This window comes from Hemitrygon akajei, chromosome 11 (genome assembly GCF_048418815.1).
Source record: "Hemitrygon akajei chromosome 11, sHemAka1.3, whole genome shotgun sequence".
Classification (NCBI taxonomy): Eukaryota; Metazoa; Chordata; class Chondrichthyes; order Myliobatiformes; family Dasyatidae; genus Hemitrygon; species Hemitrygon akajei.
Window position 1 is genome coordinate 79,420,713 of NC_133134.1, and position 72,089 is coordinate 79,492,801.

Below are 72,089 nucleotides of genomic sequence, written 5' to 3' on the forward strand. Positions count from 1 at the left end.
TCGAGAGGGTCGGAACGGAGGACAGTACACACTCCCGTCATTATCAGTGACACTGGGGTCGAGAGTGTCGAGAGTGTCGGAACGGAGGACAGTACACACTCCCGTCATTATCAGTGACACTGGGGTCGAGAGGGTCGGAACGGAGGACAGTACACACTCCCGTCATTATCAGTGACACTGGGGTTGAGAGGGTCGGAACGGAGGACAGTACACACTCCCGTCATTATCAGTGACACTGGGGTCGAGAGGGTCGGAACGGTAGACAGTACACACTCCCGTCATTATCAGTGACACTGGGGTCGAGAGGGTCGGAACGGAGGACAGTACACACTCCTGTTATTATCAGTGACACTGGGGTCGATAAGGTCGGAACGGAGCACATTACACACTCCTGTCATTATCAGTGACACTGGGGTCGAGAGGGTCGTGAGGGTCGGAACGGAGGACAGTACACACTCCCGTCATTATCAGTGACACTGGGGTCGAGAGGGTCGGAACGGAGGACATTACACACTCCCGTCATTACGAGTGACACTGGGGTCGAGAGGGTCAGAACGGAGGACAGTACACACTCCTGTCATTATCAGTGACACTGGGGTCGAGAGGGTCAGAACGGAGGACAGTACACACTCCCGTCATTATCAGTGACACTGGGGTCGAGAGGGTCGGAACGGAGGACAGTACACACTCCTGTCATTATCAGTGACACTGGGGTCGAGAGGGTCGGAACGGAGGACAGTACACACTCCCGTCATTATCAATGACACTGGGGTCGAGAGGGTCGGAACGGAGGACAGTACACACTCCCGTCATTATCAGCGACACTGGGGTCGAGAGGGTCAGAACGGAGGACAGTACACACTCCCGTCATTATCAGTGACACTGGGGTCGAGAGGGTCGAGAGGGTCGGAACGGAGGACAGTACACACTCCTGTCATTATCAGTGACACTGGGGTCGAGAGGGTCGGAACGGAGGACAGTACACACTCCCGTCATTATCAGTGACACTGGGGTCGAGAGTGTCGAGAGGGTCGGAACGGAGGACAGTACACACTCCTGTCATTATCAGTGACACTGGGGTCGAGAGGGTCAGAACGGAGGACAGTACACACTCCCGTCATTATCAGTGACACTGGGGTCGAGAGGGTCGGAACGGAGGACATTACACACTCCCGTCATTATCAGTGACACTGGGGTCGAGAGTGTCGAGAGGGTCGGAACGGAGGACAGTACACACTCCGGTCATTATCAGTGACACTGGGGTCGAGAGGGTCGGAACGGAGGAGAGTACACACTCCGGTCATTATCAGTGACACTGGGGTCGAGAAGGTCAGAACGGAGGACAGTACACACTCCTGTCATTATCAGTGACACTGGGGTCGAGAGGGTCGAGAGGGTCGGAACGGAGGACAGTACACACTCCTGTCATTATCAGTGACACTGGGGTCGAGAGGGTCAGAACGGAGGACAGTACACACTCCGGTCATTATCAGTGACACTGGGGTCGAGAGGGTCGGAACGGAGCACATTACACACTCCTGTCATTATCAGTGACACTGGGGTCGAGAGGGTCAGAACGGAGGACAGTACACACTCCCGTCATTATCAGTGACACTGGGGTCGAGAGGGTCAGAACGGAGGACAGTACACACTCCTGTCATTATCAGTGACACTGGGGTCGAGAGGGTCGGAACGGAGCACAGTACACACTCCTGTCATTATCAGTGACACTGGGGTCGAGAGGGTCGGAACGGAGCACATTACACACTCCTGTCATTATCAGTGACACTGGGGTCGAGAGGGTCGTGAGGGTCGGAATGGAGGACAGTACACACTCCCGTCATTATCAGTGACACTGGGGTCGAGAGGGTCAGAACGGAGGACAGTACACACTCCCGTCATTATCAGTGACTCTGGGGTCGAGAGGGTCAGAACGGAGGACAGTACACACTCCTGTCATTATCAGTGACACTGGGGTCGAGAGGGTCGGAACGGAGGACAGTACACACTCCCGTCATTATCAGTGACACTGGGGTCGAGAGTGTCGAGAGTGTCGGAACGGAGGACAGTACACACTCCCGTCATTATCAGTGACACTGGGGTCGAGAGGGTCGGAACGGAGGACAGTACACACTCCCGTCATTACGAGTGACACTGGGGTCGAGAGGGTCAGAACGGAGGACAGTACACACTCCTGTCATTATCAGTGACACTGGGGTCAAGAGGGTCAGAACGGAGGACAGTACACACTCCCGTCATTATCAGTGACACTGGGGTCGAGAGGGTCGGAACGGAGGACAGTACACACTCCTGTCATTATCAGTGACACTGGGGTCGAGAGGGTCGGAACGGAGGACAGTACACACTCCTGTCATTATCAATGACACTGGGGTCGAGAGGGTCGGAACGGAGGACAGTACACACTCCTGTCATTATCAATGACACTGGGGTCGAGAGGGTCGGAACGGAGGACAGTACACACTCCCGTCATTATCAGCGACACTGGGGTCGAGAGGGTCAGAACGGAGGACAGTACACACTCCCGTCATTATCAGTGACACTGGGGTCGAGAGGGTCGGAACGGAGGACAGTACACACTCCTGTCATTATCAATGACACTGGGGTCGAGAGGGTCGGAACGGAGGACAGTACACACTCCCGTCATTATCAGCGACACTGGGGTCGAGAGGGTCAGAATGGAGGACAGTACACACTCCCGTCATTATCAGTGACACTGGGGTCGAGAGGGTCGGAACGGAGGACAGTACACACTCCCGTCATTATCAGTGACACTGGGGTCGAGAGTGTCGAGAGGGTCGGAACGGAGGACAGTACACACTCCTGTCATTATCAGTGACACTGGGGTCGAGAGGGTCAGAACGGAGGACAGTACACACTCCTGTCATTATCAGCGACACTGGGGTCGAGAGGGTCAGAACGGAGGACAGTACACACTCCCGTCATTATCAGTGACACTGGGGTCGAGAGGGTCGGAACGGAGGACATTACACACTCCCGTCATTATCAGTGACACTGGGGTCGAGAGGGTCGAGAGGGTCGGAACGGAGGACAGTACACACTCCGGTCATTATCAGTGACACTGGGGTCGAGAGGTCGGAACGGAGGAGAGTACACACTCCGGTCATTATCAGTGACACTGGGGTCGAGAGGGTCGGAACGGAGGACAGAACACACTCCCGTCATTATCAGTGACACTGGGGTCGAGAGGGTCGGAACGGAGGACAGTACACACTCCTGTCATTATCAGTGACACTGGGGTCGAGAGGGTCGGAACGGAGGACAGTACACACTCCTGTCATTATCAGTGACACTGGGGTGAAGAGGGTCGGAACGGAGGACAGTACCCACTCCTGTCATAATCAGTGACACTGGGGTGGAGAGGGTCGGAACGGAGGACAGTACACACTCCTGTCATTATCAGTGACACTGGGGTCGAGAGGGTCGGAACGGAGGACAGTACACACTCCTGTCATTATCAGTGACACTGGGGTCGAGAGGGTCGGAACGGAGGTCAGTACACACTCCTGTTATTATCAGTGACACTGGGTTCGAGAGGGTCGGAACGGAGGACAGTACACACTCCTGTCATTATCAGTGACACTGGGGTCGAGAGGGTCGGAACGGATGACAGTACACACTCCCGTCATTATCAGTGACAGTGGGGTCGAGAGGGTCAGAACGGAGGACAGTACACACTCCTGTCATTATCAGTGACACTGGGGTCGAGAGGGTCGAGAGGGTCGGAACGGAGGACAGTACACACTCCTGTCATTATCAGTGACACTGGGGTCGAGAGGGTCGAGAGGGTCGGAACGGAGGACAGTACACACTCCTGTCATTATCAGTGACACTGGGTTCGAGAGGGTCGGAACGGAGGACAGTACACAATCCTGTCATTATCAGTGACACTGGGGTCGAGAGGGTCGAGAGGGTCGGAACGGAGGACAGTAAGATGGAACATCACTGTCCTGGTCCAGCCTGGTTGATGTCACAGCCAAGAATGACCAGCAATGTCTCTCCTTCACCAGGATGTGAGGGAAGTTGTGCGTGTCGCCATCAACCCCTGGCAATCTTCATCATTGCACCGTAGAAAGGAAAGGTTTTACCCGTGTTGTACAGGGCTGGATCCACTACCTTTGTAGGATTTTCCGCTCAGAGAAAGTTTTGTACAATTGACCTCATGATGACCTTGCCGCTTATTGTCTGCAGTGCACTCTCTCTGTAACTGTGACACTTTATTCTGCGTTCTGCTATTGTTCGACCTCGTTCTACCTCCTGTGTGCTGATCTGTGTGAACTGTGAGCAAGAGAAGCCAATGCCAATGGGCGTTCTACTGTAAATCCCCTCCATGCCGTTCCTGCTGAGTGCATGCAGCCCGGTCCATCGTGGTTAAAGGTCTACTCCACACTGAGCACGTTCAGAAGGAGCACTGCCAGCTAAAAGCTGCATCCATCGTCAATGGCCCCACCACCCCGGCCGTGCCTGACGAAGCGTCTCGGCCCGAAACGTCGACAGCGCTTCTCCCTGTAGATGCTGCCTGGCCTGCTGTGTTCCACCAGCATTTTGTGTGCGTTGTTTGAATTTCCAGCATCTGCAGATTTCCTCGTGTTTGCTTGCCCTCTTCCTGCTGCTGCCTTTGGGCAGGAGGTACAGGAGCCTCAGGTATCACATCACCATGATCGGGAACAGTTATTACCCCTCAACCATCAGCTCCTGAACCAGCGTGGATAACTCACTCACCCCAACACTGAACACACTGTCAAAGACTCTACAACCCGTGCTCCCAGTCCCTTTATTTACCTATCTGTTCGTATATCTAGATTTGTATTGTTTTGTGTTTGCACAGTTGGGCTTCTTTTGCATTTTGTTTGTTTGCCCCTACTCTCTCTCCTCCTCCATCTCCCTCTTCCTCCTCCTGCCATTGCACCTGAAGCTTCCCAGACCGCACCCCTGTTCGGAAGACCCAGGTTGTTCCAGTGCAGTCCCAGTCTGTCCCATTCACACAAATCCACTGGGGATTATCACTGCCTGGTCACTGAATGTACAACCGTACAGCCCAGGAGCAGGCCATTCAGCCCATCATGTGATGCTGACCATGATGCCAAGACGAGCTAATCCCTCTTGCCTACAGACAGTCCATACCCCCCATTCCCTGCATATCTGTGTGCCTCTCGGATGCCACTGTCGTATCTGCCCCGACCTCCACCCCAGGTACCCACCACTCTCTATAAAACACTTGCCCACTCATCTCCTTTATACTTTACATTTTGTAAATTCAAAAGCACGTACCGCCGGGCTCAGAGACAGCAACCGCCACCAGACTCCTGAATGGACGCAACATTTTGAACACACACTAGCAGGTGAGCTCTCGATCTCTCAATCTCCCGGCCCTGCACTGCACTGCCCTCTCCCTGTGACTGTAGCACTCCATTCTGTGCTCTACCTGTATGTACATCATCATCTCTCTGGATGGCACAAACACTAATGGTTTTCAATGTACCAGACAATCACCAATACTGGTTCATATTTCCACCCTAACTCTGCACCGTATCTATCCTGACTGTGCCCACCCTCACCTCTCCTCTCCAGGGAGAACTGACAGACTCTCCTGTCTCTCCTCGTAACAATCATTCCCTCCCAGGCAATATCCTGGAAATCTCCTCTGCTCCTCATACATGTACCGAGGTTCCTCTGTCCCTCAGTACTCCCTACTGTACACAGTGTGTATCCTAGTACACCAAGGTCCCTCTGTCCCTCAGTACTCCCTACTGTCACAGTGTGTGTCCTACCCTCGTACACCGAGGTCCCTCTGTCCCTCAGTACTCCCTACCGTCACAGTGTGTGTCCTACCCTCGTACACCGAGGTCCCTCTGTCCCTCAGTACTCCCTACCATTCACAGTGTGTGTCCTACCCTTGTACACTGAGGTCCCTCTGTCCCTCAGTACTCCCTACAGTTCACAGTGTGTGTCCTACCCTTGTACACCGAGGTCCCTCTGTTCCTCAGTACTCCCTACTGTTCACAGTGTGTGTCCTACCCTGGTACACCGAGGTCCCTCTGTCCCTCAGTACTCCCTACCGTTCACAGTGTGTGTCCTACCCTGGTACACCGAGGTCCCTCTGTCCCTCAGTACTCCCTACCGTTCACAGTGTGTGTCCTACCCTTGTACACTGAGGTCCCTCTGTCCCTCAGTACACCCTACCGTTCACAGTGTGTGTCCTACCCTGGTACACCGAGGTCCCTCTGTCCCTCAGTACTCCCTACCGTTCACAGTGTGTGTCCTACCCTTGTACACTGAGGTCCCTCTGTCCCTCAGTACTCCCTACCGTTCACAGTGTGTCCTAAACTCGTACACCGAGGTCCCACTGTCCCTCAGTACTCCCTACCGTACACATTGTGTGTCCTACCCTGGTACACCGAGGTCCCTCTGTCCCTCGGTCCCTCCCAGGGCCCTACCACTCACCGTTTGAATCTGTGTTATTTCTGAGCCATCACTTATTTGAACTTCCCCTCACATTTCACTGGATTAAACTCCAGCTGCCCAATTTAACAACTGATCAATATCTTCCTGTAAAATCCTCATTTTCAACAGCACCATCCATTTTCGTATCAACTGGAAACTCATGAATGATCTGCCAATCAATACAACAGAGATGGCCACAGTATGATGCCCTGCGGCCCACCACTGGTCACCAGCTCCCTCTCACACAACAGTCCCTCCCCCAGCTCCCTCCGTCTCTATCACCAGACCAACTCCGTCTGAGGTGCTGACCTGCCCTGGGTCTCATGGGTCAAAGTCTTTGGACCAGTTTACCATATGGGACCTTGTCGAAGGCCACACTAATGTCCGTCTATCTGCTACCCTCCTCTCATCGGTACTCCTGGTTAGCTCTCTGATGGACTCAACTCAATTGGAGGATGAGGTGTGGGAGGGGAGGAGCCCTCTGGTTCTGACTGGGACTCGCGGGGGGTGGGAGCATGTGCTGTGTATAGCCCTAAAGGATCAGCTCCTTGAACAGAGGGGCTCAGGGATGGGACCCTAAAGATCCTATTATAATTACACAGTCTGCTTGGTGTGACCCCCTCATTGCCCTGTGATCGTTCACCTGATGCCCTTTGACCTCTCTTACTTCCCCATGACCCCTCACCTCCCAGAAACTCTTCACTTCCCTATGGCCCCTTGATGCACCTTGTTGCCCCGTGATCTGTCTCCTGCGACCCACTCTCTTTGCCTGGGCTACACCGATACTCTTGACCCCTCCCCTGCCCTCACTGCCTGGTCATCGGTCTCTCAGTCTGACACAAGTCTATCGATTCGGACACCTGTGAGACATGGGGAGCTGATCCAAGAGCTAGCAGTGTGTTCTATGGGCAGAATGCCCACAATGATGGTTCCAAACAGGGAGACACTGAATCTATGAGCAAAATCTCTGGAGAGAGGGAGCAGGGGATTGAAGGGTTAATGGGGAGTGTAACTGGGGTGAGGAAGAGGGAGAGGGGAGAGAGACAAAGAGAGGGGAAACAGGGGTAAGGGAAGGGGGAGGAACAAGGGGGCAGAGTTAGAAAGATCAGGAAGAGGGAGAGAGAGAAAAAGGAGAGAGGGAGGACGAGAGGGTGAGGGGGGAACGGGACAGCGTGGAAAGAGACGGAGAAGGGAAAGGGAGAGCAGGAAAGGAAAGGGGAGAGAGGTGGGAGTGAGGATGGAGAAGAGAGGAGGAAAAGAATGGGTGCAGGAGGGAGGAGAGGCAGTGGAAGAGGGAGGGAGGGAAAGGTGGTGGGGGGGGGGGGGGAAGAGAAGGGAGATCGCGGAGAGTGCAGGGAGAGCAGGCGGAGCTGTCTCCTCCCTGTAGCTCTGTGGAAGGGAGCGGCCAGGGCAGGCTGAATCGGTGCAACAGTCAGGACGGCTGTCCTGACTCCAGCTCTTCCTCAGGGAGGCCCGGAGAGGATCGAGCGTTCACTGACACAGTGAGTACCCCAGCACACAACAGAAATAGCTGCTTCTTCATCAGGCAGTTTAGTCTGCAACATTAGAACAGAGAATCTCCGGTGCCAGGGGCAACGCGACTGTCAGAAAGTCGGATTAGTTTGTGAGAGAGAACGAGAGAGATCGACGGTGAGAAGATTGACCTTGAAAGTGAGAATGTGTGACAGAAAGAGAGTAAGTGAGAGTGTGTCCCTTTAGAGTGTGACAGAGAAAGTGTGTGAGAGAGTGTCTGCTTAGGAAAGGTTTAGAGGGATACGGACGGGTACACGGATAGGAAAGGTTTAGAGGGATACGGACAGGTACACGGATAGGAAAGGTTCAGAGGGATACGGACAGGGACACGGATAGGAAAGGTTTAGAGGGATACGGACAGGTACACGGATAGGAAAGGTTCAGAGGGATACGGACAGGTACACGGATAGGGAAGGTTTAGAGGGATACGGACAGGTACACGGATAGGAAAGGTTTAGAGGGATACGGACAGGTACACGGATAGGAAAGGTTTAGAGGGATACGGACAGGTACACGGATAGGAATGGTTTAGAGGGATACAGACTGGTACACGGATAGGAAAGGTTTGGAGGGATACGGACAGGTACACGGATAGGAAAGGTTTAGAGGGATACGGACAGGTACACGGATAGGAAAGGTTTAGAGGGATACGGACAGGTACACGGATAGGAATGGTTTAGAGGGATACAGACTGGTACACGGATAGGAAAGGTTTGGAGGGATACGAACAGGTACACGGATAGGAAAGGTTCAGAGGGATACGGACAGTAAACGGATAGGAAAGGTTTGGAGGGATACGGACAGGTACACGGATAGGAAAGGTTTGGAGGGATACGGACAGGTACACGGATAGGAAAGGTTTAGAGGGATACGGACAGGTACACGGATAGGAATGGTTTAGAGGGATACAGACTGGTACACGGATAGGAAAGGTTTGGAGGGATATGGACAGATACAGGGATAGGAAAGGTTTAGAGGGATACGGACAGGTACACGGATAGGAAAGGTTTAGAGGGAGATACGGATAGGTACACGGATAGAAAAGGTTTAGAGGGATATGGACAGATACACGATAGGAAAGGTTTAGAGGGATATGGACAGATACACGGATAGGAAAGGTTTAGAGGGATAAGGACGGGTACACAGATAGGAAAGGTTTAGAGAGATACGGAGGGGTAAACGGATAGGAAAGGTTTAGAGGGATAAGGACAGGTACACAGATAGGAAAGGTTTAGAGGAATACGGACGGGTACACGGATAGGAAAGGTTCAGAGGGATGCGGACAGGTACACGGATAGGAAAGGTTCAGAGGGATACGGACAGGTACACGGATAGGAAAGGTTTAGAGGAATACGGACGGGTACACGGATAGGAAAGGTTTAGAGGGATACGGACAGGTACACGGATAGGAAAGGTTCAGAGGAATACGGACAGGTACACGGATAGGAAAGGTGTAGAGGGATAGGGACAGGTAAACAGATAGGAAAGGTTTAGAGGGATATGGACAGGTACATGGATAGGAAAGGTTTAGAGGGATACGGACAGGGACACGGATAGGAAAGGATTAGAGGGATATGGACAGGTACACAGATAGGAAAGGTTTAGAGGGATATGGACAGGTACATGGATAGGAAAGGTTTAGAGGGATATGGACAGGTACACGGACAGGAAAGGTTTAGAGGGATACGGACAGGGACACGGATAGGAAAGGATTAGAGGGATATGGACAGGTACACAGATATGAAAGGTTTAGAGGGATATGGACAGATACAGATATAGGAAAGGTTTAGAGGGCTATGTATCAAACATAGTGAGGTGGTGTTCATAGACTGTCAGAAATCTGATGACAGAGGGATAGTGAGGTGGTGTTCAAGGACTGTCAGAAATCAGATGACAGAGGGATAGTGAGGTGGTGTTCATGGACTGTCAGAAATCTAATGACAGAGGGATAGTGAGGTGTTGTTCATGGACTGTCAGAAATCTGATGCCAGAGGGATAGTGAGGTGTTGTTCATGGACTGTCAGAAATCTGATGCCAGAGGGATAGTCAGGTGTTGTTCACGGACTGTCAGAAATCTGATGACAGAGGGATAGTGAGGTGTTGTTCATGGACTGTCAGAAATCAGATGACAGGGGGATAGTGAGGTGTTGTTCATGGACTGTCAGGAATGTGATGACAGAGGGATAGCGAGATGCTGTTCATGGACGGTCAGAAATCTGATGACAGACGGATAGTCAGGTGTTGTTCATGGACTGTCAGAAATCTGATGACGAGGAATAGTGAGATGGTATTTATGGGTTCATGGACCATCAGAAATGTGATGACGGGGAATAGTGAGGTGGTGTTCATGGACTGTCAGAAATCTGATGACAGAGGGATAGTGAGGTGTTGTTCATGGGTTCATGGACTGTCAGAAATCAGATGACAAAGGGATAGTGAGGTGGTGTTCATGGACTTTCAGAAATGTGATGACAGAGGGATAGAGAGGTGTTTTTCATGGACTGTCAGAAATCTGCTGACAGAGGGATTGTGAGGTGTTGTTCATGGGTTCATGGACTGTCAGAAATCTGATGACAGAGGGATAGTGAGGTGGTGTTAATGGACTGTCAGAAATCTGATGACAGAGGGATAGTGAGGTGTTGTTCATGGACTGTCAGAAATGTGATGACAGAGGGATAGTGAAGTGGTGTTAATGGACTGTCAGAAATCTGATGACAGAGGGATAGTGAGGTGGTGTTAATGGACTGTCAGAAATCTGGTGTCAGAGGGATAGTGAGGTGGTGTTCGTGGGTTCATGGACTCAGAAATCTGATGACAGAGGGATACTGAGGTGGTGTTCATGGACTGTCATAAATCTGATGAAAGAAGGATAGTGAGTTGTTGTTCACAGACTGTCAGAAATCTGGTGTCAGAGGGATAGTGAGGTGGTGTTCGTGGGTTCATGGACTCAGAAATCTGATGACAGAGTTATAGTGAGGTGGTGTTCATGGGTTCATGGACTGTCATAAATCTGATGAAAGAAGGATAGTGAGCTGTTGTTCACGGACTGTCAGAAATCTGGTGACAGAGGGATAGTGAGGTGGTGTTAATGGACTGTCAGAAATCTAATTACTGAGGGATAGTGAGGTGGTGTTCATGGGTTCATGGACTGTCAGAAATCTGATGATAGAGGGATAGTGAGGTGGTGTTCGTGGGTTCATGGACTCAGAAATCTGATGACAGAGGGATAGGGAGGTGGTGTTCATGGACTGTCATAAATCTGATGACAGAGGGATAGTGAGCTGTAGTTCATGGACTGTCTGAAATCTGATGTCAGATGGATAGTGAGGTGTTGTACAAGGATTCATGGACCATCTGAAATGTGATGACGGGGAATAGTGAGGTGATGTTCATGGACTGTCAGAAAACTGATGACAGAGGGATAGTGAGGTGGTGTTCATGGTCTGTCAGAAAACCGATGACAGAGGTATTGTGAGGTGTTCGTAGACTGTCAGAAATCTGATGACAGAGGGATAGTGAGGTAATGTTAATGAACTGTCAGAAATCTGATGTCAGAGGGATAGTGAGGTGGTGTTCACGGGATCATGGACTGTCAGAAATCTGAAGACAGAGGGATACTTTGGTGATGTTCACAGGTTTATGGACTGTCTGAAAACCGATGATAGAGGGATAGTGAGGTGTTGTTCATGGACTGTCAGAAATCTGATGACAGAGAGATAGTGAGGTGTCGTTCATGGGTTCATGGACTGTCAGAAATCTGATGAAAGAGGGATAGTGAGCTGTTGTTTACGGACTGTCAGAAATCTGATGACAAAGGGATAGTGAGGTGGTGTTCGTGGGTTTATGGACTCAGAAATATAATGACAGAGGGATAGGGATGTGGTGTTCATAGACTGTCATAAATCTGATGACAGAGGGATAGTGAGCTGTTGTTCATGGACTGTCTGAAATCTGATGACAGAGGGATAGTGAGGTGTTGTTCATGATTTCATGGACCATCAGAAATGTGATGACGGGGAATAGTGAGGTGATGTTCATGGACTGTCAGAAAACTGATGACTGAGGGATAGTGAGGTTGTGTTCATGGTCTGTCAGAAAACTGATGACAGAGGTATTGTGAGGTGTTCGTAGACTGTCAGAAATCTGATGAAAGAAGGATAGTGAGTTGTTGTTCACGGACTGTCAGAAATCTGGTGACAGAGGGATAGTGAGGTGGTGTTCGTGGGTTCATGTACTCAGAAATCTGATGACAGAGGGATTGTGAGGTGTTGTTCATGGGTTCATGGACTGTCAGAAATGTGATGACAGAGGGATAGTGAGGTGGTGTTAATGGACTGTCAGAAATCTGATGACAGAGGGATAGTGAGGTGTTGTTCATGGACAGTCAGAAATCTGATGACAGAGGGATAGTAAGGTGGTGTTCATGGACTGTCAGAAATGTGATGACAGAGGGATAGTGAAGTGGTGTTAATGGACTGTCAGAAATCTGATGGCAGAGGGAGAGTGAGGTGTTGTTTATGGGTTCATGGACTGTCAGAAATCTGATGACAGAGGGATAGGGAGGTGGTGTTCATGGGTTCATGGACTGTCAGAAATCTGATGACAGAGGGACAGTGAGGTGGTGTTCATGGATTGTCAGAAATCTGATGACAGAGGGATAGTCAGCTGTTGTTCATGGACTATCAGAAATCTGATGACAGAGGGATTGTGAGGTGTTGTTCATGGGTTAAATGACTGTCAGAGATCTGATGACAGAGGGATAGTGAGTTGTTGTTCATGGACTGTCAGAAATCTGAGGACAGAGGGATAGTGAGCTGTTGTTCACGGACTGTCAGAAATCTGACGACAGAGGGATAGATGAGGTGGTGTTCGTGGGTTCATGGACTCAGAAATCCGATGACAGAAGGATAGTGAGATGGTGTTCACGGACTGTCAGATATCTGATGACAGAGGGATAGTGAGGTGGTGTTCATGGACTGTCATAAATCTGATGAAAGAAGGATAGTGAGTTGTTGTTGACGGACTGTCAGAAATCTGGTGACAGAGGGATAGTGAGGTAGTGTTCGTGGGTTCAGTTACTCAGAAATCTGATGACAGAGGGATTGTGAGGTGTTGTTCATGGGTTCATGGACTGTCAGAGATCTGATGACAGACGGATACTGAGGTGTTGTTCATGGACTGTCATAAATCTGATGAAAGAAGGATAGTGAGTTGTTGTTAGTGGGATCATGTACTCAGAAATCTGAGGACAGAGGGATAGTGAGGTGGTGTTCATGGACTGTCATAAATCTGATGAAAGAAGGATAGTGAGTTGTTGTTTACGGACTGTCAGAAATCTGATGACAAAGGGATAGTGAGGTGGTGTTCGTGGGTTTATGGACTCAGAAATATAATGACAGAGGGATAGGGATGTGGTGTTCATAGACTGTCATAAATCTGATGACAGAGGGATAGTGAGCTGTTGTTCATGGACTGTCTGAAATCTGATGACAGAGGGATAGTGAGGTGTTGTTCATGATTTCATGGACCATCAGAAATGTGATGACGGGGAATAGTGAGGCGGTGTTCATGGACTGTCAGAAAACTGATGACTGAGGGATAGTGAGGTTGTGTTCATGGTCTGTCAGAAAACTGATGACAGAGGTATTGTGAGGTGTTCGTAGACTGTCAGAAATCTGATGAAAGAAGGATAGTGAGTTGTTGTTCACGGACTGTCAGAAATCTGGTGACAGAGGGATAGTGAGGTGGTGTTCGTGGGTTCATGTACTCAGAAATCTGATGACAGAGGGATTGTGAGGTGTTGTTCATGGGTTCATGGACTGTCAGAGATCTGATGACAGACGGATACTGAGGTGTTGTTCATAGACTGTCAGAAATCTCATGACAGAGGGATAGTGAGGTGGTGTTCATGGGTTCATGGACTGTCAGAAATCTGATGACAGAGGGATAGTGAGGTATTTTTCATGGACCATCAGAAATGTGATGACGGGGGATAGTGAGGTGGTGTTCAGGGACTGTCAGAAATCTGATGACAGAGGGATAGTGAGATGTTGTTCATGGACTGTCAGAAATCTGGTGACAGAGGGATAGTGAGGTGGTGTTTGTGGGTTCATGAAGTGTCAGAGATCTGATGACAGACGGATACTGAGGTGTTGTTCATAGACTGTCAGAAATCTGAGGACAGAGGGATAGTGAGGTGGTGTTCATGGACTGTCATAAATCTGATGAAAGAAGGATAGTGAGTTGTTGTTCACGGACTGTCAGAAATCTGGTGTCAGAGGTATTGTGAGGTGTTGTTCATCGACTGTCAGAAATCTGATGACAGAGCGATTGTGAGTTAATGTTAATGAACTGTCAGAAATCTGATGACAGAGGGATGGTGAGGTGTTGTTCATGGACTGTCAGAAATCTGATGACAGAGGGATTGTGAGGTGGTGTTCATGGGTTCATGGTCTGTCAGAAATCTGATGACAGAGGGATAGTGAGGTATTTTTCATGGACCATCAGAAATGTGATGACGGGGGATAGTGAGGTGGTGTTCAGGGACTGTCAGAAATCTGATGACAGAGGGATAGTGAGATGGTGTTAATGGACTGTCAGAAATCTGATGACAGAGGGATAGTGAGGTGCTGTTCATGGACTGTCAGAAATCTGATGACAAAGGGATAGTGAGGTGTTGTTCGTGGGTTCATGGACCATCAGAAATGTGATGACGGGGAATAGTGAGGTGGTGTTCAGGGACTGTCAGAAATCTGATGACAAAGGGATAGTGAGGTGTTGTTCATGGGTTCATGGACTGTCAGAAATCTGATGACAGAGGGACAGTGAGGTGGTGTTCATGGATTGTCAGAAATCTGATGACAGAGGGATAGTCAGCTGTTGTTCATGGACTATCAGAAATCTGATGACAGAGGGATTGTGAGGTGTTGTTCATGGGTTAAATGACTGTCAGAGATCTGATGACAGAGGGATAGTTAGGTGTTGTTCATAGACTGTCAGAAATGTGATGACAGAGGGATAGTTAGGTGTTGATCATAGACTGTCAAAAAGGTGATGACAGAGGGATAGTGAGGTGTTGTTCATGGACTGTCAGAAATCTGATGGCAGAGGGATAGTGCGGTGGTGTTCATGGGTTCATGGACTGTCAGAAATCTGATGATAGAGGGATAGTGAGGTGGTGTTCGTGGGTTCATGGACTCAGAAATCTGATGACAGAGGGTTTAGGGAGGTGGTGTTCATGGACTGTCATAAATCTGATGACAGAGGGATAGTGAGCTGTAGTTCATGGACTGTCTGAAATCTGATGTCAGATGGATAGTGAGGTGTTGTACAAGGATTCATGGACCATCTGAAATGTGATGACGGGGAATAGTGAGGTGATGTTCATGGACTGTCAGAAAACTGATGACAGAGGGATAGTGAGGTGGTGTTCATGGTCTGTCAGAAAACCGATGACAGAGGTATTGTGAGGTGTTCATGGACTGTCAGAAATCTGATGACAGAGGGATAGTGAGGTGCTGTTCATGGACTGTCAGAAATCTGATGACAAAGGGATAGTGAGGTGTTGTTCGTGGGTTCATGGACCATCAGAAATGTGATGACGGGGAATAGTGAGGTGGTGTTCAGGGACTGTCAGAAATCTGATGACAAAGGGATAGTGAGGTGTTGTTCGTGGGTTCATGGACTGTCAGAAATCTGATGACAGAGGGATAGTGATGTGGTGTTCGTGGGTTCATGGACTATCATAAATCTGATGACAGAGGGATAGTGAGTTGTTGTTCATGGACTGTCAGAAATCTGAGGACAGAGGGATAGTGAGCTGTTGTTCACGGACTGTCAGAAATCTGACGACAGAGGGATAGATGAGGTGGTGTTCGTGGGTTCATGGACTCAGAAATCCGATGACAGAAGGATAGTGAGATGGTGTTCACGGACTGTCAGATATCTGATGACAGAGGGATAGTGAGGTGGTGTTCATGGACTGTCATAAATCTGATGAAAGAAGGATAGTGAGTTGTTGTTGACGGACTGTCAGAAATCTGGTGACAGAGGGATAGTGAGGTAGTGTTCGTGGGTTCAGTTACTCAGAAATCTGATGACAGAGGGATTGTGAGGTGTTGTTCATGGGTTCATGGACTGTCAGAGATCTGATGACAGACGGATACTGAGGTGTTGTTCATGGACTGTCATAAATCTGATGAAAGAAGGATAGTGAGTTGTTGTTAGTGGGATCATGTACTCAGAAATCTGAGGACAGAGGGATAGTGAGGTGGTGTTCATGGACTGTCATAAATCTGATGAAAGAAGGATAGTGAGTTGTTGTTTACGGACTGTCAGAAATCTGATGACAAAGGGATAGTGAGGTGGTGTTCGTGGGTTTATGGACTCAGAAATATAATGACAGAGGGATAGGGATGTGGTGTTCATAGACTGTCATAAATCTGATGACAGAGGGATAGTGAGCTGTTGTTCATGGACTGTCTGAAATCTGATGACAGAGGGATAGTGAGGTGTTGTTCATGATTTCATGGACCATCAGAAATGTGATGACGGGGAATAGTGAGGCGGTGTTCATGGACTGTCAGAAAACTGATGACTGAGGGATAGTGAGGTTGTGTTCATGGTCTGTCAGAAAACTGATGACAGAGGTATTGTGAGGTGTTCGTAGACTGTCAGAAATCTGATGAAAGAAGGATAGTGAGTTGTTGTTCACGGACTGTCAGAAATCTGGTGACAGAGGGATAGTGAGGTGGTGTTCGTGGGTTCATGTACTCAGAAATCTGATGACAGAGGGATTGTGAGGTGTTGTTCATGGGTTCATGGACTGTCAGAGATCTGATGACAGACGGATACTGAGGTGTTGTTCATAGACTGTCAGAAATCTCATGACAGAGGGATAGTGAGGTGGTGTTCATGGGTTCATGGACTGTCAGAAATCTGATGACAGAGGGATAGTGAGGTATTTTTCATGGACCATCAGAAATGTGATGACGGGGGATAGTGAGGTGGTGTTCAGGGACTGTCAGAAATCTGATGACAGAGGGATAGTGAGGTGGTGTTCATGGTCTGTCAGAAAACCGATGACAGAGGTATTGTGAGGTGTTCATGGACTGTCAGAAATCTGATGACAGAGGGATAGTGAGGTGCTGTTCATGGACTGTCAGAAATCTGATGACAAAGGGATAGTGAGGTGTTGTTCGTGGGTTCATGGACCATCAGAAATGTGATGACGGGGAATAGTGAGGTGGTGTTCAGGGACTGTCAGAAATCTGATGACAAAGGGATAGTGAGGTGTTGTTCGTGGGTTCATGGACTGTCAGAAATCTGATGACAGAGGGATAGTGATGTGGTGTTCGTGGGTTCATGGACTATCATAAATCTGATGACAGAGGGATAGTGAGTTGTTGTTCATGGACTGTCAGAAATCTGAGGACAGAGGGATAGTGAGCTGTTGTTCACGGACTGTCAGAAATCTGACGACAGAGGGATAGATGAGGTGGTGTTCGTGGGTTCATGGACTCAGAAATCCGATGACAGAAGGATAGTGAGATGGTGTTCACGGACTGTCAGATATCTGATGACAGAGGGATAGTGAGGTGGTGTTCATGGACTGTCATAAATCTGATGAAAGAAGGATAGTGAGTTGTTGTTGACGGACTGTCAGAAATCTGGTGACAGAGGGATAGTGAGGTAGTGTTCGTGGGTTCAGTTACTCAGAAATCTGATGACAGAGGGATTGTGAGGTGTTGTTCATGGGTTCATGGACTGTCAGAGATCTGATGACAGACGGATACTGAGGTGTTGTTCATGGACTGTCATAAATCTGATGAAAGAAGGATAGTGAGTTGTTGTTAGTGGGATCATGTACTCAGAAATCTGAGGACAGAGGGATAGTGAGGTGGTGTTCATGGACTGTCATAAATCTGATGAAAGAAGGATAGTGAGTTGTTGTTTACGGACTGTCAGAAATCTGATGACAAAGGGATAGTGAGGTGGTGTTCGTGGGTTTATGGACTCAGAAATATAATGACAGAGGGATAGGGATGTGGTGTTCATAGACTGTCATAAATCTGATGACAGAGGGATAGTGAGCTGTTGTTCATGGACTGTCTGAAATCTGATGACAGAGGGATAGTGAGGTGTTGTTCATGATTTCATGGACCATCAGAAATGTGATGACGGGGAATAGTGAGGCGGTGTTCATGGACTGTCAGAAAACTGATGACTGAGGGATAGTGAGGTTGTGTTCATGGTCTGTCAGAAAGCTGATGACAGAGGTATTGTGAGGTGTTCGTAGACTGTCAGAAATCTGATGAAAGAAGGATAGTGAGTTGTTGTTCACGGACTGTCAGAAATCTGGTGACAGAGGGATAGTGAGGTGGTGTTCGTGGGTTCATGTACTCAGAAATCTGATGACAGAGGGATTGTGAGGTGTTGTTCATGGGTTCATGGACTGTCAGAGATCTGATGACAGACGGATACTGAGGTGTTGTTCATAGACTGTCAGAAATCTCATGACAGAGGGATAGTGAGGTGCTGTTCATGGGTTCATGGACTGTCAGAAATCTGATGACAGAGGGATAGTGAGGTATTTTTCATGGACCATCAGAAATGTGATGACGGGGGATAGTGAGGTGGTGTTCAGGGACTGTCAGAAATCTGATGACAGAGGGATAGTGAGATGTTGTTCATGGACTGTCAGAAATCTGGTGACAGAGGGATAGTGAGGTGGTGTTTGTGGGTTCATGAAGTGTCAGAGATCTGATGACAGACGGATACTGAGGTGTTGTTCATAGACTGTCAGAAATCTGAGGACAGAGGGATAGTGAGGTGGTGTTCATGGACTGTCATAAATCTGATGAAAGAAGGATAGTGAGTTGTTGTTCACGGACTGTCAGAAATCTGGTGTCAGAGGTATTGTGAGGTGTTGTTCATAGACTGTCAGAAATCTGATGACAGAGCGATTGTGAGTTAATGTTAATGAACTGTCAGAAATCTGATGACAGAGGGATGGTGAGGTGTTGTTCATGGACTGTCAGAAATCTGATGACAGAGGGATTGTGAGGTGGTGTTCATGGGTTCATGGTCTGTCAGAAATCTGATGACAGAGGGATAGTGAGGTATTTTTCATGGACCATCAGAAATGTGATGACGGGGGATAGTGAGGTGGTGTTCAGGGACTGTCAGAAATCTGATGACAGAGGGATAGTGAGATGGTGTTAATGGACTGTCAGAAATCTGATGACAGAGGGATAGTGAGGTGCTGTTCATGGACTGTCAGAAATCTGATGACAAAGGGATAGTGAGGTGTTGTTCGTGGGTTCATGGACCATCAGAAATGTGATGACGGGGAATAGTGAGGTGGTGTTCAGGGACTGTCAGAAATCTGATGACAAAGGGATAGTGAGGTGTTGTTCGTGGGTTCATGGACTGTCAGAAATCTGATGACAAAGGGATACTGAGGTGTTGTTCATGGACTGTCATAAATCTGATGAAAGAAGGATAGTGAGTTGTTGTTAGTGGGATCATGTACTCAGAAATCTGAGGACAGAGGGATAGTGAGGTGGTGTTCATGGACTGTCATAAATCTGATGAAAGAAGGATAGTGAGTTGTTGTTCACAGACTGTCAGAAATCTGGTGTCAGAGGGATAGTGAGGTGGTGTTCGTGGGTTCATGGACTCAGAAATCTGATGACAGAGGGATACTGAGGTGGTGTTCATGGACTGTCATAAATCTGATGAAAGAAGGATAGTGAGTTGTTGTTCACAGACTGTCAGAAATCTGGTGTCAGAGGGATAGTGAGGTGGTGTTCGTGGGTTCATGGACTCAGAAATCTGATGACAGAGTTATAGTGAGGTGGTGTTCATGGGTTCATGGACTGTCATAAATCTGATGAAAGAAGGATAGTGAGCTGTTGTTCACGGACTGTCAGAAATCTGGTGACAGAGGGATAGTGAGGTGGTGTTAATGGACTGTCAGAAATCTAATTACTGAGGGATAGTGAGGTGTTGTTCATAGACTGTCAGAAATCTGATGACAGAGGGATAGTGAGATGGTGTTAATGGACTCTCAGAAATCTGATGACAGAGGGATAGTGAGGTGCTGTTCATGGACTGTCAGAAATCTGATGACAGAGGGATAGCGAGGTTTTGTTCATGGACTGTCATAAATCTGATGAAAGAAGGATAGTGAGTTGTTGTTCACAGACTGTCAGAAATCTGGTGTCAGAGGGATAGTGAGGTGGTGTTCGTGGGTTCATGGACTCAGAAATCTGATGACAGAGGGATACTGAGGTGGTGTTCATGGACTGTCATAAATCTGATGAAAGAAGGATAGTGAGTTGTTGTTCACAGACTGTCAGAAAACTGATGACTGAGGGATAGTGAGGTTGTGTTCATGGTCTGTCAGAAAACTGATGACAGAGGTATTGTGAGGTGTTCGTAGACTGTCAGAAATCTGATGAAAGAAGGATAGTGAGTTGTTGTTCACGGACTGTCAGAAATCTGGTGACAGAGGGATAGTGAGGTGGTGTTCGTGGGTTCATGTACTCAGAAATCTGATGACAGAGGGATTGTGAGGTGTTGTTCATGGGTTCATGGACTGTCAGAAATGTGATGACAGAGGGATAGTGAGGTGGTGTTAATGGACTGTCAGAAATCTGATGACAGAGGGATAGTGAGGTGTTGTTCATGGACAGTCAGAAATCTGATGACAGAGGGATAGTAAGGTGGTGTTCATGGACTGTCAGAAATGTGATGACAGAGGGATAGTGAAGTGGTGTTAATGGACTGTCAGAAATCTGATGGCAGAGGGAGAGTGAGGTGTTGTTTATGGGTTCATGGACAGTCAGAAATCTGATGACAGTGGGATAGGGAGGTGGTGTTCATGGGTTCATGGACTGTCAGAAATCTGATGACAGAGGGACAGTGAGGTGGTGTTCATGGATTGTCAGAAATCTGCTGACAGAGGGATAGTCAGCTGTTGTTCATGGACTATCAGAAATCTGATGACAGAGGGATTGTGAGGTGTTGTTCATGGGTTAAACGACTGTCAGAGATCTGATGACAGAGGGATAGAGAGGTATTGTTCATAGACTGTCAGAAATCTGATGACAGAGGGATAGTTAGGTGTTGTTCATAGACTGTCAGAAATGTGATGACAGAGGGATAGTTAGGTGTTGATCATAGACTGTCAGAAATGTGATGACAGAGGGATAGTGAGGTGTTGTTCATGGACTGTCAGAAATCTGATGGCAGAGGGATAGTGAGGTGGTGTTCATGGGTTCATGGACTGTCAGAAATCTGATGATAGAGGGATAGTGAGGTGGTGTTCGTGGGTTCATGGACTCAGAAATCTGATGACAGAGGGATAGGGAGGTGGTGTTCATGGACTGTCATAAATCTGATGACAGAGGGATAGTGAGCTGTAGTTCATGGACTGTCTGAAATCTGATGTCAGATGGATAGTGAGGTGTTGTACAAGGATTCATGGACCATCTGAAATGTGATGACGGGGAATAGTGAGGTGATGTTCATGGACTGTCAGAAAACTGATGACAGAGGGATAGTGAGGTGGTGTTCATGGTCTGTCAGAAAACCGATGACAGAGGTATTGTGAGGTGTTCGTAGACTGTCAGAAATCTGATGACAGAGGGATAGTGAGGTAATGTTAATGAACTGTCAGAAATCTGATGTCAGAGGGATAGTGAGGTGGTGTTCACGGGATCATGGACTGTCAGAAATCTGAAGACAGAGGGATACTTTGGTGATGTTCACAGGTTTATGGACTGTCTGAAAACCGATGATAGAGGGATAGTGAGGTGTTGTTCATGGACTGTCAGAAATCTGATGACAGAGAGATAGTGAGGTGTCGTTCATGGGTTCATGGACTGTCAGAAATTTGATGAAAGAGGGATAGTGAGCTGTTGTTTACGGACTGTCAGAAATCTGATGACAAAGGGATAGTGAGGTGGTGTTCGTGGGTTTATGGACTCAGAAATATAATGACAGAGGGATAGGGATGTGGTGTTCATAGACTGTCATAAATCTGATGACAGAGGGATAGTGAGCTGTTGTTCATGGACTGTCTGAAATCTGATGACAGAGGGATAGTGAGGTGTTGTTCATGATTTCATGGACCATCAGAAATGTGATGACGGGGAATAGTGAGGCGGTGTTCATGGACTGTCAGAAAACTGATGACTGAGGGATAGTGAGGTTGTGTTCATGGTCTGTCAGAAAACTGATGACAGAGGTATTGTGAGGTGTTCGTAGACTGTCAGAAATCTGATGAAAGAAGGATAGTGTGCTGTTGTTCACGGACTGTCAGAAATCTGGTGACAGAGGGATAGTGAGGTGGTGTTCGTGGGTTCATGTACTCAGAAATCTGATGACAGAGGGATTGTGAGGTGTTGTTCATGGGTTCATGGACTGTCAGAGATCTGATGACAGACGGATACTGAGGTGTTGTTCATAGACTGTCAGAAATCTCATGACAGAGGGATAGTGAGGTGGTGTTCATGGGTTCATGGACTGTCAGAAATCTGATGACAGAGGGATAGTGAGGTAATTTTCATGGACCATCAGAAATGTGATGACGGGGGATAGTGAGGTGGTGTTCAGGGACTGTCAGAAATCTGATGACAGAGGGATAGTGAGATGTTGCTCATGGACTGTCAGAAATCTGGTGACAGAGGGATATTGAGGTGGTGTTTGTGGGTTCATGAACTGTCAGAGATCTGATGACAGACGGATACTGAGGTGTTGTTCATAGACTGTCAGAAATCTGAGGACAGAGGGATAGTGAGGTGGTGTTCATGGACTGTCATAAATCTGATGAAAGAAGGATAGTGAGTTGTTGTTCACGGACTGTCAGAAATCTGGTGTCAGAGGTATTGTGAGGTGTTGTTCATAGACTGTCAGAAATCTGATGACAGAGCGATTGTGAGGTAATGTTAATGAACTGTCAGAAATCTGATGACAGAGGGATGGTGAGGTGTTGTTCATGGACTGTCAGAAATCTGATGACAGAGGGATTGTGAGGTGGTGTTCATGGGTTCATGGTCTGTCAGAAATCTGATGACAGAGGGATAGTGAGGTATTTTTCATGGACCATCAGAAATGTGATGACGGGGGATAGTGAGGTGGTGTTCAGGGACTGTCAGAAATCTGATGACAAAGGGATAGTGAGGTGTTGTTCGTGGGTTCATGGACTGTCAGAAATCTGATAATAGAGGGATAGTGATGTGGTGTTCGTGAGTTCATGGACTATCATAAATCTGATGACAGAGGGATAGTGAGTTGTTGTTCAGGGACTGTCAGAAATCTGAGGACAGCGGGATAGTGAGCTGTTGCTCACGGACTGTCAGAAATCTGATGACAGAGGGATAAATGAGGTGGTGTTCGTGGGTTCATGGTCTCAGAAATCTGATGACAGAGGGATAGTGAGGTGTTGTTCATGGACTGTCAGAAATCGGATGACAGAGGGATAGTGAGATGGTGTTAATGGACTGTCAGAAATCTGATGACAGAGGGATAGTGAGGTGCTGTTCATGGACTGTCAGAAATCTGATGACAAAGGGATAGTGAGGTGTTGTTCGTGGGTTCATGGACCATCAGAAATGTGATGACGGGGAATAGTGAGGTGGTGTTCAGGGACTGTCAGAAATCTGATGACAAAGGGATAGTGAGGTGTTGTTCGTGGGTTCATGGACTGTCAGAAATCTGATGACAGAGGGATAGTGATGTGGTGTTCGTGGGTTCATGGACTATCATAAATCTGATGACAGAGGGATAGTGAGTTGTTGTTCATGGACTGTCAGAAATCTGAGGACAGCGGGATAGTGAGCTGTTGTTCACGGACTGTCAGAAATCTGACGACAGAGGGATAGATGAGGTGGTGTTCGTGGGTTCATGGACTCAGAAATCCGATGACAGAAGGATAGTGAGATGGTGTTCACGGACTGTCAGATATCTGATGACAGAGGGATAGTGAGGTGGTGTTCATGGACTGTCATAAATCTGATGAAAGAAGGATAGTGAGTTGTTGTTAGTGGGATCATGTACTCAGAAATCTGAGGACAGAGGGATAGTGAGGTGGTGTTCATGGACTGTCATAAATCTGATGAAAGAAGGATAGTGAGTTGTTGTTGACGGACTGTCAGAAATCTGGTGACAGAGGGATAGTGAGGTAGTGTTCGTGGGTTCAGTTACTCAGAAATCTGATGACAGAGGGATTGTGAGGTGTTGTTCATGGGTTCATGGACTGTCAGAGATCTGATGACAGACGGATACTGAGGTGTTGTTCATGGACTGTCATAAATCTGATGAAAGAAGGATAGTGAGTTGTTGTTAGTGGGATCATGTACTCAGAAATCTGAGGACAGAGGGATAGTGAGGTGGTGTTCATGGACTGTCATAAATCTGATGAAAGAAGGATAGTGAGTTGTTGTTCACAGACTGTCAGAAATCTGGTGTCAGAGGGATAGTGAGGTGGTGTTCGTGGGTTCATGGACTCAGAAATCTGATGACAGAGGGATACTGAGGTGGTGTTCATGGACTGTCATAAATCTGATGAAAGAAGGATAGTGAGTTGTTGTTCACAGACTGTCAGAAATCTGGTGTCAGAGGGATAGTGAGGTGGTGTTCGTGGGTTCATGGACTCAGAAATCTGATGACAGAGTTATAGTGAGGTGGTGTTCATGGGTTCATGGACTGTCATAAATCTGATGAAAGAAGGATAGTGAGCTGTTGTTCACGGACTGTCAGAAATCTGGTGACAGAGGGATAGTGAGGTGGGGTTAATGGACTGTCAGAGATCTAATTACTGAGGGATAGTGAGGTGTTGTTCATAGACTGTCAGAAATCTGATGACAGAGGGATAGTGAGATGGTGTTAATGGACTCTCAGAAATCTGATGACAGAGGGATAGTGAGGTGCTGTTCATGGACTGTCAGAAATCTGATGACAGAGGGATAGCGAGGTTTTGTTCATGGACTGTCATAAATCTGATGAAAGAAGGATAGTGAGTTGTTGTTCACAGACTGTCAGAAATCTGGTGTCAGAGGGATAGTGAGGTGGTGTTCGTGGGTTCATGGACTCAGAAATCTGATGACAGAGGGATACTGAGGTGGTGTTCATGGACTGTCATAAATCTGATGAAAGAAGGATAGTGAGTTGTTGTTCACAGACTGTCAGAAATCTGGTGTCAGAGGGATAGTGAGGTGGTGTTCGTGGGTTCATGGACTCAGAAATCTGATGACAGAGGGATACTGAGGTGGTGTTCATGGACTGTCATAAATCTGATGAAAGAAGGATAGTGAGTTGTTGTTCACGGACTGTCAGAAATCTGGTGACAGAGGGATAGTGAGGTGGTGTTAATGGACTGTCAGAAATCTAATTACTGAGGGATAGTGAGGTGGTGTTCATGGGTTCATGGACTGTCAGAAATCTGATGATAGAGGGATAGTGAGGTGGTGTTCGTGGGTTCATGTACTCAGAAATCTGATGACAGAGGGATAGGGAGGTGGTGTTCATGGACTGTCATAAATCTGATGACAGAGGGATAGTGAGCTGTAGTTCATGGACTGTCTGAAATCTGATGTCAGATGGATAGTGAGGTGTTGTACAAGGATTCATGGACCATCTGAAATGTGATGACGGGGAATAGTGAGGTGATGTTCATGGACTGTCAGAAAACTGATGACAGAGGGATAGTGAGGTGGTGTTCATGGTCTGTCAGAAAACCGATGACAGAGGTATTGTGAGGTGTTCGTAGACTGTCAGAAATCTGATGACAGAGGGATAGTGAGGTAATGTTAATGAACTGTCAGAAATCTGATGTCAGAGGGATAGTGAGGTGGTGTTCACGGGATCATGGACTGTCAGAAATCTGAAGACAGAGGGATACTTTGGTGATGTTCACAGGTTTATGGACTGTCTGAAAACCGATGATAGAGGGATAGTGAGGTGTTGTTCATGGACTGTCAGAAATCTGATGACAGAGAGATAGTGAGGTGTCGTTCATGGGTTCATGGACTGTCAGAAATCTGATGAAAGAGGGATAGTGAGCTGTTGTTTACGGACTGTCAGAAATCTGATGACAAAGGGATAGTGAGGTGGTGTTCATGGGTTTATGGACTCAGAAATTTAATGACAGAGGGATAGGGATGTGATGTTCATAGACTGTCATAAATCTGATGACAGAGGGATAGTGAGCTGTTGTTCATGGACTGTCTGAAATCTGATGACAGAGGGATAGTGAGGTGTTGTTCATGATTTCATGGACCATCAGAAATGTGATGACGGGGAATAGTGAGGCGGTGTTCATGGACTGTCAGAAAACTGATGACAGAGGTATTGTGAGGTGTTCGTAGACTGTCAGAAATCTGATGAAAGAAGGATAGTGAGTTGTTGTTCACGGACTGTCAGAAATCTGGTGACAGAGGGATAGTGAGGTGGTGTTCGTGGGTTCATGTACTCAGAAATCTGATGACAGAGGGATTGTGAGGTGTTGTTCATGGGTTCATGGACTGTCAGAGATCTGATGACAGACGGATACTGAGGTGTAGTTCATAGACTGTCAGAAATCTCATGACAGAGGGATAGTGAGGTGGTGTTCATGGGTTCATGGACTGTCAGATATCTGATGACAGAGGGATAGTGAGGTATTTTTCATGGACCATCAGAAATGTGATGACGGGGGATAGTGAGGTGGTGTTCAGGGACTGTCAGAAATCTGATGACAGAGGGATAGTGAGATGTTGTTCATGGACTGTCAGAAATCTGGTGACAGAGGGATAGTGAGGTGGTGTTTGTGTGTTCATGAACTGTCAGAGATCTGATGACAGACGGATACTGAGGTGTTGTTCATAGACTGTCAGAAATCTGAGGACAGAGGGATACTGAGGTGTTGTTCATAGACTGTCAGAAATCTGAGGACAGAGGGATAGTGAGGTGGTGTTCATGGACTGTCATAAATCTAATGAAAGAAGGATAGTGAGTTGTTGTTCACGGACTGTCAGAAATCTGGTGTCAGAGGTATTGTGAGGTGTTGTTCATAGACTGTCAGAAATCTGATGACAGAGCGATTGTGAGGTAATGTTAATGAACTGTCAGAAATCTGATGACAGAGGGATGGTGAGGTGTTGTTCATGGACTGTCAGAAATCTGATGACAGAGGGATTGTGAGGTGGTGTTCATGGGTTCATGGTCTGTCAGAAATCTGATGACAGAGGGATAGTGAGGTATTTTTCATGGACCATCAGAAATGTGATGACGGGGGATAGTGAGGTGGTGTTCAGGGACTGTCAGAAATCTGATGACAAAGGGATAGTGAGGTGTTGTTCGTGGGTTCATGGACTGTCAGAAATCTGATAATAGAGGGATAGTGATGTCGTGTTCGTGGGTTCATGGACTATCATAAATCTGATGACAGAGGGATAGTGAGTTGTTGTTCAGGGACTGTCAGAAATCTGAGGACAGCGGGATAGTGAGCTGTTGTTCACGGACTGTCAGAAATCTGATGACAGAGGGATAGATGAGGTGGTGTTCGTGGGTTCATGGACTCAGAAATCCGATGACAGAAGGATAGTGAGATGGTGTTCACGGACTGTCAGATATCTGATGACAGAGGGATAGTGAGGTGGTGTTCATGGACTGTCATAAATCTGATGAAAGAAGGATAGTGAGTTGTTGTTGATGGACTGTCAGAAATCTGGTGACAGAGGGATAGTGAGGTAGTGTTCGTGGGTTCAGTTACTCAGAAATCTGATGACAGAGGGATTGTGAGGTGTTGTTCATGGGTTCATGGACTGTCAGAGATCTGATGACAGACGGATACTGAGGTGTTGTTCATGGACTGTCATAAATCTGATGAAAGAAGCATAGTGAGTTGTTGTTAGTGGGATCATGTACTCAGAAATCTGAGGACAGAGGGATAGTGAGGTGGTGTTCATGGACTGTCATAAATCTGATGAAAGAAGGATAGTGAGTTGTTGTTCACAGACTGTCAGAAATCTGGTGTCAGAGGGATAGTGAGGTGGTGTTCGTGGGTTCATGGACTCAGAAATCTGATGACAGAGGGATACTGAGGTGGTGTTCATGGACTGTCATAAATCTGATGAAAGAAGGATAGTGAGTTGTTGTTCACAGACTGTCAGAAATCTGGTGTCAGAGGGATAGTGAGGTGGTGTTCGTGGGTTCATGGACTCAGAAATCTGATGACAGAGTTATAGTGAGGTGGTGTTCATGGACTGTCATAAATCTGATGAAAGAAGGATAGTGAGCTGTTGTTCACGGACTGTCAGAAATCTGGTGACAGAGGGATAGTGAGGTGGTGTTAACGGACTGTCAGAAATCTAATTACTGAGGGATAGTGAGGTGTTGTTCATAGACTGTCAGAAATCTGATGACAGAGGGATAGTGAGATGGTGTTAATGGACTCTCAGAAATCTGATGACAGAGGGATAGTGAGGTGCTGTTCATGGACTGTCAGAAATCTGATGACAGAGGGATAGCGAGGTTTTGTTCATGGACTGTCATAAATCTGATGAAAGAAGGATAGTGAGTTGTTGTTCACAGACTGTCAGAAATCTGGTGTCAGAGGGATAGTGAGGTGGTGTTCGTGGGTTCATGGACTCAGAAATCTGATGACAGAGGGATACTGAGGTGGTGTTCATGGACTGTCATAAATCTGATGAAAGAAGGATAGTGAGTTGTTGTTCACAGACTGTCAGAAATCTGGTGTCAGAGGGATAGTGAGGTGGTGTTCGTGGGTTCATGGACTCAGAAATCTGATGAAAGAAGGATAGTGAGCTGTTGTTCACGGACTGTCAGAAATCTGGTGACAGAGGGATAGTGAGGTGGTGTTAATGGACTGTCAGAAATCTAATTACTGAGGGATAGTGAGGTGGTGTTCATGGGTTCATGGACTGTCAGAAATCTGATGATAGAGGGATAGTGAGGTGGTGTTCGTGGGTTCATGGACTCAGAAATCTGATGACAGAGGGATAGGGAGGTGGTGTTCATGGACTGTCATAAATCTGATGACAGAGGGATAGTGAGCTGTAGTTCATGGACTGTCTGAAATCTGATGTCAGATGGATAGTGAGGTGTTGTACAAGGATTCATGGACCATCTGAAATGTGATGACGGGGAATAGTGAGGTGATGTTCATGGACTGTCAGAAAACTGATGACAGAGGGATAGTGAGGTGATGTTCATGGTCTGTCAGAAAACCGATGACAGAGGTATTGTCAGGTGTTCGTAGACTGTCAGAAATCTGATGACAGAGGGATAGTGAGGTAATGTTAATGAACTGTCAGAAATCTGATGTCAGAGGGATAGTGAGGTGGTGTTCACGGGATCATGGACTGTCAGAAATCTGAAGACAGAGGGATACTTTGGTGATGTTCACAGGTTTATGGACTGTCTGAAAACCGATGATAGAGGGATAGTGAGGTGTTGTTCATGGACTGTCAGAAATCTGATGACAGAGAGATAGTGAGGTGTCGTTCATGGGTTCATGGACTGTCAGAAATCTGATGAAAGAGGGATAGTGAGCTGTTGTTTACGGACTGTCAGAAATCTGATGACAAAGGGATAGTGAGGTGGTGTTCGTGGGTTTATGGACTCAGAAATATAATGACAGAGGGATAGGGATGTGGTGTTCATAGACTGTCATAAATCTGATGACAGAGGGATAGTGAGCTGTTGTTCATGGACTGTCTGAAATCTGATGACAGAGGGATAGTGAGGTGTTGTTCATGATTTCATGGACCATCAGAAATGTGATGACGGGGAATAGTGAGGCGGTGTTCATGGACTGTCAGAAAACTGATGACAGAGGTATTGTGAGGTGTTCGTAGACTGTCAGAAATCTGATGAAAGAAGGATAGTGAGTTGTTGTTCACGGACTGTCAGAAATCTGGTGACAGAGGGATAGTGAGGTGGTGTTCGTGGGTTCATGTACTCAGAAATCTGATGACAGAGGGATTGTGAGGTGTTGTTCATGGGTTCATGGACTGTCAGAGATCTGATGACAGACGGATACTGAGGTGTTGTTCATAGACTGTCAGAAATCTCATGACAGAGGGATAGTGAGATGGTGTTCATGGGTTCATGGACTGTCAGATATCTGATGACAGAGGGATAGTGAGGTATTTTTCATGGACCATCAGAAATGTGATGACGGGGGATAGTGAGGTGGTGTTCAGGGACTGTCAGAAATCTGATGACAGAGGGATAGTGAGATGTTGTTCATGGACTGTCAGAAATCTGGTGACAGAGGGATAGTGAGGTGGTGTTTGTGGGTTCATGAACTGTCAGAGATCTGATGACAGACGGATACTGAGGTGTTGTTCATAGACTGTCAGAAATCTGAGGACAGAGGGATAGTGAGGTGGTGTTCATGGACTGTCATAAATCTGATGAAAGAAGGATAGTGAGTTGTTGTTCACGGACTGTCAGAAATCTGGTGTCAGAGGTATTGTGAGGTGTTGTTCATAGACTGTCAGAAATCTGATGACAGAGCGATTGTGAGGTAATGTTAATGAACTGTCAGAAATCTGATGACAGAGGGATGGTGAGGTGTTGTTCATGGACTGTCAGAAATCTGATGACAGAGGGATTGTGAGGTGGTGTTCATGGGTTCATGGTCTGTCAGAAATCTGATGACAGAGGGATAGTGAGGTATTTTTCATGGACCATCAGAAATGTGATGACGGGGGATAGTGAGGTGGTGTTCAGGGACTGTCAGAAATCTGATGACAAAGGGATAGTGAGGTGTTGTTCGTGGGTTCATGGACTGTCAGAAATCTGATAATAGAGGGATAGTGATGTGGTGTTCGTGGGTTCATGGACTATCATAAATCTGATGACAGAGGGAAAGTGAGTTGTTGTTCAGGGACTGTCAGAAATCTGAGGACAGCGGGATAGTGAGCTGTTGTTCACGGACTGTCAGAAATCTGATGACAGAGGGATAGATGAGGTGGTGTTCGTGGGTTCATGGACTCAGAAATCCGATGACAGAAGGATAGTGAGCTGGTGTTCACGGACTGTCAGATATCTGATGACAGAGGGATAGTGAGGTGGTGTTCATGGACTGTCATAAATCTGATGAAAGAAGGATAGTGAGTTGTTGTTGATGGACTGTCAGAAATCTGGTGACAGAGGGATAGTGAGGTAGTGTTCGTGGGTTCAGTTACTCAGAAATCTGATGACAGAGGGATTGTGAGGTGTTGTTCATGGGTTCATGGACTGTCAGAGATCTGATGACAGACGGATACTGAGGTGTTGTTCATGGACTGTCATAAATCTGATGAAAGAAGCATAGTGAGTTGTTGTTAGTGGGATCATGTACTCAGAAATCTGAGGACAGAGGGATAGTGAGGTGGTGTTCATGGACTGTCATAAATCTGATGAAAGAAGGATAGTGAGTTGTTGTTCACAGACTGTCAGAAATCTGATGTCAGAGGGATAGTGAGGTGGTGTTCGTGGGTTCATGGACTCAGAAATCTGATGACAGAGGGATACTGAGGTGGTGTTCATGGACTGTCATAAATCTGATGAAAGAAGGATAGTGAGTTGTTGTTCACAGACTGTCAGAAATCTGGTGTCAGAGGGATAGTGAGGTGGTGTTCGTGGGTTCATGGACTCAGAAATCTGATGACAGAGTTATAGTGAGGTGGTGTTCATGGACTGTCATAAATCTGATGAAAGAAGGATAGTGAGCTGTTGTTCACGGACTGTCAGAAATCTGGTGACAGAGGGATAGTGAGGTGGTGTTAATGGACTGTCAGAAATCTAATTACTGAGGGATAGTGAGGTGTTGTTCATAGACTGTCAGAAATCTGATGACAGAGGGATAGTGAGATGGTGTTAATGGACTCTCAGAAATCTGATGACAGAGGGATAGTGAGGTGCTGTTCATGGACTGTCAGAAATCTGATGACAGAGGGATAGCGAGGTTTTGTTCATGGACTGTCATAAATCTGATGAAAGAAGGATAGTGAGTTGTTGTTCACAGACTGTCAGAAATCTGGTGTCAGAGGGATAGTGAGGTGGTGTTCGTGGGTTCATGGACTCAGAAATCTGATGACAGAGGGATACTGAGGTGGTGTTCATGGACTGTCATAAATCTGATGAAAGAAGGATAGTGAGTTGTTGTTCACAGACTGTCAGAAATCTGGTGTCAGAGGGATAGTGAGGTGGTGTTCGTGGGTTCATGGACTCAGAAATCTGATGACAGAGTTATAGTGAGGTGGTGTTCATGGGTTCATGGACTGTCATAAATCTGATGAAAGAAGGATAGTGAGCTGTTGTTCACGGACTGTCAGAAATCTGGTGACAGAGGGATAGTGAGGTGGTGTTAATGGACTGTCAGAAATCTAATTACTGAGGGATAGTGAGGTGGTGTTCATGGGTTCATGGACTGTCAGAAATCTGATGATAGAGGGATAGTGAGGTGGTGTTCGTGGGTTCATGGACTCAGAAATCTGATGACAGAGGGATAGGGAGGTGGTGTTCATGGACTGTCATAAATCTGATGACAGAGGGATAGTGAGCTGTAGTTCATGGACTGTCTGAAATCTGATGTCAGATGGATAGTGAGGTGTTGTACAAGGATTCATGGACCATCTGAAATGTGATGACGGGGAATAGTGAGGTGATGTTCATGGACTGTCAGAAAACTGATGACAGAGGGATAGTGAGGTGGTGTTCATGGTCTGTCAGAAAACCGATGACAGAGGTATTGTCAGGTGTTCGTAGACTGTCAGAAATCTGATGACAGAGGGATAGTGAGGTAATGTTAATGAACTGTCAGAAATCTGATGTCAGAGGGATAGTGAGGTGGTGTTCACGGGATCATGGACTGTCAGAAATCTGAAGACAGAGGGATACTTTGGTGATGTTCACAGGTTTATGGACTGTCTGAAAACCGATGATAGAGGGATAGTGAGGTGTTGTTCATGGACTGTCAGAAATCTGATGACAGAGAGATAGTGAGGTGTCGTTCATGGGTTCATGGACTGTCAGAAATCTGATGAAAGAGGGATAGTGAGCTGTTGTTTACGGACTGTCAGAAATCTGATGACAAAGGGATAGTGAGGTGGTGTTCGTGGGTTTATGGACTCAGAAATATAATGACAGAGGGATAGGGATGTGGTGTTCATAGACTGTCATAAATCTGATGACAGAGGGATAGTGAGCTGTTGTTCATGGACTGTCTGAAATCTGATGACAGAGGGATAGTGAGGTGTTGTTCATGATTTCATGGACCATCAGAAATGTGATGACGGGGAATAGTGAGGCGGTGTTCATGGACTGTCAGAAAACTGATGACAGAGGTATTGTGAGGTGTTCGTAGACTGTCAGAAATCTGATGAAAGAAGGATAGTGAGTTGTTGTTCACGGACTGTCAGAAATCTGGTGACAGAGGGATAGTGAGGTGGTGTTCGTGGGTTCATGTACTCAGAAATCTGATGACAGAGGGATTGTGAGGTGTTGTTCATGGGTTCATGGACTGTCAGAGATCTGATGACAGACGGATACTGAGGTGTTGTTCATAGACTGTCAGAAATCTCATGACAGAGGGATAGTGAGATGGTGTTCATGGGTTCATGGACTGTCAGATATCTGATGACAGAGGGATAGTGAGGTATTTTTCATGGACCATCAGAAATGTGATGACGGGGGATAGTGAGGTGGTGTTCAGGGACTGTCAGAAATCTGATGACAGAGGGATAGTGAGATGTTGTTCATGGACTGTCAGAAATCTGGTGACAGAGGGATAGTGAGGTGGTGTTTGTGGGTTCATGAACTGTCAGAGATCTGATGACAGACGGATACTGAGGTGTTGTTCATAGACTGTCAGAAATCTGAGGACAGAGGGATAGTGAGGTGGTGTTCATGGACTGTCATAAATCTGATGAAAGAAGGATAGTGAGTTGTTGTTCACGGACTGTCAGAAATCTGGTGTCAGAGGTATTGTGAGGTGTTGTTCATAGACTGTCAGAAATCTGATGACAGAGCGATTGTGAGGTAATGTTAATGAACTGTCAGAAATCTGATGACAGAGGGATGGTGAGGTGTTGTTCATGGACTGTCAGAAATCTGATGACAGAGGGATTGTGAGGTGGTGTTCATGGGTTCATGGTCTGTCAGAAATCTGATGACAGAGGGATAGTGAGGTATTTTTCATGGACCATCAGAAATGTGATGACGGGGGATAGTGAGGTGGTGTTCAGGGACTGTCAGAAATCTGATGACAAAGGGATAGTGAGGTGTTGTTCGTGGGTTCATGGACTGTCAGAAATCTGATAATAGAGGGATAGTGATGTGGTGTTCGTGGGTTCATGGACTATCATAAATCTGATGACAGAGGGATAGTGAGTTGTTGTTCAGGGACTGTCAGAAATCTGAGGACAGCGGGATAGTGAGCTGTTGTTCACGGACTGTCAGAAATCTGATGACAGAGGGATAGATGAGGTGGTGTTCGTGGGTTCATGGACTCAGAAATCCGATGACAGAAGGATAGTGAGATGGTGTTCACGGACTGTCAGATATCTGATGACAGAGGGATAGTGAGGTGGTGTTCATGGACTGTCATAAATCTGATGAAAGAAGGATAGTGAGTTGTTGTTGACGGACTGTCAGAAATCTGGTGACAGAGGGATAGTGAGGTAGTGTTTGTGGGTTCAGTTACTCAGAAATCTGATGACAGAGGGATTGTGAGGTGTTGTTCATGGGTTCATGGACTGTCAGAGATCTGATGACAGACGGATACTGAGGTGTTGTTCATGGACTGTCATAAATCTGATGAAAGAAGGATAGTGAGTTGTTGTTAGTGGGATCATGTACTCAGAAATCTGAGGACAGAGGGATAGTGAGGTGGTGTTCATGGACTGTCATAAATCTGGTGTCAGAGGGATAGTGAGGTGGTGTTCGTGGGTTCATGGACTCAGAAATCTGATGACAGAGGGATACTGAGGTGGTGTTCATGGACTGTCATAAATCTGATGAAAGAAGGATAGTGAGCTGTTGTTCATGGACTGTCAGAAATCTGGTGACAGAGGGATAGTGAGGTGGTGTTAATGGACTGTCAGAAATCTAATTACTGAGGGATAGTGAGGTGTTGTTCATAGACTGTCAGAAATCTGATGACAGAGGGATAGTGAGATGGTGTTAATGGACTCTCAGAAATCTGATGACAGAGGGATAGTGAGGTGCTGTTCATGGACTGTCAGAAATCTGATGACAGAGGGATAGCGAGGTTTTGTTCATGGACTGTCATAAATCTGATGAAAGAAGGATAGTGAGTTGTTGTTCACAGACTGTCAGAAATCTGGTGTCAGAGGGATAGTGAGGTGGTGTTCGTGGGTTCATGGACTCAGAAATCTGATGACAGAGGGATACTGAGGTGGTGTTCATGGACTGTCATAAATCTGATGAAAGAAGGATAGTGAGTTGTTGTTCACAGACTGTCAGAAATCTGGTGTCAGAGGGATAGTGAGGTGGTGTTCGTGGGTTCATGGACTCAGAAATCTGATGACAGAGTTATAGTGAGGTGGTGTTCATGGGTTCATGGACTGTCATAAATCTGATGAAAGAAGGATAGTGAGCTGTTGTTCACGGACTGTCAGAAATCTGGTGACAGAGGGATAGTGAGGTGGTGTTAATGGACTGTCAGAAATCTAATTACTGAGGGATAGTGAGGTGGTGTTCATGGGTTCATGGACTGTCAGAAATCTGATGATAGAGGGATAGTGAGGTGGTGTTCGTGGGTTCATGGACTCAGAAATCTGATGACAGAGGGATAGGGAGGTGGTGTTCATGGACTGTCATAAATCTGATGACAGAGGGATAGTGAGCTGTAGTTCATGGACTGTCTGAAATCTGATGTCAGATGGATAGTGAGGTGTTGTACAAGGATTCATGGACCATCTGAAATGTGATGACGGGGAATAGTGAGGTGATGTTCATGGACTGTCAGAAAACTGATGACAGAGGGATAGTGAGGTGGTGTTCATGGTCTGTCAGAAAACCGATGACAGAGGTATTGTGAGGTGTTCGTAGACTGTCAGAAATCTGATGACAGAGGGATAGTGAGGTAATGTTAATGAACTGTCAGAAATCTGATGTCAGAGGGATAGTGAGGTGGTGTTCACGGGATCATGGACTGTCAGAAATCTGAAGACAGAGGGATACTTTGGTGATGTTCACAGGTTTATGGACTGTCTGAAAACCGATGATAGAGGGATAGTGAGGTGTTGTTCATGGACTGTCAGAAATCTGATGACAGAGAGATAGTGAGGTGTCGTTCATGGGTTCATGGACTGTCAGAAATCTGATGAAAGAGGGATAGTGAGCTGTTGTTTACGGACTGTCAGAAATCTGATGACAAAGGGATAGTGAGGTGGTGTTCGTGGGTTTATGGACTCAGAAATATAATGACAGAGGGATAGGGATGTGGTGTTCATAGACTGTCATAAATCTGATGAAAGAGGGATAGTGAGCTTTTGTTCATGGACTGTCTGAAATCTGATGACAGAGGGATAGTGAGGTGTTGTTCATGATTTCATGGACCATCAGAAATGTGATGACGGGGAATAGTGAGGCGGTGTTCATGGACTGTCAGAAAACTGATGACTGAGGGATAGTGAGCTTGTGTTCATGGTCTGTCAGAAAACTGATGACAGAGGTATTGTGAGGTGTTCGTAGACTGTCAGAAATCTGATGAAAGAAGGATAGTGAGTTGTTGTTCACGGACTGTCAGAAATCTGGTGACAGAGGGATAGTGAGGTGGTGTTCGTGGGTTCATGTACTCAGAAATCTGATGACAGAGGGATTGTGAGGTGTTGTTCATGGGTTCATGGACTGTCAGAGATCTGATGACAGACGGATACTGAGGTGTTGTTCATAGACTGTCAGAAATCTCATGACAGAGGGATAGTGAGGTGGTGTTCAGGGACTGTCAGAAATCTGATGACAGAGGGATAGTGAGATGTTGTTCATGGACTGTCAGAAATCCGGTGACAGAGGGATAGTGAGGTGGTGTTTGTGGGTTCATGAACTGTCAGAGATCTGATGACAGACGGATACTGAGGTGTTGTTCATAGACTGTCAGAAATCTGAGGACAGAGGGATAGTGAGGTGCTGTTCATGGACTGTCATAAATCTGATGAAAGAAGGATAGTGAGTTGTTGTTCACGGACTGTCAGAAATCTGGTGTCAGAGGTATTGTGAGGTGTTGTTCATAGACTGTCAGAAATCTGATGAAAGAAGGATAGTGAGTTGTTGTTCACGGACTGTCAGAAATCTGGTGACAGAGGGATAGTGAGGTGGTGTTCGTGGGTTCATGTACTCAGAAATCTGATGACAGAGGGATTGTGAGGTGTTGTTCATGGGTTCATGGACTGTCAGAGATCTGATGACAGACGGATACTGAGGTGTTGTTCATAGACTGTCAGAAATCTCATGACAGAGGGATAGTGAGGTGGTGTTCAGGGACTGTCAGAAATCTGATGACAGAGGGATAGTGAGATGTTGTTCATGGACTGTCAGAAATCCGGTGACAGAGGGATAGTGAGGTGGTGTTTGTGGGTTCATGAACTGTCAGAGATCTGATGACAGACGGATACTGAGGTGTTGTTCATAGACTGTCAGAAATCTGAGGACAGAGGGATAGTGAGGTGCTGTTCATGGACTGTCATAAATCTGATGAAAGAAGGATAGTGAGTTGTTGTTCACGGACTGTCAGAAATCTGGTGTCAGAGGTATTGTGAGGTGTTGTTCATAGACTGTCAGAAATCTGATGACAGAGCGATTGTGAGGTAATGTTAATGAACTGTCAGAAATCTGATGACAGAGGGATGGTGAGGTGTTGTTCATGGACTGTCAGAAATCTGATGACAGAGGGATTGTGAGGTGGTGTTCATGGTCTGTCAGAAAACCGATGACAGAGGTATTGTGAGGTGTTCGTAGACTGTCAGAAATCTGATGACAGAGGGATAGTGAGGTAATGTTAATGAACTGTCAGAAATCTGATGTCAGAGGGATAGTGAGGTGGTGTTCACGGGATCATGGACTGTCAGAAATCTGAAGACAGAGGGATACTTTGGTGATGTTCACAGGTTTATGGACTGTCTGAAAACCGATGATAGAGGGATAGTGAGGTGTTGTTCATGGACTGTCAGAAATCTGATGACAGAGAGATAGTGAGGTGTCGTTCATGGGTTCATGGACTGTCAGAAATCTGATGAAAGAGGGATAGTGAGCTGTTGTTTACGGACTGTCAGAAATCTGATGACAGAGGGATAGTGAGGTAATGTTAATGAACTGTCAGAAATCTGATGTCAGAGGGATAGTGAGGTGGTGTTCACGGGATCATGGACTGTCAGAAATCTGAAGACAGAGGGATACTTTGGTGATGTTCACAGGTTTATGGACTGTCTGAAAACCGATGATAGAGGGATAGTGAGGTGTTGTTCATGGACTGTCAGAAATCTGATGACAGAGAGATAGTGAGGTGTCGTTCATGGGTTCATGGACTGTCAGAAATCTGATGAAAGAGGGATAGTGAGCTGTTGTTTACGGACTGTCAGAAATCTGATGACAAAGGGATAGTGAGGTGGTGTTCGTGGGTTTATGGACTCAGAAATATAATGACAGAGGGATAGGGATGTGGTGTTCATAGACTGTCATAAATCTGATGACAGAGGGATAGTGAGCTGTTGTTCATGGACTGTCTGAAATCTGATGACAGAGGGATAGTGAGGTGTTGTTCATGATTTCATGGACCATCAGAAATGTGATGACGGGGAATAGTGAGGCGGTGTTCATGGACTGTCAGAAAACTGATGACTGAGGAATAGTGAGGTTGTGTTCATGGTCTGTCAGAAAACTGATGACAGAGGTATTGTGAGGTGTTCGTAGACTGTCAGAAATCTGATGAAAGAAGGATAGTGAGTTGTTGTTCACGGACTGTCAGAAATCTGGTGACAGAGGGATAGTGAGGTAATGTTAATGAACTGTCAGAAATCTGATGTCAGAGGGATAGTGAGGTGGTGTTCACGGGATCATGGACTGTCAGAAATCTGAAGACAGAGGGATACTTTGGTGATGTTCACAGTTTTATGGACAGTCTGAAAACCGATGATAGAGGGATAGTGAGGTGTTGTTCATGGACTGTCAGAAATCTGATGACAGAGAGATAGTGAGGTGTCGTTCATGGGTTCATGGACTGTCAGAAATCTGATGAAAGAGGGATAGTGAGCTGTTGTTTACGGACTGTCAGAAATCTGAAGACAAAGGGATAGTGAGGTGGTGTTCGTGGGTTTATGGACTCAGAAATATAATGACAGAGGGATAGGGATGTGGTGTTCATAGACTGTCATAAATCTGATGACAGAGGGATAGTGAGCTGTTGTTCATGGACTGTCTGAAATCTGATGACAGAGGGATAGTGAGGTGTTGTTCATGATTTCATGGACCATCAGAAATGTGATGACGGGGAATAGTGAGGCGGTGTTCATGGACTGTCAGAAAACTGATGACTGAGGGATAGTGAGGTTGTGTTCATGGTCTGTCAGAAAACTGATGACAGAGGTATTGTGAGGTGTTCGTAGACTGTCAGAAATCTGATGAAAGAAGGATAGTGAGTTGTTGTTCACGGACTGTCAGAAATCTGGTGACAGAGGGATAGTGAGGTGGTGTTCGTGGGTTCATGTACTCAGAAATCTGATGACAGAGGGATTGTGAGGTGTTGTTCATGGGTTCATGGACTGTCAGAGATCTGATGACAGACGGATACTGAGGTGTTGTTCATAGACTGTCAGAAATCTCATGACAGAGGGATAGTGAGGTGGTGTTCATGGGTTCATGGACTGTCAGAAATCTGATGACAGAGGGATAGTGAGGTATTTTTCATGGACCATCAGAAATGTGATGACGGGGGATAGTGAGGTGGTGTTCAGGGACTGTCAGAAATCTGATGACAGAGGGATAGTGAGATGTTGTTCATGGACTGTCAGAAATCTGGTGACAGAGGGATAGTGAGGTGGTGTTTGTGGGTTCATGAACTGTCAGAGATCTGATGACAGACGGATACTGAGGTGTTGTTCATGGACTGTCATAAATCTGATGAAAGAAGGATAGTGAGTTGTTGTTAGTGGGATCATGTACTCAGAAATCTGAGGACAGAGGGATAGTGAGGTGGTGTTCATGGACTGTCATAAATCTGATGAAAGAAGGATAGTGAGTTGTTGTTCACAGACTGTCAGAAATCTGGTGTCAGAGGGATAGTGAGGTGGTGTTCGTGGGTTCATGGACTCAGAAATCTGATGACAGAGGGATACTGAGGTGGTGTTCATGGACTGTCATAAATCTGATGAAAGAAGGATAGTGAGTTGTTGTTCACAGACTGTCAGAAATCTGGTGTCAGAGGGATAGTGAGGTGGTGTTCGTGGGTTCATGGACTCAGAAATCTGATGACAGAGTTATAGTGAGGTGGTGTTCATGGGTTCATGGACTGTCATAAATCTGATGAAAGAAGGATAGTGAGCTGTTGTTCACGGACTGTCAGAAATCTGGTGACAGAGGGATAGTGAGGTGGTGTTAATGGACTGTCAGAAATCTAATTACTGAGGGATAGTGAGGTGTTGTTCATAGACTGTCAGAAATCTGATGACAGAGGGATAGTGAGATGGTGTTAATGGACTCTCAGAAATCTGATGACAGAGGGATAGTGAGGTGCTGTTCATGGACTGTCAGAAATCTGATGACAGAGGGATAGCGAGGTTTTGTTCATGGACTGTCAGAAATCTGATGGCAGAGGGAGAGTGAGGTGTTGTTTATGGGTTCATGGACTGTCAGAAAACTGATGTCAGAGGCATAGTGAGGTGGTGTTCATGGTCTGTCATAAATCTGATGACAGAGGGACAGTGAGTTGCTGTTCATGGACTGTCAGAAATCTGATGACAAAGGGATAGTGAGGTGTTGTTCGTGGGTTCATGGACCATCAGAAATGTGATGACGGGGAATAGTGAGGTGGTGTTCATGAACTGTCAGAAATCTGATGACAGAGGTATTGTGAGGTGTTGTTGATAGACTGTCAGAAATCTGATGACAGAGCGATTGTGAGGTAATGTTAATGAACTGTCAGAAATCTGATGACAGAGGGATGGTGAGGTGTTGTTCATGGACTGTCAGAAATCTGATGACAGAGGGATAGTGAGGTGGTGTTCATGGGTTCATGGACTGTCAGAAATCTGATGACAGAGGGATAGTGAGGTATTTTTCATGGACCATCAGAAATGTGATGACGGGGGATAGCGAGGTTTTGTTCATGGACTGTCATAAATCTGATGAAAGAAGGATAGTGAGTTGTTGTTCACAGACTGTCAGAAATCTGGTGTCAGAGGGATAGTGAGGTGGTGTTCGTGGGTTCATGGACTCAGAAATCTGATGACAGAGGGATACTGAGGTGGTGTTCATGGACTGTCATAAATCTGATGAAAGAAGGATAGTGAGTTGTTGTTCACAGACTGTCAGAAATCTGGTGTCAGAGGGATAGTGAGGTGGTGTTCGTGGGTTCATGGACTCAGAAATCTGATGACAGAGTTATAGTGAGGTGGTGTTCATGGGTTCATGGACTGTCATAAATCTGATGAAAGAAGGATAGTGAGCTGTTGTTCACGGACTGTCAGAAATCTGGTGACAGAGGGATAGTGAGGTGGTGTTAATGGACTGTCAGAAATCTAATTACTGAGGGATAGTGAGGTGGTGTTCATGGGTTCATGGACTGTCAGAAATCTGATGATAGAGGGATAGTGAGGTGGTGTTCGTGGGTTCATGGACTCAGAAATCTGATGACAGAGGGATAGGGAGGTGGTGTTCATGGACTGTCATAAATCTGATGACAGAGGGATAGTGAGCTGTAGTTCATGGACTGTCTGAAATCTGATGTCAGATGGATAGTGAGGTGTTGTACAAGGATTCATGGACCATCTGAAATGTGATGACGGGGAATAGTGAGGTTATGTTCATGGACTGTCAGAAAACTGATGACAGAGGGATAGTGAGGTGGTGTTCATGGTCTGTCAGAAAACCGATGACAGAGGTATTGTCAGGTGTTCGTAGACTGTCAGAAATCTGATGACAGAGGGATAGTGAGGTAATGTTAATGAACTGTCAGAAATCTGATGTCAGAGGGATAGTGAGGTGGTGTTCACGGGATCATGGACTGTCAGAAATCTGAAGACAGAGGGATACTTTGGTGATGTTCACAGGTTTATGGACTGTCTGAAAACCGATGATAGAGGGATAGTGAGGTGTTGTTCATGGACTGTCAGAAATCTGATGACAGAGAGATAGTGAGGTGTCGTTCATGGGTTCATGGACTGTCAGAAATCTGATGAAAGAGGGATAGTGAGCTGTTGTTTACGGACTGTCAGAAATCTGATGACAAAGGGATAGTGAGGTGGTGTTCGTGGGTTTATGGACTCAGAAATATAATGACAGAGGGATAGGGATGTGGTGTTCATAGACTGTCATAAATCTGATGACAGAGGGATAGTGAGCTGTTGTTCATGGACTGTCTGAAATCTGATGACAGAGGGATAGTGAGGTGTTGTTCATGATTTCATGGACCATCAGAAATGTGATGACGGGGAATAGTGAGGCGGTGTTCATGGACTGTCAGAAAACTGATGACAGAGGTATTGTGAGGTGTTCGTAGACTGTCAGAAATCTGATGAAAGAAGGATAGTGAGTTGTTGTTCACGGACTGTCAGAAATCTGGTGACAGAGGGATAGTGAGGTGGTGTTCGTGGGTTCATGTACTCAGAAATCTGATGACAGAGGGATTGTGAGGTGTTGTTCATGGGTTCATGGACTGTCAGAGATCTGATGACAGACGGATACTGAGGTGTTGTTCATAGACTGTCAGAAATCTCATGACAGAGGGATAGTGAGATGGTGTTCATGGGTTCATGGACTGTCAGATATCTGATGACAGAGGGATAGTGAGGTATTTTTCATGGACCATCAGAAATGTGATGACGGGGGATAGTGAGGTGGTGTTCAGGGACTGTCAGAAATCTGATGACAGAGGGATAGTGAGATGTTGTTCATGGACTGTCAGAAATCTGGTGACAGAGGGATAGTGAGGTGGTGTTTGTGGGTTCATGAACTGTCAGAGATCTGATGACAGACGGATACTGAGGTGTTGTTCATAGACTGTCAGAAATCTGAGGACAGAGGGATAGTGAGGTGGTGTTCATGGACTGTCATAAATCTGATGAAAGAAGGATAGTGAGTTGTTGTTCACGGACTGTCAGAAATCTGGTGTCAGAGGTATTGTGAGGTGTTGTTCATAGACTGTCAGAAATCTGATGACAGAGCGATTGTGAGGTAATGTTAATGAACTGTCAGAAATCTGATGACAGAGGGATGGTGAGGTGTTGTTCATGGACTGTCAGAAATCTGATGACAGAGGGATTGTGAGGTGGTGTTCATGGGTTCATGGTCTGTCAGAAATCTGATGACAGAGGGATAGTGAGGTATTTTTCATGGACCATCAGAAATGTGATGACGGGGGATAGTGAGGTGGTGTTCAGGGACTGTCAGAAATCTGATGACAAAGGGATAGTGAGGTGTTGTTCGTGGGTTCATGGACTGTCAGAAATCTGATAATAGAGGGATAGTGATGTGGTGTTCGTGGGTTCATGGACTATCATAAATCTGATGACAGAGGGATAGTGAGTTGTTGTTCAGGGACTGTCAGAAATCTGAGGACAGCGGGATAGTGAGCTGTTGTTCACGGACTGTCAGAAATCTGATGACAGAGGGATAGATGAGGTGGTGTTCGTGGGTTCATGGACTCAGAAATCCGATGACAGAAGGATAGTGAGATGGTGTTCACGGACTGTCAGATATCTGATGACAGAGGGATAGTGAGGTGGTGTTCATGGACTGTCATAAATCTGATGAAAGAAGGATAGTGAGTTGTTGTTGACGGACTGTCAGAAATCTGGTGACAGAGGGATAGTGAGGTAGTGTTTGTGGGTTCAGTTACTCAGAAATCTGATGACAGAGGGATTGTGAGGTGTTGTTCATGGGTTCATGGACTGTCAGAGATCTGATGACAGACGGATACTGAGGTGTTGTTCATGGACTGTCATAAATCTGATGAAAGAAGGATAGTGAGTTGTTGTTAGTGGGATCATGTACTCAGAAATCTGAGGACAGAGGGATAGTGAGGTGGTGTTCATGGACTGTCATAAATCTGATGAAAGAAGGATAGTGAGTTGTTGTTCACAGACTGTCAGAAATCTGGTGTCAGAGGGATAGTGAGGTGGTGTTCGTGGGTTCATGGACTCAGAAATCTGATGACAGAGGGATACTGAGGTGGTGTTCATGGACTGTCATAAATCTGATGAAAGAAGGATAGTGAGTTGTTGTTCACAGACTGTCAGAAATCTGGTGTCAGAGGGATAGTGAGGTGGTGTTCGTGGGTTCATGTACTCAGAAATCTGATGACAGAGTTATAGTGAGGTGGTGTTCATGGGTTCATGGACTGTCATAAATCTGATGAAAGAAGGATAGTGAGCTGTTGTTCATGGACTGTCAGAAATCTGGTGACAGAGGGATAGTGAGGTGGTGTTAATGGACTGTCAGAAATCTAATTACTGAGGGATAGTGAGGTGTTGTTCATAGACTGTCAGAAATCTGATGACAGAGGGATAGTGAGATGGTGTTAATGGACTCTCAGAAATCTGATGACAGAGGGATAGTGAGGTGCTGTTCATGGACTGTCAGAAATCTGATGACAGAGGGATAGCGAGGTTTTGTTCATGGACTGTCATAAATCTGATGAAAGAAGGATAGTGAGTTGTTGTTCACAGACTGTCAGAAATCTGGTGTCAGAGGGATAGTGAGGTGGTGTTCGTGGGTTCATGGACTCAGAAATCTGATGACAGAGGGATACTGAGGTGGTGTTCATGGACTGTCATAAATCTGATGAAAGAAGGATAGTGAGTTGTTGTTCACAGACTGTCAGAAATCTGGTGTCAGAGGGATAGTGAGGTGGTGTTCGTGGGTTCATGGACTCAGAAATCTGATGACAGAGTTATAGTGAGGTGGTGTTCATGGGTTCATGGACTGTCATAAATCTGATGAAAGAAGGATAGTGAGCTGTTGTTCACGGACTGTCAGAAATCTGGTGACAGAGGGATAGTGAGGTGGTGTTAATGGACTGTCAGAAATCTAATTACTGAGGGATAGTGAGGTGGTGTTCATGGGTTCATGGACTGTCAGAAATCTGATGATAGAGGGATAGTGAGGTGGTGTTCGTGGGTTCATGGACTCAGAAATCTGATGACAGAGGGATAGGGAGGTGGTGTTCATGGACTGTCATAAATCTGATGACAGAGGGATAGTGAGCTGTAGTTCATGGACTGTCTGAAATCTGATGTCAGATGGATAGTGAGGTGTTGTACAAGGATTCATGGACCATCTGAAATGTGATGACGGGGAATAGTGAGGTGATGTTCATGGACTGTCAGAAAACTGATGACAGAGGGATAGTGAGGTGGTGTTCATGGTCTGTCAGAAAACCGATGACAGAGGTATTGTGAGGTGTTCGTAGACTGTCAGAAATCTGATGACAGAGGGATAGTGAGGTAATGTTAATGAACTGTCAGAAATCTGATGTCAGAGGGATAGTGAGGTGGTGTTCACGGGATCATGGACTGTCAGAAATCTGAAGACAGAGGGATACTTTGGTGATGTTCACAGGTTTATGGACTGTCTGAAAACCGATGATAGAGGGATAGTGAGGTGTTGTTCATGGACTGTCAGAAATCTGATGACAGAGAGATAGTGAGGTGTCGTTCATGGGTTCATGGACTGTCAGAAATCTGATGAAAGAGGGATAGTGAGCTGTTGTTTACGGACTGTCAGAAATCTGATGACAAAGGGATAGTGAGGTGGTGTTCGTGGGTTTATGGACTCAGAAATATAATGACAGAGGGATAGGGATGTGGTGTTCATAGACTGTCATAAATCTGATGAAAGAGGGATAGTGAGCTTTTGTTCATGGACTGTCTGAAATCTGATGACAGAGGGATAGTGAGGTGTTGTTCATGATTTCATGGACCATCAGAAATGTGATGACGGGGAATAGTGAGGCGGTGTTCATGGACTGTCAGAAAACTGATGACTGAGGGATAGTGAGCTTGTGTTCATGGTCTGTCAGAAAACTGATGACAGAGGTATTGTGAGGTGTTCGTAGACTGTCAGAAATCTGAGGAAAGAAGGATAGTGAGTTGTTGTTCACGGACTGTCAGAAATCTGGTGACAGAGGGATAGTGAGGTGGTGTTCGTGGGTTCATGTACTCAGAAATCTGATGACAGAGGGATTGTGAGGTGTTGTTCATGGGTTCATGGACTGTCAGAGATCTGATGACAGACGGATACTGAGGTGTTGTTCATAGACTGTCAGAAATCTCATGACAGAGGGATAGTGAGGTGGTGTTCAGGGACTGTCAGAAATCTGATGACAGAGGGATAGTGAGATGTTGTTCATGGACTGTCAGAAATCCGGTGACAGAGGGATAGTGAGGTGGTGTTTGTGGGTTCATGAACTGTCAGAGATCTGATGACAGACGGATACTGAGGTGTTGTTCATAGACTGTCAGAAATCTGAGGACAGAGGGATAGTGAGGTGCTGTTCATGGACTGTCATAAATCTGATGAAAGAAGGATAGTGAGTTGTTGTTCACGGACTGTCAGAAATCTGGTGTCAGAGGTATTGTGAGGTGTTGTTCATAGACTGTCAGAAATCTGATGAAAGAAGGATAGTGAGTTGTTGTTCACGGACTGTCAGAAATCTGGTGACAGAGGGATAGTGAGGTGGTGTTCGTGGGTTCATGTACTCAGAAATCTGATGACAGAGGGATTGTGAGGTGTTGTTCATGGGTTCATGGACTGTCAGAGATCTGATGACAGACGGATACTGAGGTGTTGTTCATAGACTGTCAGAAATCTCATGACAGAGGGATAGTGAGGTGGTGTTCAGGGACTGTCAGAAATCTGATGACAGAGGGATAGTGAGATGTTGTTCATGGACTGTCAGAAATCCGGTGACAGAGGGATAGTGAGGTGGTGTTTGTGGGTTCATGAACTGTCAGAGATCTGATGACAGACGGATACTGAGGTGTTGTTCATAGACTGTCAGAAATCTGAGGACAGAGGGATAGTGAGGTGCTGTTCATGGACTGTCATAAATCTGATGAAAGAAGGATAGTGAGTTGTTGTTCACGGACTGTCAGAAATCTGGTGTCAGAGGTATTGTGAGGTGTTGTTCATAGACTGTCAGAAATCTGATGACAGAGCGATTGTGAGGTAATGTTAATGAACTGTCAGAAATCTGATGACAGAGGGATGGTGAGGTGTTGTTCATGGACTGTCAGAAATCTGATGACAGAGGGATTGTGAGGTGGTGTTCATGGTCTGTCAGAAAACCGATGACAGAGGTATTGTGAGGTGTTCGTAGACTGTCAGAAATCTGATGACAGAGGGATAGTGAGGTAATGTTAATGAACTGTCAGAAATCTGATGTCAGAGGGATAGTGAGGTGGTGTTCACGGGATCATGGACTGTCAGAAATCTGAAGACAGAGGGATACTTTGGTGATGTTCACAGGTTTATGGACTGTCTGAAAACCGATGATAGAGGGATAGTGAGGTGTTGTTCATGGACTGTCAGAAATCTGATGACAGAGAGATAGTGAGGTGTCGTTCATGGGTTCATGGACTGTCAGAAATCTGATGAAAGAGGGATAGTGAGCTGTTGTTTACGGACTGTCAGAAATCTGATGACAGAGGGATAGTGAGGTAATGTTAATGAACTGTCAGAAATCTGATGTCAGAGGGATAGTGAGGTGGTGTTCACGGGATCATGGACTGTCAGAAATCTGAAGACAGAGGGATACTTTGGTGATGTTCACAGGTTTATGGACTGTCTGAAAACCGATGATAGAGGGATAGTGAGGTGTTGTTCATGGACTGTCAGAAATCTGATGACAGAGAGATAGTGAGGTGTCGTTCATGGGTTCATGGACTGTCAGAAATCTGATGAAAGAGGGATAGTGAGCTGTTGTTTACGGACTGTCAGAAATCTGATGACAAAGGGATAGTGAGGTGGTGTTCGTGGGTTTATGGACTCAGAAATATAATGACAGAGGGATAGGGATGTGGTGTTCATAGACTGTCATAAATCTGATGACAGAGGGATAGTGAGCTGTTGTTCATGGACTGTCTGAAATCTGATGACAGAGGGATAGTGAGGTGTTGTTCATGATTTCATGGACCATCAGAAATGTGATGACGGGGAATAGTGAGGCGGTGTTCATGGACTGTCAGAAAACTGATGACTGAGGAATAGTGAGGTTGTGTTCATGGTCTGTCAGAAAACTGATGACAGAGGTATTGTGAGGTGTTCGTAGACTGTCAGAAATCTGATGAAAGAAGGATAGTGAGTTGTTGTTCACGGACTGTCAGAAATCTGGTGACAGAGGGATAGTGAGGTAATGTTAATGAACTGTCAGAAATCTGATGTCAGAGGGATAGTGAGGTGGTGTTCACGGGATCATGGACTGTCAGAAATCTGAAGACAGAGGGATACTTTGGTGATGTTCACAGTTTTATGGACAGTCTGAAAACCGATGATAGAGGGATAGTGAGGTGTTGTTCATGGACTGTCAGAAATCTGATGACAGAGAGATAGTGAGGTGTCGTTCATGGGTTCATGGACTGTCAGAAATCTGATGAAAGAGGGATAGTGAGCTGTTGTTTACGGACTGTCAGAAATCTGAAGACAAAGGGATAGTGAGGTGGTGTTCGTGGGTTTATGGACTCAGAAATATAATGACAGAGGGATAGGGATGTGGTGTTCATAGACTGTCATAAATCTGATGACAGAGGGATAGTGAGCTGTTGTTCATGGACTGTCTGAAATCTGATGACAGAGGGATAGTGAGGTGTTGTTCATGATTTCATGGACCATCAGAAATGTGATGACGGGGAATAGTGAGGCGGTGTTCATGGACTGTCAGAAAACTGATGACTGAGGGATAGTGAGGTTGTGTTCATGGTCTGTCAGAAAACTGATGACAGAGGTATTGTGAGGTGTTCGTAGACTGTCAGAAATCTGATGAAAGAAGGATAGTGAGTTGTTGTTCACGGACTGTCAGAAATCTGGTGACAGAGGGATAGTGAGGTGGTGTTCGTGGGTTCATGTACTCAGAAATCTGATGACAGAGGGATTGTGAGGTGTTGTTCATGGGTTCATGGACTGTCAGAGATCTGATGACAGACGGATACTGAGGTGTTGTTCATAGACTGTCAGAAATCTCATGACAGAGGGATAGTGAGGTGGTGTTCATGGGTTCATGGACTGTCAGAAATCTGATGACAGAGGGATAGTGAGGTATTTTTCATGGACCATCAGAAATGTGATGACGGGGGATAGTGAGGTGGTGTTCAGGGACTGTCAGAAATCTGATGACAGAGGGATAGTGAGATGTTGTTCATGGACTGTCAGAAATCTGGTGACAGAGGGATAGTGAGGTGGTGTTTGTGGGTTCATGAACTGTCAGAGATCTGATGACAGACGGATACTGAGGTGTTGTTCATGGACTGTCATAAATCTGATGAAAGAAGGATAGTGAGTTGTTGTTAGTGGGATCATGTACTCAGAAATCTGAGGACAGAGGGATAGTGAGGTGGTGTTCATGGACTGTCATAAATCTGATGAAAGAAGGATAGTGAGTTGTTGTTCACAGACTGTCAGAAATCTGGTGTCAGAGGGATAGTGAGGTGGTGTTCGTGGGTTCATGGACTCAGAAATCTGATGACAGAGGGATACTGAGGTGGTGTTCATGGACTGTCATAAATCTGATGAAAGAAGGATAGTGAGTTGTTGTTCACAGACTGTCAGAAATCTGGTGTCAGAGGGATAGTGAGGTGGTGTTCGTGGGTTCATGGACTCAGAAATCTGATGACAGAGTTATAGTGAGGTGGTGTTCATGGGTTCATGGACTGTCATAAATCTGATGAAAGAAGGATAGTGAGCTGTTGTTCACGGACTGTCAGAAATCTGGTGACAGAGGGATAGTGAGGTGGTGTTAATGGACTGTCAGAAATCTAATTACTGAGGGATAGTGAGGTGTTGTTCATAGACTGTCAGAAATCTGATGACAGAGGGATAGTGAGATGGTGTTAATGGACTCTCAGAAATCTGATGACAGAGGGATAGTGAGGTGCTGTTCATGGACTGTCAGAAATCTGATGACAGAGGGATAGCGAGGTTTTGTTCATGGACTGTCAGAAATCTGATGGCAGAGGGAGAGTGAGGTGTTGTTTATGGGTTCATGGACTGTCAGAAAACTGATGTCAGAGGCATAGTGAGGTGGTGTTCATGGTCTGTCATAAATCTGATGACAGAGGGACAGTGAGTTGCTGTTCATGGACTGTCAGAAATCTGATGACAAAGGGATAGTGAGGTGTTGTTCGTGGGTTCATGGACCATCAGAAATGTGATGACGGGGAATAGTGAGGTGGTGTTCATGAACTGTCAGAAATCTGATGACAGAGGTATTGTGAGGTGTTGTTGATAGACTGTCAGAAATCTGATGACAGAGCGATTGTGAGGTAATGTTAATGAACTGTCAGAAATCTGATGACAGAGGGATGGTGAGGTGTTGTTCATGGACTGTCAGAAATCTGATGACAGAGGGATAGTGAGGTGGTGTTCATGGGTTCATGGACTGTCAGAAATCTGATGACAGAGGGATAGTGAGGTATTTTTCATGGACCATCAGAAATGTGATGACGGGGGATAGTGAGGTTGTGTTCAGGGACTGTCAGAAATCTGATGACAGAGGGATAGTGAGATGTTGTTCATGGACTGTCAGAAATCTGATGACAAAGGGATAGTGAGGTGTTGTTCGTGGGTTCATGGACTGTCAGAAATCTGATGACAGAGGGATAGTGATGTGGTGTTCGTGGGTTCATGGACTATCATAAATCTGATGACAGAGGGATAGTGAGTTGTTGTTCATGGACTGTCAGAAATCTGATGACAGAGGGATAGTGAGATGGTGTTAATGGACTGTCAGAAATCTGATGACAGAGCGATTGTGAGGTAATGTTAATGAACTGTCAGAAATCTGATGACAGAGGGATGGTGAGATGTTGTTCATGGACTGTCAGAAATCTGATTACTAAGGGATAGTGACGTGTTGTTCGTGGGTTCATGGACTGTCAGAAATCTGATGACAGAGGGATAGTGATGTGGTGTTCGTGGGTTCATGGACTATCATAAATCTGATGACAGAGGGATAGTGAGTTGTTGTTCATGGACTGTCAGATATCTGAGGACAGCGGGATAGTGAGCTGTTGTTCACGGACTGTCAGAAATCTGACGACAGAGGAATAGATGAGGTGGTGTTCGTGGGTTCATGGACTCAGAAATCCGATGACAGAAGGATAGTGAGGTGGTGTTCACGGACTGTCAGATATCTGATGACAGAGGGATAGTGAGGTGGTGTTCATGGACTGTCATGAATCTGATGAAAGAAGGATAGTGAGTTGTTCACGGACTGTCAGAAATCTGGTGACAGAGGGATAGTGAGGTGGTGTTCATGGGTTCATGTACTCAGAAATCTGATGACAGAGGGATTGTGAGGTGTTGTTCATGGGTTCATGGACTGTCAGAGATCTGATGACAGACGGATACTGAGGTGTTGTTCATAGACAGTCAGAAATCTCATGACAGAGGGATAGTGAGGTGTTGTTAGTGGGATCATGTACTCAGAAATCTGAGGACAGAGGGATAGTGAGGTGCTGTTCATGGACTGTCATAAATCTGATGAAAGAAGGATAGTGAGTTGTTGTTCATGGGTTCATGGACTGTCAGAAATCTGATGACAGAGGGATAGTGAGGTATTTTTCATGGACTGTCAGAAATCTGATGACAGAGGGATAGTGAGTTGGTGTTAATGGACTGTCAGAAATCTGATGACAGAGGGATAGATGAGGTGGTGTTCGTGGGTTCATGGACTCAGAAATCTGATGACAGAGGGATACTGAGGTGGTGTTCATGGACTGTCATAAATCTGATGAAAGAAGGATAGTGAGTTGTTGTTCACAGACTGTCAGAAATCTGGTGTCAGAGGGATAGTGAGGTGGTGTTCGTGGGTTCATGGACTCAGAAATCTGATGACAGAGTTATAGTGAGGTGGTGTTCATGGGTTCATGGACTGTCATAAATCTGATGAAAGAAGGATAGTGAGCTGTTGTTCACGGACTGTCAGAAATCTGGTGACAGAGGGATAGTGAGGTGGTGTTAATGGACTGTCAGAAATCTAATTACTGAGGGATAGTGAGGTGTTGTTCATAGACTGTCAGAAATCTGATGACAGAGGGATAGTGAGATGGTGTTAATGGACTCTCAGAAATCTGATGACAGAGGGATAGTGAGGTGCTGTTCATGGACTGTCAGAAATCTGATGACAGAGGGATAGCGAGGTTTTGTTCATGGACTGTCAGAAATCTGATGGCAGAGGGAGAGTGATGTGTTGTTTATGGGTTCATGGACTGTCAGAAAACTGATGTCAGAGGCATAGTGAGGTGGTGTTCATGGTCTGTCATAAATCTGATGACAGAGGGACAGTGAGTTGCTGTTCATGGACTGTCAGAAATCTGATGACAAAGGGATAGTGAGGTGTTGTTCGTGGGTTCATGGACCATCAGAAATGTGATGACGGGGAATAGTGAGGTGGTGTTCATGAACTGTCAGAAATCTGATGACAGAGGTATTGTGAGGTGTTGTTGATAGACTGTCAGAAATCTGATGACAGAGCGATTGTGAGGTAATGTTAATGAACTGTCAGAAATCTGATGACAGAGGGATGGTGAGGTGTTGTTCATGGACTGTCAGAAATCTGATGACAGAGGGATAGTGAGGTGGTGTTCATGGGTTCATGGACTGTCAGAAATCTGATGACAGAGGGATAGTGAGGTATTTTTCATGGACCATCAGAAATGTGATGACGGGGGATAGTGAGGTTGTGTTCAGGGACTGTCAGAAATCTGATGACAGAGGGATAGTGAGATGTTGTTCATGGACTGTCAGAAATCTGATGACAAAGGGATAGTGAGGTATTGTTCGTGGGTTCATGGACTGTCAGAAATCTGATGACAGAGGGATAGTGATGTGGTGTTCGTGGGTTCATGGACTATCATAAATCTGATGACAGAGGGATAGTGAGTTGTTGTTCATGGACTGTCAGAAATCTGATGACAGAGGGATAGTGAGATGGTGTTAATGGACTGTCAGAAATCTGATGACAGAGCGATTGTGAGGTAATGTTAATGAACTGTCAGAAATCTGATGACAGAGGGATGGTGAGATGTTGTTCATGGACTGTCAGAAATCTGATTACTAAGGGATAGTGACGTGTTGTTCGTGGGTTCATGGACTGTCAGAAATCTGATGACAGAGGGATAGTGATGTGGTGTTCGTGGGTTCATGGACTATCATAAATCTGATGACAGAGGGATAGTGAGTTGTTGTTCATGGACTGTCAGACATCTGAGGACAGCGGGATAGTGAGCTGTTGTTCACGGACTGTCAGAAATCTGACGACAGAGGAATAGATGAGGTGGTGTTCGTGGGTTCATGGACTCAGAAATCCGATGACAGAAGGATAGTGAGGTGGTGTTCACGGACTGTCAGATATCTGATGACAGAGGGATAGTGAGGTGGTGTTCATGGACTGTCATGAATCTGATGAAAGAAGGATAGTGAGTTGTTGTTCACGGACTGTCAGAAATCTGGTGACAGAGGGATAGTGAGGTGGTGTTCATGGGTTCATGTACTCAGAAATCTGATGACAGAGGGATTGTGAGGTGTTGTTCATGGGTTCATGGACTGTCAGAGATCTGATGACAGACGGATACTGAGGTGTTGTTCATAGACAGTCAGAAATCTCATGACAGAGGGATAGTGAGGTGTTGTTAGTGGGATCATGTACTCAGAAATCTGAGGACAGAGGGATAGTGAGGTGGTGTTCATGGACTGTCATAAATCTGATGAAAGAAGGATAGTGAGTTGTTGTTCATGGGTTCATGGACTGTCAGAAATCTGATGACAGAGGGATAGTGAGGTATTTTTCATGGACTGTCAGAAATCTGATGACAGAGGGATAGTGAGTTGGTGTTAATGGACTGTCAGAAATCTGATGACAGAGGGATAGATGAGGTGGTGTTCGTGGGTTCATGGACTCAGAAATCTGATGACAGAGGGATAGTGAGGTGTTGTTCATGGACTGTCAGAAATCTGATGACAGAGGGATAGTGAGTTGGTGTTAATGGACTGTCAGAAATCTGATGACAGAGGGATAGTGAGATGTTGTTCATGGACTGTCAGAAATCTGATGACAAAGGGATAGTGAGGTGTTGTTCATGGGTTCATGGACTGTCAGAAATCTGATGACAGAGGGATAGTGATGTGGTGTTCGTGGGTTCATGGACTATCATAAATCTGATGACAGAGGGATAGTGAGTTGTTGCTCATGGACTGTCAGAAATCTGAGGACAGCGGGATAGTGAGCTGTTGTTCACGGACTGTCAGAAATCTGACGACAGAGGGATAGATGAGGTGGTGTTCATGGACTGTCATAAATCTGATGAAAGAAGGATAATGAGTTGTTGTTCACGGACTGTCAGAAATCAGATGACAGAGGGATTGTGAGGTGTTGTTCATGGGTTCATGGACTGTCAGAGATTTGATGACAGACGGATACTGAGGTGTTGTTCATAGACTGTCAGAAATCTCATGACAGAGGGATAGTGAGGTGTTGTTAGTGGGATCAAGTACTCAGAAATCTGATGACAGAGGGATAGTGAGGTGGTGTTCATGGACTGTCATAAATCTGATGAAAGAAGGATAGTGAGTTGTTGTTCACAGACTGTCAGAAATCTGGTGACAGAGTGATAGTGAGGTGGTGTTCGTGGGTTCATGGACTCAGAAATCTGATGACAGAGTTATAGTGAGGTGCTGTTCATGGGTTCATGGACTGTCATAAATCTGATGAAAGAAGGATAGTGAGTTGTTGTTCATGGACTGTCAGAAATCTGGTGACAGAGGGATAGTGAGGTGGTGTTAATGGACTCTCAGAAATCTGATGACAGAGGGATAGTGAGGTGCTGTTCATGGACTGTCAGAAATCTGATGACAGAGGGATAGTGAGATGTTGTTCATGGACTGTCAGAAATCTGATGACAGAGGGATAGCGAGGTTTTGTTCATGGACTGTCAGAAATCTGATGGCAGAGGGAGAGTGAGGTGTTGTTTATGGTTTCATGGACTAAGAAAACTGATGTCATAGGCACAGTGAGGTGGTGTTCATGGTCTGTCAGAAATCTGATGACAAAGGGATAGTGAGGTATTGTTCGTGGGTTCAGGAACTGTCAGAAATCTGATGACAGCGGGATAGTGATGTGGTGTTCGTGGGTTCATGGACTATCATAAATCTGATGACAGAGGGATAGTGAGTTGTTGTTCATGGACTGTCAGAAATCTGAGGACAGTGGGATAGTGAGCTGTTGTTCACGGACTGTCAGAAATCTGATGACAGAGGGATAGATGAGGTGGTGTTCGTGGGTTCATGCACTCAGAAATCTGATGACAGAGGGATAGTGAGGTGTTGTTCATGGACTGTCTGAAATCTGATGGCAGAGGGAGAGTGAGGTGTTGTTTATGGGTTCATGGACTGTCAGAAAACTGATGTCAGAGGCATAGTGAGGTGGTGTTCATGGTCTGTCATAAATCTGATGACAGAGGGACAGTGAGTTGTTGTTCATGGACTGTCAGAAATCTGATGACCAAGGGATAGTGAGGTGTTGTTCGTGGGTTCATGGACCATCAGAACTGTGATGACGGGGAATAGTGAGGTGGTGTTCATGAACTGTCAGAAATCTGATGACAGAGGTATTGTGAGGTGTTGTTGATAGACTCTCAGAAATCTGATGACAGAGCGATTGTGAGGTAATGTTAATGAACTGTCAGAAATCTGGTGTCAGAGGGATAGTGAGGTGGTGTTCGTGGGTTCATGGACCATCAGAAATGTGATGACGGGGAATAGTGAGGTGGTGTTCATGAACTGTCAGAAATCTGATGACAGAGGTATTGTGAGGTGTTGTTGATAGACTCTCAGAAATCTGATGACAGAGCGATTGTGAGGTAATGTTAATGAACTGTCAGAAATCTGATGACAGAGGGATGGTGAGGTGTTGTTCACAGACTGTCAGAAATCTGGTGTCAGAGGGATAGTGAGGTGGTGTTCGTGGGTTCATGGACTGTCATAAATCTGATGAAAGAAGGACAGTGAGTTGTTGTTCACGGACTGTCAGAAATCTGGTGACAGAGGGATAGTGAGGTGGTGTTAATGGACTCTCAGAAATCTGATGACAGAGGGATAGTGAGGTGCTGTTCATGGACTGTCAGAAATCTGATGACAGAGGGATAGCGAGGTTTTGTTCATGGACTGTCAGAAATCTGATGGCAGAGGGAGAGTGATGTGTTGTTTATGGGTTCATGGACTGTCAGAAAACTGATGTCAGAGGCATAGTGAGGTGGTGTTCATGGTCTGTCATAAATCTGATGACAGAGGGACAGTGAGTTGCTGTTCATGGACTGTCAGAAATCTGATGACAAAGGGATAGTGAGGTGTTGTTCGTGGGTTCATGGACCATCAGAAATGTGATGACGGGGAATAGTGAGGTGGTGTTCATGAACTGTCAGAAATCTGATGACAGAGGTATTGTGAGGTGTTGTTGATAGACTGTCAGAAATCTGATGACAGAGCGATTGTGAGGTAATGTTAATGAACTGTCAGAAATCTGATGACAGAGGGATGGTGAGGTGTTGTTCATGGACTGTCAGAAATCTGATGACAGAGGGATAGTGAGGTGGTGTTCATGGGTTCATGGACTGTCAGAAATCTGATGACAGAGGGATAGTGAGGTATTTTTCATGGACCATCAGAAATGTGATGACGGGGGATAGTGAGGTTGTGTTCAGGGACTGTCAGAAATCTGATGACAGAGGGATAGTGAGATGTTGTTCATGGACTGTCAGAAATCTGATGACAAAGGGATAGTGAGGTGTTGTTCGTGGGTTCATGGACTGTCAGAAATCTGATGACAGAGGGATAGTGATGTGGTGTTCGTGGGTTCATGGACTATCATAAATCTGATGACAGAGGGATAGTGAGTTGTTGTTCATGGACTGTCAGAAATCTGATGACAGAGGGATAGTGAGATGGTGTTAATGGACTGTCAGAAATCTGATGACAGAGCGATTGTGAGGTAATGTTAATGAACTGTCAGAAATCTGATGACAGAGGGATGGTGAGATGTTGTTCATGGACTGTCAGAAATCTGATTACTAAGGGATAGTGACGTGTTGTTCGTGGGTTCATGGACTGTCAGAAATCTGATGACAGAGGGATAGTGATGTGGTGTTCGTGGGTTCATGGACTATCATAAATCTGATGACAGAGGGATAGTGAGTTGTTGTTCATGGACTGTCAGACATCTGAGGACAGCGGGATAGTGAGCTGTTGTTCACGGACTGTCAGAAATCTGACGACAGAGGAATAGATGAGGTGGTGTTCGTGGGTTCATGGACTCAGAAATCCGATGACAGAAGGATAGTGAGGTGGTGTTCACGGACTGTCAGATATCTGATGACAGAGGGATAGTGAGGTGGTGTTCATGGACTGTCATGAATCTGATGAAAGAAGGATAGTGAGTTGTTGTTCACGGACTGTCAGAAATCTGGTGACAGAGGGATAGTGAGGTGGTGTTCATGGGTTCATGTACTCAGAAATCTGATGACAGAGGGATTGTGAGGTGTTGTTCATGGGTTCATGGACTGTCAGAGATCTGATGACAGACGGATACTGAGGTATGTTCATAGACAGTCAGAAATCTCATGACAGAGGGATAGTGAGGTGTTGTTAGTGGGATCATGTACTCAGAAATCTGAGGACAGAGGGATAGTGAGGTGGTGTTCATGGACTGTCATAAATCTGATGAAAGAAGGATAGTGAGTTGTTGTTCATGGGTTCATGGACTGTCAGAAATCTGATGACAGAGGGATAGTGAGGTATTTTTCATGGACTGTCAGAAATCTGATGACAGAGGGATAGTGAGTTGGTGTTAATGGACTGTCAGAAATCTGATGACAGAGGGATAGATGAGGTGGTGTTCGTGGGTTCATGGACTCAGAAATCTGATGACAGAGGGATAGTGAGGTGTTGTTCATGGACTGTCAGAAATCTGATGACAGAGGGATAGTGAGTTGGTGTTAATGGACTGTCAGAAATCTGATGACAGAGGGATAGTGAGATGTTGTTCATGGACTGTCAGAAATCTGATGACAAAGGGATAGTGAGGTGTTGTTCATGGGTTCATGGACTGTCAGAAATCTGATGACAGAGGGATAGTGATGTGGTGTTCGTGGGTTCATGGACTATCATAAATCTGATGACAGAGGGATAGTGAGTTGTTGCTCATGGACTGTCAGAAATCTGAGGACAGCGGGATAGTGAGCTGTTGTTCACGGACTGTCAGAAATCTGACGACAGAGGGATAGATGAGGTGGTGTTCATGGACTGTCATAAATCTGATGAAAGAAGGATAATGAGTTGTTGTTCACGGACTGTCAGAAATCAGATGACAGAGGGATTGTGAGGTGTTGTTCATGGGTTCATGGACTGTCAGAGATTTGATGACAGACGGATACTGAGGTGTTGTTCATAGACTGTCAGAAATCTCATGACAGAGGGATAGTGAGGTGTTGTTAGTGGGATCAAGTACTCAGAAATCTGATGACAGAGGGATAGTGAGGTGGTGTTCATGGACTGTCATAAATCTGATGAAAGAAGGATAGTGAGTTGTTGTTCACAGACTGTCAGAAATCTGGTGACAGAGTGATAGTGAGGTGGTGTTCGTGGGTTCATGGACTCAGAAATCTGATGACAGAGTTATAGTGAGGTGCTGTTCATGGGTTCATGGACTGTCATAAATCTGATGAAAGAAGGATAGTGAGTTGTTGTTCATGGACTGTCAGAAATCTGGTGACAGAGGGATAGTGAGGTGGTGTTAATGGACTCTCAGAAATCTGATGACAGAGGGATAGTGAGGTGCTGTTCATGGACTGTCAGAAATCTGATGACAGAGGGATAGTGAGATGTTGTTCATGGACTGTCAGAAATCTGATGACAGAGGGATAGCGAGGTTTTGTTCATGGACTGTCAGAAATCTGATGGCAGAGGGAGAGTGAGGTGTTGTTTATGGTTTCATGGACTAAGAAAACTGATGTCATAGGCACAGTGAGGTGGTGTTCATGGTCTGTCAGAAATCTGATGACAAAGGGATAGTGAGGTATTGTTCGTGGGTTCAGGAACTGTCAGAAATCTGATGACAGCGGGATAGTGATGTGGTGTTCGTGGGTTCATGGACTATCATAAATCTGATGACAGAGGGATAGTGAGTTGTTGTTCATGGACTGTCAGAAATCTGAGGACAGTGGGATAGTGAGCTGTTGTTCACGGACTGTCAGAAATCTGATGACAGAGGGATAGATGAGGTGGTGTTCGTGGGTTCATGCACTCAGAAATCTGATGACAGAGGGATAGTGAGGTGTTGTTCATGGACTGTCTGAAATCTGATGGCAGAGGGAGAGTGAGGTGTTGTTTATGGGTTCATGGACTGTCAGAAAACTGATGTCAGAGGCATAGTGAGGTGGTGTTCATGGTCTGTCATAAATCTGATGACAGAGGGACAGTGAGTTGTTGTTCATGGACTGTCAGAAATCTGATGACCAAGGGATAGTGAGGTGTTGTTCGTGGGTTCATGGACCATCAGAACTGTGATGACGGGGAATAGTGAGGTGGTGTTCATGAACTGTCAGAAATCTGATGACAGAGGTATTGTGAGGTGTTGTTGATAGACTCTCAGAAATCTGATGACAGAGCGATTGTGAGGTAATGTTAATGAACTGTCAGAAATCTGGTGTCAGAGGGATAGTGAGGTGGTGTTCGTGGGTTCATGGACCATCAGAAATGTGATGACGGGGAATAGTGAGGTGGTGTTCATGAACTGTCAGAAATCTGATGACAGAGGTATTGTGAGGTGTTGTTGATAGACTCTCAGAAATCTGATGACAGAGCGATTGTGAGGTAATGTTAATGAACTGTCAGAAATCTGATGACAGAGGGATGGTGAGGTGTTGTTCACAGACTGTCAGAAATCTGGTGTCAGAGGGATAGTGAGGTGGTGTTCGTGGGTTCATGGACTGTCATAAATCTGATGAAAGAAGGACAGTGAGTTGTTGTTCACGGACTGTCAGAAATCTGGTGACAGAGGGATAGTGAGGTGGTGTTAATGGACTCTCAGAAATCTGATGACAGAGGGATAGTGAGGTGCTGTTCATGGACTGTCAGAAATCTGATGACAGAGGGATAGCGAGGTTTTGTTCATGGACTGTCAGAAATCTGATGGCAGAGGGATAGTGAGGTGTTGTTTATGGGTTCATGGACTGTCAGAAAACTGATGTCAGAGGCATAGTGAGGTGGTGTTCATGGTCTGTCATAAATCTGATGACAAAGGGACAGTGAGTTGCTGTTCATGGACTGTCAGAAATCTGATGAGAAAGGGATAGTGAGGTGTTGTTCGTGCATTCATGGACCATCAGAAATGTGATGACGGGGAATAGTGAGGTGGTGTTCATGAACTGTCAGAATCTGATGACAGAGGGATAGTGAGGTGGTGTTCATGGGTTCATGGACTGTCAGAAATCTGATGACAGAGGGATAGTGAGGTATTTTTCAAGGACCATCAGAAATGTGATGACGGGGGATAGTGAGGTGGTGTTCAGGGACTGTCAGAAATCTGATGACAGAGGGATAGTGAGATGTTGTTCATGGACTGTCAGAAATCTGATGACAAAGGGATAGTGAGGTATTGTTCGTGGGTTCATGGACTGTCAAAAATCTGATGACAGAGGGATAGTGATGTGGTGTTCGTGGGTTCATGGACTATCATAAATCTGATGACAGAGGGATAGTGAGTTGTTGTTCATGGACTGTCAGAAATCTGAGGACAGTGGGATAGTGAGCTGTTGTTCACGGACTGTAAGAAATCTGATGACAGAGGGATAGATGAGGTGGTGTTCGTGGGTTCATGCACTCAGAAATCTGATGACAGAGGGATAGTGAGATTGTGTTAATGGACTGTCAGAAAGCTGATGACAGAGGGATAGTGAGGTGCTGTTCATGGACTGTCAGAAATCTGATGACAGAGGTATCGTGAGGTGTTGTTCATGGACTGTCTGAAATCTGATGGCAGAGGAGAGTGAGGTGATGTTTATGGGTTCATGGACTGTCAGAAAACTGATGTCAGAGGCATAGTGAGGTGGTGTTCATGGTCTGTCATAAATCTGATGACAGAGGGACCGTGAGTTGTTGTTCATGCACTGTCAGAAGTCTGATGCCAAAGGGATAGTGAGGTGTTGTTCGTGGGTTCATGGACCATCAGAAATGTGATGACGGGGAATAGTGAGGTGGTGTTCAGGGACTGTCAGAAATCTGATGACAAAGGGATAGTGAGGTGTTGTTCGTGGGTTCATGGACTGTCAGAAATCTGATGACAGAGGGATAGTGATGTGGTGTTCGTGGGTTCATGGACTATCATAAATCTGATGACAGAGGGATAGTGATTTGTTGTTCATGGACTGTCAGAAATCTGAGGACAGCGGGATAGTGAGCTGTTGTTCACGGACTGTCAGAAATCTGACGACAGAGGGATAGATGAGGTGGTGTTCGTGGGTTCATGGACTCAGAAATCCGATGACAGAAGGATAGTGAGCTGTTGTTCACGGACTGTAAGAAATCTGATGACAGAGGGATAGATGAGGTGGTGTTCGTGGGTTCATGCACTCAGAAATCTGATGACAGAGGGATAGTGAGATTGTGTTAATGGACTGTCAGAAATCTGATGACAGAGGGATAGTGAGGTGCTGTTCATGGACTGTCAGAAATCTGATGACAGAGGTATTATGAGGTGTTGTTCATGGACTGTCTGAAATCTGATGGCAGAGGGAGAGTGAGGTGATGTTTATGGGTTCATGGACTGTCAGAAAACTGATGTCAGAGGCATAGTGAGGTGGTGTTCATGGTCTGTCATAAATCTGATGACAGAGGGACAGTGAGTTGTTGTTCATGGACTGTCAGAAATCTGATGACAGAGGGATAGTGAGGTATTTTTCATGGACCATCAGAAATGTGATGACGGGGGATAGTGAGGTGGTGTTCAGGGACTGTCAGAAATCTGATGACAGAGGATAGTGAGATGTTGTTCATGGACTGTCAGAAATCTGATGACAAAGCGATAGTGAGGTATTGTTCGTGGGTTCATGGACTGTCAGAAATCTGATGACAGAGGGATAGTGATGTGGTGTTCGTGGGTTCATGGACTATCATAAATCTGATGACAGAGGGATAGTGAGTTGTTGTTCATGGACTGTCAGAAATCTGAGGACAGTGGGATAGTGAGCTGTTGTTCACGGACTGTCAGAAATCTGATGACAGAGGGATAGTGAGGTGTTGTTCGTGGGTTCATGGACCATCAGAACTGTGATGATGGGGAATAGTGAGCTGTTGTTCACGGACTGTCAGAAATCTGAGGACAGTGGGATAGTGAGCTGTTGTTCACGGACTGTCAGAAATCTGATGACAGAGGGATAGTGAGGTGTTGTTCGTGGGTTCATGGACCATCAGAACTGTGATGACGGGGAATAGTGAGCTGTTGTTCACGGACTGTCAGAAATCTGATGACAGAGGGATAGTGAGGTGTTGTTCGTGGGTTCATTAACCATCAGAACTGTGATGACGGGGAATAGTGAGCTGTTGTTCACGGACTGTCAGAAATCTGATGACAGAGTTATAGTGAGGTGCTGTTCATGGGTTCATGGACTGTCATAAATCTGATGAACGATGGATAGTGAGTTGTTGTTCACGGACTGTCAGAAATCTGGTGACAGAGGGATAGTGAGGTGGTGTTAATGGACTCTCAGAAATCTGATGACAGAGGGATAGTGAGGTGCTGTTCATGGACTGGCAGAAATCTGATGACAGAGGGATAGTGAGGTTTTGTTCATGGACTGTCAGAAATCTGATGGCAGAGGGAGAGTGAGGTGTTGTTTATGGTTTCATGGACTGTCAGAAAACTGATGTCAGAGGCATAGTGAGGTGGTGTTCATGGTCTGTCAGAAATCTGATGACAAAGCGATAGTGAGGTATTGTTCGTGGGTTCATGGACTGTCAGAAATCTGATGACAGCGGGATAATGATGTGGTGTTCGTGGGTTCATGGACAATCATAAATCTGATGACAGAGGGATAGTGAGTTGTTGTTCATGGACTGTCAGAAATCTGAGGACAGTGGGATAGTGAGCTGTTGTTCACGGACTGTCAGAAATCTGATGACAGAGGGATAGTGAGGTGTTGTTCGTGGGTTCATGGACCATCAGAACTGTGATGACGGGGAATAGTGAGCTGTTGTTCACGGACTGTCAGAAATCTGATGACAGAGGGATAGTGAGGTGTTGTTCGTGGGTTCATGGACCGTCAGAAATCTGATGACAAAGGGATAGTGAGGTATTGTTCGTGGGTTCATGGACTGTCAGAAATCTGATGACAAAGGGATAGTGAGGTATTGTTCGTGGGTTCATGGACTGTCAGAAATCTGATGACAGCGGGATAGTGATGTGGTGTTCGTGGGTTCATGGACTATCATAAATCTGATGACAGAGGGATAGTGAGTTGTTGTTCATGGACTGTCAGAAATCTGAGGACAGTGGGATAGTGAGCTGTTGTTCACGGACTGTCAGAAATCTGATGACATAGGGATAGTGAGGTGTTGTTCGTGGGTTCATGGACCATCAGAACTGTGATGACGGGGAATAGTGAGCTGTTGTTCACGGACTGTCAGAAATCTGGTGTCAGAGGGATAGTGAGGTGGTGTTCGTGGGTTCATGGACTGTCATAAATCTGATGAAAGAAGGATAGTGAGTTGTTGTTCACGGACTGTCAGAAATCTGGTGACAGAGGGATAGTGAGGTGGTGTTAATGGACTCTCAGAAATCTGATGACAGAGGGATAGTGAGGTGCTGTTCATGGACTGTCAGAAATCTGATGACAGAGGGATAGCGAGGTTTTGTTCATGGACTGTCAGAAATCTGATGGCAGAGGGAGAGTGAGGTGTTGTTTATGGGTTCATGGACTGTCAGAAAACTGATGTCAGAGGCATAGTGAGGTGGTGTTCATGGTCTGTCATAAATCTGATGACAGAGGGACAGTGAGTTGCTGTTCATGGACTGTCAGAAATCTGATGAGAAAGGGATAGTGAGGTGTTGTTCGTGGGTTCATGGACCATCAGAAATGTGATGACGGGGAATAGTGAGGTGGTGTTCATGAACTGTCAGAAATCTGATGACAGAGGTATTGTGAGGTGTTGTTGATAGACTGTCAGAAATCTGAAGACAGAGCGATTGTGAGGTAATGTTAATGAACTGTCAGAAATCTGATGACAGAGGGATGGTGAGGTGTTGTTCATGGACTGTCAGAAATCTGATGACAGAGGGATAGTGAGGTGGTGTTCATGGGTTCATGGACTGTCAGAAATCTGATGACAGAGGGATAGTGAGGTATTTTTCAAGGACCATCAGAAATGTGATGACGGGGGATAGTGAGTTGGTGTTCAGGGACTGTCAGAAATCTGATGACAGAGGGATAGTGAGATGTTGTTCATGGACTGTCAGAAATCTGATGACAAAGGGATAGTGAGGTATTGTTCGTGGGTTCATAGACTGTCAGAAATCTGATGACAGAGGGATAGTGATGTAGTGTTCGTGGGTTCATGGACTATCATAAATCTGATGACAGAGGGATAGTGAGTTGTTGTTCATGGACTGTCAGAAATCTGAGGACAGTGGGATAGTGAGCTGTTGTTCACGGACTGTAAGAAATCTGATGACAGAGGGATAGATGAGGTGGTGTTCGTGGGTTCATGCACTCAGAAATCTGATGACAGAGGGATAGTGAGATTGTGTTAATGGACTGTCAGAAATCTGATGACAGAGGGATAGTGAGGTGCTGTTCTTGGACTGTCAGAAATCTGATGACAGAGGTATTGTGAGGTGTTGTTCATGGACTGTCTGAAATCTGATGGCAGAGGGAGAGTGAGGTGATGTTTATGGGTTCATGGACTGTCAGAAAACTGATGTCAGAGGCATAGTGAGGTGGTGTTCATGGTCTGTCATAAATCTGATGACAGAGGGGCAGTGAGTTGTTGTTCATGGACTGTCAGAAATCTGATGACAGAGGGATAGTGAGGTATTTTTCATGGACCATCAGAAATGTGATGACGGGGGATAGTGAGGTGGTGTTCAGGGACTGTCAGAAATCTGATGACAGAGGATAGTGAGATGTTGTTCATGGACTGTCAGAAATCTGATGACAAAGGGATAGTGAGGTATTGTTCGTGGGTTCATGGACTGTCAGAAATCTGATGACAGAGGGATAGTGATGTGGTGTTCGTGGGTTCATGGACTATCATAAATCTGATGACAGAGGGATACTGAGTTGTTGTTCATGGACTGTCAGAAATCTGAGGACAGTGGGATAGTGAGCTGTTGTTCACGGACTGTCAGAAATCTGATGACAGAGGGATAGTGAGGTGTTGTTCGTGGGTTCATGGACCATCAGAACTGTGATGACGGGGAATAGTGAGCTGTTGTTCACGGACTGTCAGAAATCTGAGGACAGTGGGATAGTGAGCTGTTGTTCACGGACTGTCAGAAATCTGATGACAGAGGGATAGTGAGGTGTTGTTCGTGGGTTCATGGACCATCAGAACTGTGATGACGGGGAATAGTGAGCTGTTGTTCACGGACTGTCAGAAATCTGATGACAGAGGGATAGTGAGGTGTTGTTCGTGGGTTCATTAACCATCAGAACTGTGATGACGGGGAATAGTGAGCTGTTGTTCACGGACTGTCAGAAATCTGATGACAGAGTTATAGTGAGGTGCTGTTCATGGGTCCATGGACTGTCATAAATCTGATGAAAGATGGATAGTGAGTTGTTGTTCACGGACTGTCAGAAATCTGGTGACAGAGGGATAGTGAGGTGGTGTTAATGGACTCTCAGAAATCTGATGACAGAGGGATAGTGAGGTGCTGTTCATGGACTGGCAGAAATCTGATGACAGAGGGATAGTGAGGTTTTGTTCATGGACTGTCAGAAATCTGATGGCAGAGGGAGAGTGAGGTGTTGTTTATGGTTTCATGGACTGTCAGAAAACTGATGTCAGAGGCATAGTGAGGTGGTGTTCATGGTCTGTCAGAAATCTGATGACAAAGCGATAGTGAGGTATTGTTCGTGGGTTCATGGACTGTCAGAAATCTGATGACAGCGGGATAGTGATGTGTTGTTCGTGGGTTCATGGACCATCAGAACTGTGATGACGGGGAATAGTGAGCTGTTGTTCACGGACTGTCAGAAATCTGATGACAGAGGGATAGTGAGGTGTTGTTCGTGGGTTCATGGACCGTCAGAAATCTGATGACAAAGGGATGGTGAGGTATTGTTCGTGGGTTCATGGACTGTCAGAAATCTGATGACAAAGGGATAGTGAGGTATTGTTCGTGGGTTCATGGACTGTCAGAAATCTGATGACAGCGGGATAGTGATGTGGTGTTCGTGGGTTCATGGACTATCATAAATCTGATGACAGAGGGATAGTGAGTTGTTGTTCATGGACTGTCAGAAATCTGAGGACAGTGGGATAGTGAGCTGTTGTTCACGGGCTGTCAGAAATCTGATGACATAGGGATAGTGAGGTGTTGTTCGTGGGTTCATGGATCATCAGAACTGTGATGACGGGGAATAGTGAGCTGTTGTTCACGGACTGTCAGAAATCTGATGACAGAGGGATAGTGAGGTGTTGTTCGTGGGTTCATGGACTGTCAGAAATCTGATGTCAGAGGGATAGTGAGGTGGTGTTCGTGGGTTCATGGACTGTCATAAATCTGATGAAAGAAGGATAGTGAGTTGTTGTTCACGGACTGTCAGAAATCTGGTGACAGAGGGATAGTGAGGTGGTGTTAATGGACTCTCAGAAATCTGATGACAGAGGGATAGTGAGGTGCTGTTCATGGACTGTCAGAAATCTGATGACAGAGGGATAGCGAGGTTTTGTTCATGGACTGTCAGAAATCTGATGGCAGAGGGAGAGTGAGGTGTTGTTTATGGGTTCATGGACTGTCAGAAAACTGATGTCAGAGGCATAGTGAGGTGGTGTTCATGATCTGTCATAAATCTGATGACAGAGGGACAGTGAGTTGCTGTTCATGGACTGTCAGAAATCTGATGAGAAAGGGATAGTGAGGTGTTGTTCGTGGGTTCATGGACCATCAGAAATGTGATGACGGGGAATAGTGAGGTGGTGTTCATGAACTGTCAGAAATCTGATGACAGAGGTATTGTGAGGTGTTGTTGATAGACTGTCAGAAATCTGAAGACAGAGCGATTGTGAGGTAATGTTAATGAACTGTCAGAAATCTGATGACAGAGGGATGGTGAGGTGTTGTTCATGGACTGTCAGAAATCTGATGACAGAGGGATAGTGAGGTGGTGTTCATGGGTTCATGGACTGACAGAAATCTGATGACAGAGGGATAGTGAGGTATTTTTCAAGGACCATCAGAAATGTGATGACGGGGGATAGTGAGTTGGTGTTCAGGGACTGTCAGAAATCTGATGACAGAGGGATAGTGAGATGTTGTTCATGGACTGTCAGAAATCTGATGACAAAGGGATAGTGAGGTATTGTTCGTGGGTTCATGGACTGTCAGAAATCTGATGACAGAGGGATAGTGATGTAGTGTTCGTGGGTTCATGGACTATCATAAATCTGATGACAGAGGAATAGTGAGTTGTTGTTCATGGACTGTCAGAAATCTGAGGACAGTGGGATAGTGAGCTGTTGTTCACGGACTGTAAGAAATCTGATGACAGAGGGATAGATGAGGTGGTGTTCGTGGGTTCATGCACTCAGAAATCTGATGACAGAGGGATAGTGAGATTGTGTTAATGGACTGTCAGAAATCTGATGACAGAGGTATTGTGAGGTGTTGTTCATGGACTGTCTGAAATCTGATGGCAGAGGGAGAGCGAGGTGATGTTTATGGGTTCATGGACTGTCAGAAAACTGATGTCAGAGGCATAGTGAGGTGGTGTTCATGGTCTGTCATAAATCTGATGACAGAGGGACAGTGAGTTGTTGTTCATGGACTGTCAGAAATCTGATGACAGAGGGATAGTGAGGTATTTTTCATGGACCATCAGAAATGTGATGACGGGGGATAGTGAGGTGGTGTTCAGGGACTGTCAGAAATCTGATGACAGAGGATAGTGAGATGTTGTTCATGGACTGTCAGAAATCTGATGACAAAGGGATAGTGAGGTATTGTTCATGGGCTCATGGACTGTCAGAAATCTGATGACAGAGGGATAGTGATGTGGTGTTCGTGGGTTCATGGACTATCATAAATCTGATGACAGAGGGATAGTGAGTTGTTGTTCATGGACTGTCAGAAATCTGAGGATAGTGGGATAGTGAGCTGTTGTTCACGGACTGTCAGAAATCTGATGACAGAGGGATAGATGAGGTGGTGTTTGTGGGTTCATGGACTCAGAAATCTGATGACAGAGGGATAGTGAGGTGTTGTTCATGGACTGTCAGAAATCTGATGACAGAGGGATAGTGAGATGGTGTTAATGGACTGTCAGAAATCTGATGATAGAGGGATAGTGAGGTGCGGTTCATGGACTGTCAGAAATCTGATGACAGAGGTATTGTGAGGTGTTGTTCATGGACTGTCAGAAATCTGATGGCAGAGGGAGAGTGATGTGTTGTTTATGGGTTCATGGACTGTCAGAAAACTGATGTCAGAGGCATAGTGAGGTGGTGTTCATGGTCTGTCATAAATCTGATGACAGAGGGACAGTGAGTTGTTGTTCATGGACTGTCAGAAATCTGATGACAAAGGGATAGTGAGGTGTTTCTTGTGGGTTCATGGACCATCAGAAATGTGATGACGGGGAATAGTGAGGTGGTGTTCATGAACTGTCAGAAATCCGATGACAGAGGTATTGTGAGGTGTTGTTGATAGACTGTCAGAAATCTGATGACAGAGCGATTGTGAGGTAATGTTAATGAACTGTCAGAAATCTGATGACAGAGGGATGGTGAGGTGTTGTTCATGGACTGTCAGAAATCTGATGACAGAGGGATAGTGAGGTGGTGTTCATGGGTTCATGGACTGTCAGAAATCTGATGACAAAGGGATAGTGAGGTGTTGTTCGTGGGTTCATGGACCATCAGAAATGTGATGACGGGGAATAGTGAGGTGCTGTTCATGAACTGTCAGAAATCTGATGACAGAGGTATTGTGAGGTGTTGTTGATAGACTGTCAGAAATCTGATGACAGAGCGATTGTGAGGTAATGTTAATAAACTGTCAGAAATCTGAGGACAGTGGGATAGTGAGCTGTTGTTCACGGACTGTCAGAAATCTGATGACAGAGGGATAGATGAGGTGGTGTTCGTGGGTTCATGGACTGTCAGAAATCTGATGACAGAGGGATAGTGATGTGGTGTTCGTGGGTTCATGGACTATCATAAATCTGATGACAGAGGGATAGTGAGTTGTTGTTCATGGACTGTCAGAAATCTGAGGACAGTGGGATAGTGAGGTGCGGTTCATGGACTGTCAGAAATCTGATGACAGAGGGATGGTGAGGTGTTGTTCATGGACTGTCAGAAATCTGATGACAGAGGGATAGTGAGGTGGTGTTCATGGGTTCATGGACTGTAAGAAATCAGATGACAGAGGGATAGATGAGGTGGTGTTCGTGGGTTCATGCACACAGAAATCTGATGACAGAGGGATAGTGAGATGGTGTTAATGGACTGTCAGAAATCTGATGATAGAGGGATAGTGAGGTGCGGTTCATGGGTTCATGGACTGTCAGAAATCTGATGACAAAGGGATAGTGAGGTGTTGTTCGTGGGTTCATGGACCATCAGAAATGTGATGACGGGGAATAGTGAGGTGCTGTTCATGAACTGTCAGAAATCTGATGACAGAGGGATGGTGAGGTGTTGTTCATGGACTGTCAGAAATCTGATGACAGAGGGATAGTGAGGTGGTGTTCATGGGTTCATGGACTGTCAGAAATCTGCTGACAGAGGGATAGTGAGGTATTTTTCATGGACCATCAGAAATGTGATGACGGGGGATAGTGAGGTGGTGTTCAGGGACTGTCAGAAATCTGATGACAGAGGGATAGTGAGATGTTGTTCATGGACTGTCAGAAATCTGATGACAAAGGGATAGTGAGGTATTGTTCGTGGGTTCATGGACTGTCAGAAATCTGATGACAGAGGGATAGTGATGTGGTGTTCGTGGGTTCATGGACTATCATAAATCTGATGACAGAGGGATAGTGAGTTGTTGTTCATGGACTGTCAGAAATCTGAGGACAGTGGGATAGTGAGCTGTTGTTCACGGACTGTAAGAAATCAGATGACAGAGGGATAGATGAGGTGGTGTTCGTGGGTTCATGCAGACAGAAATCTGACGACAGAGGGATAGTGAGATGGTGTTAATGGACTGTCAGAAATCTGATGACAGAGGGATAGTGAGGTGCTGTTCATGGACTGTCAGAAATCTGATGACAGAGGTATTGTGAGGTGTTGTTCATGGACTGTCTGAAATCTGATGGCAGAGGGAGAGTGAGGTGTTGTTTATGGGTTCATGGACCATCAGAACTGTGATGACGGGGAATAGTGAGCTGTTGTTCACGGACTGTCAGAAATCTGATGACAGAGGGATAGTGGGGTGTTGTTCGTGGGTTCATGGACCATCAGAACTGTGATGACGGGGAATAGTGAGCTGTTGTTCACGGACTGTCAGAAATCTGATGACAGAGGGATAGTGAGGTGTTGTTCGTGGGTTCATGGACCATCAGAACTGTGATGACGGGGAATAGTGAGCTGTTGTTCACGGACTGTCAGAAATCTGAGGACAGTGGGATAGTGAGCTGTTGTTCACGGACTGTCAGAAATCTGATGACAGAGGGATAGTAAGGTGTTGTTCGTGGGTTCATGGACCATCAGAACTGTGATGACGGGGAATAGTGAGCTGTTGTTCACGGACTGTCAGAAATCTGATGACAGAGTTATAGTGAGGTGCTGTTCATGGGTTCATGGACTGTCATAAATCTGATGAAAGAAGGATAGTGAGTTGTTGTTCACGGACTGTCAGAAATCTGATGGCAGAGGGAGAGTGAGGTGTTGTTCGTGGGTTCATGGACCATCAGAAATGTGATGACGGGGAATAGTGAGGTGCTGTTCATGAACTGTCAGAAATCTGATGACAGAGGGATGGTGAGGTGTTGTTCATGGACTGTCAGAAATCTGATGACAGAGGGATAGTGAGGTGGTGTTCATGGGTTCATGGACTGTCAGAAATCTGCTGACAGAGGGATAGTGAGGTATTTTTCATGGACCATCAGAAATGTGATGACGGTGGATAGTGAGGTGGTGTTCAGGGACTGTCAGAAATCTGATGACAGAGGGATAGTGAGATGTTGTTCATGGACTGTCAGAAATCTGATGACAAAGGGATAGTGAGGTATTGTTCGTGGGTTCATGGACTGTCAGAAATCTGATGACAGAGGGATAGTGATGTGGTGTTCGTGGGTTCATGGACTATCATAAATCTGATGACAGAGGGATAGTGAGTTGTTGTTCATGGACTGTCAGAAATCTGAGGACAGTGGGATAGTGAGCTGTTGTTCACGGACTGTAAGAAA